Source organism: Lytechinus pictus, chromosome 1 (assembly GCF_037042905.1).
Source record: "Lytechinus pictus isolate F3 Inbred chromosome 1, Lp3.0, whole genome shotgun sequence".
NCBI classification, from domain to species: Eukaryota; Metazoa; Echinodermata; class Echinoidea; order Temnopleuroida; family Toxopneustidae; genus Lytechinus; species Lytechinus pictus.
The window spans coordinates 14626734-14689473 of NC_087245.1; the positions used below are offsets into that span (position 1 = coordinate 14626734).

Consider the following 62740-nt stretch of genomic DNA (forward strand, 5'->3'; position numbering starts at 1 on the left):
CAGATATGAATAATATAAGAGAGATATAGACCTTTGATGCTTGCCTTGCGTTCTTTTGATGTACCGACAGACATTCTTAATGGAGACTTGATAATTTAATATTGGCTTATTTCGTGTTATTTATGGTAATAAAAGTTGTAAGTGAAAATTTCCGATTGTCCAAATAGGGTTTTTAGGAGTTAATCAGTATATTTGGAGTCATTAGTAATTATAAAGGGTTGGATTTTGAATTGTGACTGAATGCTGATGGATCCATAGGGAGCTTAAATCTCGTTTATTCACATCTTATTTCTTATTAAAAGGCCTTCATGAAATAGTCTAAGTACATTTTATTTTCTAAATGTATAAGCTGAGACATTTAATTGAATATTCCCATTTTGTCAGTGTAGGGTCATTGGCCCATAGTTGTAAAACCAACCTGTTAAATTACAGGTCGGTTGCACTGGTCTGCTTGTAAGCAAACAAACTATTGAGGACACATTTTCTGGCGTCTTTCTAGCTTACGTTCATATAATATGTAATATGTTCGTCATGCTGGATAAGTTTAAAATGTAGTCAACACTGGGAAAATATTAATTGTGAAATGATAAACTTTATTATCATTCATGGAGTTTGTCGGTTCTTGGTGCACTATTCAAAGGTTCATTTTTGCTCGTATTTACACAATAACGTTGGTACATATATATATGTATAATATGGGGATATACAACTAAAGTCTTTTACGGGTTACTCATTTATTTCAATCAAGTATAGTTTAATTACTTTCTTGTAATCCCATAGTAAATTAATTAGATTTATTTCCCCCTGAATGTATCTTTTATCTTGTCAACATTCAGCCTATATTCACTACGTTGTGTACCTTCAGCATTCCACAGTCTGCACTTAAGTGAAATTTCTGCAAACACCAATTAAGAGTTTGCAGAAAGGTAATTACCACAATATATACGTTTACAAAGAAAAATTAATTCACATACAAAATTAGAATATAGGGGTTTTAAAGTAACTTATGAAAAATTATCCACTGTTGGTTAGGTTAATTCTACGTACCCACTTGGCCACTTCTGTATTTTTGTTGCAGATGTTTATAACACGCGTCACTCTTTTGCCATACCTCTATCTACCTTGCAGCTTTCCTCGAAGTAGATTATTGCCGTTACGCATAATTACACTTTGGTTTTATTGTGATGTTTTATTGGATCGATGAAGTCCTTTGTATTAAATTGTAAGATGTGACAAACACCAGTCATTATTGTTTAAATCCCTTCATGTAAGTACAGTCTGGAGGAATCTTAAGGCCTCACATATAGTCGGTCACTATTATATAACACGTGTATCACCCCATGTAGGCCATTACATGAATGTTACGTATATTACGCTTACAAACGAAACCAGCTTCACGCACCATGTAGGTAAGTAGAGATAACATTATTGTTTTGTTTTGTTTCGTGATACCCCTTGTTTCTTTTATTCATTTAACTGACATGAATAAACTCTCACGGCCCATGCCAAGTTACAGGTTACAATATCCAACATAATAGACCTACATATTTGTTTTTATATTGGGGCAAATTCATGAGAAGTTTTATTTCCATGATAAGATTAACAAGTATAACGGAAGTAAAGTAACGCGAGTATGGCATAATAATTGACATTCCTCACGGTCAAAGTAGGCCTACGATTGTTTAATCTGGCGCGTTAATGAGTAAATTTCCCGCGCTTTGCGCTATTGAAAAATGGTATGAGCTAAATTTTTAGGCATGAATTGTTAGCCACAGAAAAAAATGTTAGGAAATAGTCCTCGATATATATTTTGTTATGCTTCTCGATTTGTCCGTGGCAGAGCATTAGAAACAACATTTTTGTCACAAAATCAAACATTGAAGGGAGAGGACAAACACGCCTTCACATTTACGATATTATTTATCCACTCGCTTTATTAATTTTACTTTACTTTTATTTAAGTTTTACCAGAATTGTGATCTCTACAGTTGACCGTCTTCGTCACCCTACTTCGTCACCACGTCTTCAATACCATCCTGCTCACACTTGTTACAATTATAAGACTTATACCTACAATGGATATTGCTAAAAATGTATAATTTGGACATATTCTGTCAATGAGGCGCGAAATCTGAGATTCGAAGGAAATTCAGTATTGTTGAGATGACACGCTTTAAATCATGGAATCATCTTAGCTTAATCATGTCATAAAAGGTAATTGTTACTCAAAATCTGACAACGTGACTTCAAAAAAAGGTGTTACAAAAACACAAGACAGTACGACCGGGGCTGTATAATTATCTTTGTTATCAGCGCTGTCCCTCTTATCTGCCTCCGCAAATGAATCTGTACGGTTTTTTTTTTTCATTATGAAACTTCCTTCTAAACTTGTTTCCGAATAGGAAAAAAAGGGATCATAATATTTCAAGGAGCTCTAAAAACAGGCTATTGTCACTGGAAATATGACTCTGATATTGACATTATGCACTTCCCGCCATGCATTCTAACAAGACATCATGGATTTCAACCCACTGTTTTCATGAGAATGTGACAACTTGGCACACTAAGTTGTTGTTAGTACAAACATATCCCAGGTCGTATTTAATTAAGCATACTCGTTCAGAACTTGAACTTTTAAAAAGTAGAAAACTTTAATAACTCCTTTGTTGCAGACGTGCAAAATTTCTTGAGAGAAATTCTTAGGGACGTTCACTTCAGCGTTGTTATACCTGATGCATAAATAAATATGTGTATGGAATTTATCACGATAATAAATTGGATTTTCACTGTGATATTCAGTGATATTTAATATTACAAAGGTCAATAATGACTAAGCATTCATTGCCCAATCATTTTGATAAGGAAGCATTGAAGTCAATGTCAAGTATAAGCAAACTGACATGGCCATATTGGACTCCCTTCGTCAGCAGCAATATTTTTGTTGCTATATTGTGGTACAGGGGTCGATTTGGTCGTGAGAAACAAGCGTCTTAATATCTTTGTCAGCCCATTGAGTTAAGCTTTTAATTCTAATAATATTTATGGAAATATTACTCTACAGAGTAGGATAGAAAATAATCTAAACTCATTTTCCTTTAAAAATATTCTGAAAATTAATCCACCAATGAGTTTTTGATCAGGGAACAAACTGCCTATTACATGGTCTTACTTAATTCATAAAGAAAAACAATATCAAACGATTGTAACAGTATAGAATGATAAAAAAAAGTATTAGACTTTAGGCAGATAGGCCTGTAATTCTTGGCGAAGGTCAATTTTTCCATGTACAGAACTAGAAAAGGGTCTATGTATGTTACTTAGGTCAGCACTCGTTGTTTTCTTCTCGACTCCTAAGAAGACTTGTCCATGAAATAAAATTTTCCCGTCCACCAAACCTTCAAAATTTTCTTTCAATATTTTCTCACCGGGAGTTCGATGACTTCCCATTGGTGAGATTGATTTTAACGCCTGACTATCCTACCATGAAAAATATCGTTAACTTTTGCAAACATAATCAGCCTATACATCGTTCTGCGGATATAAGGTTTGCTCACCCATGATGTGGCATAATAGCTTCAAACATGTGGAAATAAGGCAAGAAAAGTCGACGGTAAAGTTGTTGGAAAAATAAAGGTTTTATTGACAGATATCTTTAATTTTCAGTATAAAAGTACAAAGGTTTAATCCCTGAGTAGAGTTAAAGTCATGCTCGTCGTTATTCATGATGTTTATTTGATTATTGATTGGATGATCACCTCTGTGTATAATACAAATGTTGTGCAAACTTGTTTCACTTCATATAGTTATTCACTCTCCCTCTGAATCTCTCTATAAAAATGAAAATCTGTTCATCTCCCCATATCTCTCCCCACTCCTTTCTGTCTTTCCATATTTCTCCCGCTTCCGCTAGTCTCTCACCCACCTCTCTCAATCTCGTTCCACATCTTTCTTTCTCTATCTATCTCTCTTTATCAACTAAACAATCACATTACCTTGTTATACTTCTCTTATTTAGCAATATGACAACCATAGATTATATAGTTACATTATCATTTTGCCTGAATAGGCCTACTCTACGCAGTGGGCAGCAGCCCGACGGGATTCTATTCATAAAAAATCCTCGAAATCCACAATTATTTAGGGATTAGTTTTATTCTATTGGGTCTCCAAAATAATGAATCTTGATAATATGAAGAAAAAAAAACTCTAGGGAAACATTCCTTAGAACTAGTTGATCAGTTACATGTCTTCAACATAGCGACAAAAAAGAGAATATTAATGGCTTATCTCTTTGAATTGTCCAAGATGGCGTGAGGTTTTGATCGGGTCTTCTAAATCATCGATCTGTTCCTTGTGCCAGCAATGATTCTACCCCTCGGGTAAAATACGACACTTAAATATACCGATTTGGTGTTGTATGTCCTTATTAAGCACTCGGAGCAAACCAGACGGGTTGACTTCATGCATTTCCACATGTAGTTCAAGTTTACCCGTAATCCCAAGAGCCAGGTATTTTGTTGATTTTTTGCAACATGACTCGGCGACGGTATTTCTTTGAAATAACCCGACATATTTGTCACTTTCCCAATTTAGCCAGCGGCTCTCACGTGTGTGCTTGCTCCCCTCTGGCTCGCTATCTCTCCTTTTGCATAAACAAATCCCCACGCACCACCAATCCCACCCACACAAACTCCCGCCACATCGTACATTCAATCCATGGAACGTGTTTTACATTGATTTTTGTCAAATTCTTTACTTGGGTATTGTGTGGCAAAATGAATACTTTCGTAAGATTCAACTCGTATTAATATGTTCATATCAGTCGAAGATATTAATTTGATGTTTTCGTTTGGTGATTATACCCTGCTTAAAAGTAGAGAGCCATAAGGCTACCAAGATTCTGAATGGGTTAAGCATGTGAGCCTATGGACTTATTTGTGTCAGGATTGGGATCAAGGATTAATGTTGATTAATCCGCGTAGACCGCTTTCCTTTTAAACTCCGAATCATCGTCATCACGAAACGCATCTTGGATGCATTTGAAGATGCCTCAGCCCCCCTTGGAATATAATCTCATGTTGACTTTCATGTAATCCATTCCTAACATTCGATTAAGCTATAGACCTGTGCCGTCGGACCCACTCAGACAGTGACATCTGGTTCCCTGGGGGGTTGTCTATTTGCTCAACCTAGATCCTTGACTTGGGTATTTTGTAGATGAATTAATGTGCAGTGACAAAGATGTTACCACTCTCACAGATTGGTACATGCATGTAGGTGGCCATGAAGTTGAGAAATTGAAAAACATTTACAACCGATTTTTCAAGGAACATTCTTTAGAGGGCTTTCCGTTTCCTGTATCTGCTTTCGTCATCAGGTGCAAGCTTACTGATCTTGACTTCGTAGTCTTGTTTATACTTGCTAATTTGGCCCGATTGAAAAGGAATTATATGTATTTCAGTCAGTCAATCTCACCACTCATCTACCACTTAACTCTTGCAACCCTTACAAAAATATCCACACCACATCGCATACCACCGTCATCCCCTCTCAACGCGCTCACCACTTTATTTCACTATTTATGTTTGACTTGCTTACTCTCCACACTTCAATGTGCCTTTCTGGCTTAATAGCATCAATTTGCCATTACCAAGATAGGTTAAACAGACATCATTGTAGATTTTCCCGTGATATTTCAAAGCTTCATCTATTTATAATGTAGCAATATTTCGTCTATAGCATTCAGCATGTATGTCACAACTCCGGTAATCATTGGTAATGATAACCGACATGTCCTTCTCTGCCCCGTCTGTCACCCCTTCGTTACAGCACAAACACGTTCTTAGTTACCGTGGAGACGTATCACTTCTATTACCATCATTTATTGATTGAATCTCAACCTGATAGTGTATGCATTTGTGAAAAATGGGATGATGATTATTCCTCACAGTTCATTCTCCTTTTATGAAATTAAAATGAAAATATGAAAATGGAAATGAAACTCGAAATTCAATTCGATGGTGGTTGGCGCCGTTGGTACATGTATGTTCCGAGTTAATATGTTATAACCCATATTTCATCTTACTAGTTTCCACGGTAAACGTAACACTATTGCCTCTTGAAACCTGTATTTTGATGTTCGAAGTGTGTACATTCAAATCAGCTTGTGTTACCTTTTGTAAAAAGTATAAATCAGACAATAATTAAGTAGTAGTGAATATCTCCTTCTGACTAAAGACTTCTCGAACTCAATCTTATATTCAGTTGCGAATTTCGACAAAATCAAGTATATCCATATCATATTTTACACGCAAATATAATTTATATCACATGCGGAAAACTGTATTCTTTGCACATTTAGTATATGGCGTTGGATACCCTGGAATTTCGTTATCGCAGTTGTGGCTGGTCTGATGTTGAATCGGCTACTGTCTTGATTATACTGTCCTTTCATTAGGTTAGAAACGTTTGTTGACTTTTTACTTGTAATTACTTTTCAAGAAGGGGAGGATCCTTTTGTATATGATGTTTACTGATTCCATTGTAAATACGGACGTAGGCCTATGTGTTTACTGCTTGGGAGATTTATGGTACATTCAATGATAGAGTGACACATTTTTGTTCTTTTTACGTTTTATTTTGACAGATTGCAACAAGTTCGTCGCAGGTGTTGGGTCACATTCACAAAACTGAAAAGAACGGAAATGTTTGAGACTCGTTGAGACAGAATGAAAATTTCTAGGTGAGAATAATAAAATAATATTTTCTTAATACTACGACTAATCATTGGGGGTTTCTTTGTTTTCAAATGGTTGATGGGTACATGTCCTTCATGAAGAAATAGGACATTGTTGAATTTCCATAGTTGATTCTCATTTGATCAATCCCAAAACTTTATAAATCGGGCCCAGACTTATCATATTGGCTCTTAGAACATGTAGATTAGTCCTCCACTCCTACTTGCGATTCATCTCTATCACCACCTGCGTTATTCTGTAACTGTTATAGGCCTTCCAATTTTCTTCACTGCATACCTCCATAATTGAGGCAAATGTGGCAATTTTCTTGATCGGAATGAATTTCTAAAGATTTATTCATACCCTACACTTTCGTGATTGCAAATGCCTATAGAATGCTACTTTTGAGATGGTACCATTATCTGATAATCCTATAATTTTCTCATTTTATCAACCCATGTCCCTTCATGTTGTTGATTGCTGCAATCGTATTGGTAATCCCTAACGCCTTTTCGAATGACGTCATAATAAAGATATAACACACTCTGCTCTCTTAAATTTAGGCAATCCAATATTTTCACTTAGGTTTTTACATTTTTTTAAATTTACAACCATGGGGATTTTTTAGGTTTTTTTTTTTTTTAGGGGGGGGGGGGTAAGTGTTGGATATAGATTACCACCCCTAACACCTTGACTTGGCGCTTACATAAAGCTGATTTATACTGACTTTAGTAGGGAATCCATTGCTTTTAGCTCTATAAATCGAGTACCTAACCTTCTCTTGTCATGTCTGTGAATTCAAGTGTCAGAAATGCTAATTATTAAAAGAATTCCAACATAGATGTAAACCATTACGGGTTTAAAATGCCGATCTTCATGGCATACTTATGACGACGACGGAAATAATGACGAAGCACGAGTGAAATCCATTCGTTTGATCTCGTGATTCGTCACCACCAGTGACCGAAGACGAGAGAGTAATTGGGAGTGATCATGTTATAAACGCTTTCATAAAATGCACTTTTACAACTATTCAGTTTGTATAATTAACTGATATATTTGTGTTCAGGGGCGGATCCAGGATTTTTCGAAAGGGCCTCATTTTCCCGAGGAAAATTTGACAAGCAAAAAAAAAAAGGTTTTTAACCAAAAATTAAGGGGATTTCGGCAAGCAAAAAAAAAAGGTCTTCTTTTTCGAAGGGGGGAGGGGGGCACACTTCTGTTTTAACGGTATTTTTACATTACAAATTTAATTGTGCCTTTCAGGGGGACGGGCCGGCTGTGTTCCCCCCCCCCCCCTTGATCCGCCAGTGTTTTTGTTGAATTTACTTTCAATTTTCACCTACTTCCCATCTTGGTTTTTCTTTTCTTTCGCCGTTTTTCCTTGCCTTCTTTATATTTGCTCTTGCTTGAGTTTTATCAGTCTTCTGTTTCTTCTTCATCTACCGTCTGTGTGATTTTAACCCCCCCCCCTAAAAAACGAGGAAAATGATGGTTATGAGTTTATTTTTTTTCACTTGCTCATTCGCATCATTATTACAGAAAATATTTGAACAAAGTTGAAATACGACTAGCGACATATTTGCTCATTGTTGATTACTGTTTTGCGGGCTGTTTTGTCGAAGAAATTTGCGGATTTTACCACTCGACATGCTCGATAACCAAATTAACGTCGTGGAATGACTCCAGGCTCATTTTCTTATTCAATTTATTACTGATTTTTCGTTTTTTCTCAACCTAGCCTACATATGTTAAAAAACTACAGAAATAAATCAGAACAGTATGAAACCAACCGTTGAACTGGTCATGAACCGTTAATTCATTTTGCAGTTGACGACAATTTAGATTTTCACCGGGGTCTCGATACACCGTTCTACCGTAATTACAATATCATCCAATTCTTTAGTGTCATGTCCAGGCCATCGGGTGCTAATTGAAACGAATTCTGAATGTCAACTGCAGTTTGTAAATGAGTACTCTAGCCCTATTTGGAAATCAAACATAATTAGTGTGCTGTATTCGTTGCTGTGTTTCGAATTAGTTGATGGGGGTGATATATATCTCGTGGGCAGAACTGTGATGATGATGATGATGATGATGACGATGATGACGATGATTACGATGATGATGATGATGATGATGATAATAGATAGATAGATAGAAGGAATAGAAGAAAAGATAATTAAATAATTATTGTTGATGGGAATGGTGGCTTAGGATGGATGACGGGATAGAGACAATGGTGTTGCTGACGTATACAGATTGGTTCTAAAAAAATCATATACATGTATCTCTGATCGTTTTGCTAAAGTATTGAAGATATAAGTCTACCTGCATAGACCTAAGTATAACTCAACGATTTTCTAGTTGAAAACATTCTTCTTCCTCATCGTAACCATCATTAATGAGATCTAAAGATGGTCAACTCACCATTACATCAACAAAATCAACAACAACAATTCGATTCTATGCACTGGTATGTGTCAATCATCATTGTACATACCATCACAGCTACAGTGATATGATATGAAAGTACATTTAACCAGTGGTGTTTCACAGATGTCATCTGAGGTGAAGGAGTGGACACCTGCTTTTGACATAATGTATATAGTTCAAGGTCCTATTGCTACCAAGAAGGGATGTCTCATTGGGTCCTTTATTACCTTTTCATGTAGTTACCATCCCTCCCTTTGGTTTTATGTCAATTTTCATATTTCCGCCCCGGCCCTTCTTCAAGTTTGGGGTCGCCATACGACTATGCGAGGTATCTGCACGTAGCATTCATTTAGTGCAAGCAACAGGACATACATTGTGTCACTGGTTGGATTCTCCTAAAACCACATTCATTCATAGTGGCCGGATAGGATATACGCTTACTTGGTTTGATACGATCTCTATTCAATACAATTCATGATACATAATATATATTTTTTTAATCACTGCACCATTTAAAATATGTACATGTATTCTATTCGTTTCAATATGGCGAGTTTGTTTGTACTAACTAGGGTACACAAAGAAGGACCAGGTATTTCATTAGACCCTCTGATTAATGGAATTCTTGAAAATATAGAAGTGATACCCCACGCCACCCCCCCCCCCTCCCCCCCCAAAAAAAAAAAAAAAAAAAAAAAAAAAAAACAGCAATGGATTATATTAACATTTAAGTCAGAAATTACTTGGTACTTAAATTGTAAAAAAAATGTCAATTGTCAAAATTGGATCTGTAGCAATCACGTTTCCTAAGTGCTGTATTATTTCGGATTTAACCTTGGAGCTTATCTTGAATATTTTAAAAGTTGTAGGATTACCTTTTTTTGTCGAAGTTAACACTATATATATATTTTTTACTTTAGAGATACCTTTTTTTTAGACAAGTCCACACATTTTTTTTAGACAAGTCCACACATAATGTATATAGCATTTTTATTTATTTGATATACGATAAAACATCAGTGTGGATAAAATATCTTGCTCAATGGCATAAGTGCCGTGCCGGGAATCGAACCCCCGATCCTCAGATCTCCAATCAAGCGCATTAGACCACTCGACCACGGCACCTCTATGACGTATATAATGATGCAGGGCGCCACCACCTATAGTTTCGTTATGGTGCTGACCGTGCGCAGATAATGTCACCCTATATTATTTTCCTTAATTGAGAATCCGTTTAGTTACATTTCGTAGACTTAGAATGAGGCCAAAAATACATTTGGAGCATATCTTAGGAGCATTTTGTATTGTCTTCTTTTTTTATGACGATTTGATAGGTTTTGATACTGACTTCGTCGTGACAAACATTTTATACAAAATATTCGTGTTAAAAAAAAATCCAAGATATTTGTCAGTTGACATCGTTGCCTATTAACCGGACATAAACCATTTAGCACCCACGCTCAGTATGCGCTCTAGTGAAGACATGGGAAAATTATGAAATTATCGAATTTATTGTAAAATGTTTTGAATAGCCATACTAATAGCAATTACGGTCTAAAACATTTACAAAGACTCGATTTCGAAGACCACAAATACGAAAGTTCAAAGGGGTCACGTAATGAGTTGGATGAGAGATTTTAAATGCGAAGTATTGCACGCTCTTTAGGTTTATTGTTATTTTGTTTATCCTTAAAAGAATGCAAAACTTCAGGTGAAAAAAGTAGTGTGCCTTGTACCTCTGCAAAATTGCAAAATTTGTTTACAGTTATCATGGTTATGTTGTATGGAAAAAAAAACGATTTGTAAAAGGGCAACTCCCTATAAACTCTTGCACTTGTATTTGAAACAAGAATCCACCTGTTGCATTGTTTTCACCAATATAACCCGTCCTCCTTGTAGTAGACTCAGGGATCATAATTGAACTATAATAATCATGAATGGATTATACCATTGTTTGTAATAAGATATTGGGTTATTTCTGCATTCTTGTAAGAGATTTTGTGATTTGTTGAATACTTCTGTCCAGCTTGTTATTAGAGGTCTGTACTGCATTGGATGTATATTTGGACACTGAAATTAAAACGTTTGAACACTGAAATTAAACCACATTAATCATAATTCAGTGACCACATTCCCTCTTAATATGAAAGATAAATCGCGAAAATTCTGTCAAAAAAGAATAACAGATTTTTCATTTTTTGTGACGTCACATGCAAACAGCTCTCCATGTAAACAACTCTCTTTGAGATGTATACTGAATATAAATATCTGTCCTATAATGAGCGTTCATGAAATTGATTATAAGTGATTATGTTGATTATAATTATGCAAGGGTAAAATAATTTTCCGGGAAAATGAAATTTATGAAATGGATGGTCGCGTTGAAGTAAAACAGTATAAATATCCATAACTATATTATTACGTGATGGATTTTCGTCTAAGTTTCTCCATTGACTAATTATTTATCTATTTTTTTTAAATAAAAAGACTTTCGTTAAGACCAACTGGTGGACTTCCCCTTTAAGATATTTAACAGGTACGTCGTCAACTGGATGGATGTACGCAGTTCCGACCCTCTTTCATCACCTCACATGATTTCGGAAAGGATCCAAATTAGACGATTGCCAGAGAGGTAGCATGGTGTATAGGCGAGCACTTATGCGACTTGCATCTCGCGGGGAGCAACCTATACCGTCCGAAAACCGTCTTCATAAACTATTTTAGTCTTTAACCCCACGGTCACACTGGCGAAAGAACTCCAGGGACCCGTCTTACAAAGACATGCGATTGATCCGATCAATCGCACTTATGGAAAGCCAGCAACGTCAACATCTAAGATACATGTTTGTTCAAAATATTTTCCAGAAATGAGGTTTATTCATACATTCATTGTTTTCTTGACAATTCGGTATGCTTCTTTTTGTTTCCTGTAGAAAAAAATATGACGCTGATGGATTTCCATAGAGTTACGATTGATTGGATCAATCGTAATTCTTTGTAAGACGGGGCCCTGATCGAGAAGATCTTTTATGTTATGACCAATGACAGACAGCTATCGGCTTGGTTTAGTTGGTGTGACTGTGCATAAAGAACAACCATCGACCGATCAAAAATATTAAAGCTACACTGTAAAAAATATTGGGTAACATTTTTAACCACCACGAGGGTAATTATGTGTCCAACCAATATTGGGCAGTATTTTACCCAATGCGGGAAGCATAAGCAGCAATTACTTTAGAAAGGGCAAATTTTCATCACACTGGATAAATAAAAATGCCCAAAAGAAATAACCAATGTTGGTTGGACACGTCATTATTACTCTCATGGAGCACTTTTACCCAATATTTTTTAGAGTGTACTTCGGATAGCATCCCATCGTCCGGTTTGGAGCCGGTTTCGTTGACTGCGATATTTGTACCGGTCTTAATTGCACACTCTAAAAAAGATTGAGTAAAATTGACCACATATTGTGTAAAAAGGGAACATGCATGTTTGTTGAGTAAGATTTTGCCCCATATTATGCAAAATGCATGTTTAATGGGTAAATTTCAACGAAACATTGGGTAAATTTTATACAATATTTAGTTTCATTTTGCCCAACAATCATACATGTTCCTTGTTTACCCAATATTAGGTAATAATAATAATAATAATAATACAGGTATATTTACCCAGGGAAGCCGCTTCGGTTCCAGAAACTGTTCTCCCAGCGGGCCCTGCTATTATTATTACCCCGGCTTTAGCTGGGCTGCCTAGGCGCTCAAAGCATTCAAGGAATTTCTTCCTACCGGGTACCCATTCATCTCACCTGGGTTGAGTGCAGCACAGTGTGGATAAATTTCTTGCTGAAGGTAAACTGTTTTTAGAGTGAATGTCCTTGCCTTGATGCTCGATATGTTACTTTGCATTCACAAAACTGCAACGTTCTCTTTTAGTAAGATATAGCAGGTTTATGACAAATATTCCGCTTGACATTATAAGCATGATAAAAATCATCTACCAAATGAAGCAATTATTGTATTCGGAGTTAAACATCTTGAAGGGGTAATACAGTACATTGAAAACTGTAAGACTAAGTAGAAATAGAAAAATTATGAAAGTTCATAATATTTTTGATGCAATAACCAGAACTAGAGTAAAATATTCGACATATTACGTCATGAGAAGACATAAGATAATTTTGATTTATGATGTTTGGCCACTATATTATGATTACTGTGTATAACCTGGCGCGCGTTTTTGTTTTACATAACTTTGATAATACTATACACTCTTAAAAATGTTGGGCAACATACGGTCCACACAACAATTGGTTAAAACTTTATCCAATTCTGGGTAGTTTTACACCAATAATGTGTGCTTTGGGTGAAAACTACACAGTATTGGTTGAAAACTACCCAGAATTGGATAAAGTTTTAACCGATTGTTGTGTGGACCGTATGTTGCCCAACATTTTTAAGAGTGTAGCCAACTCCCCCACATTGAAACAACAGTCCAAACATGACAAATGTTCGGTCGTATTCTAATTCATTTAAATGCCATTCATTACTTGGCCTTCGTGTTATCTATGACGTTACGAAGGCAATAAATCGATGAATATATTGTTACTAAAATATAATTTATTACAACCCCATTCAGTGATTAATATCATTTAAGCTTGAAAGAGGTTGTCTTAACAACCCTATACTAAGATCATCTTTCAAATCCAGATTAAAAAGTTTTCTTTATTTTTCGTTATTTTGTCATAAAAGCTCGTTTATTAAAAATGTCACGTACCCGGCACAAAACGTCCCGGGATGGTGATTGATGTTGATGGTGATTCTTAACATACCCCACCTGAAGGCCGAAACCAGTTGAGAATGTTCTTAAGATTAAAGCATTAAAAAATGATTTAGAATTTAGAAGCTTATTTTATAAGCTGCAGGGTGAAAATATGATCTTGTCTTCATTGTAGAATGAATGATTTGAAATGATTTGTATGGAAGGAGAAATTAAGTAGGGTTCGAGTCCCTCCACGAAACTAGGATATTGTTGCAAGACGATACCTAAGCCGCTCTCCGTCAATGTTTTTTAAAACAGGTAAGAAGACGTGGTTTGGTCAACGTTGTGAGCGCCGTGACATCGACATGAGTAGAAAAATGTGCATTCCTTGCAAATAGGGAAGCCTAAATCCGATGGCAGGAGTGATTACAGATCTGGCGAACCTTTGTTTTAATGTTTTCGATGTTTTTACATGTTTTATCTTTTTTTAAGAAAGTGTACGAGCTGCGTTAACTAAAATGTGCAGGTTCCGTAATATTTGCAAATAGGTGTCACTTACAATCAAACGCACAGTACAGGCAGCTGTCATTTTTATGATATTACAGTGAAAAAAAATGTTTTAGACATGACTCATTCATCCTGGTCATTGCCAATCACATGATGAATGATGGGTAGAATATGACCCTCACGTGACCTTCATATCACATGACATCGTCTTCCAATCCCTGTGCGTTCTATAGAGTATAAATTCAAGTCCTTTGACAATCTGTAGTGTTCTGGTGGTGAGAAATATTTAAAAAGTCGTCACTTCACAATTTTTTTATTGATTAATACAGTAATTGTTGAACATGCAGAACATTACATGTGTACATTTTTTATTGGTTATCGATTTACTTTGCATTTGAATATTGAGATCACTAATGCCATGTAGATCCTCCTATTGGCAATGCGACCAAGATCTGTGATGTCACACACGTACAACTCCCTTACTACTTTAGTACTTATTTCACTTATGTTCTCACTTTTATAGAGTCTATCACAAGGTGAGGTGTTCTCTTTATGAGAGGACAAGTACAGAGGTTTCAAAACATTATATCATTGATAAATCGTTTGTCATATGATTAGAATGAGCAAAAAGAGATGTTTTGGGGTATATTTTCAGTGCCCAAAAGGGGAGAGTTGTTCATCTGTGACACCATAGATCTTGGTCGCATTGCCAATTGGAGGATCTCCATAGCATTAGTGATCTGGACATTCAAATGCTCATAACTCTTGTATTGCTAGTCCTATTTTACTCAAACTTTTGTTGATCTTATTCTTTTATTTTTCTGCTTTCACAAAAGCTAACTTGCTCCAAGAGTTTCATTCTCCTTTAACTACGTGATTCGTTATTTGTGTATATTCATCAAACACGTTCCTGTAAGGTTTGGAAACTTTGGACGATCAAACATCCCGTAATGTTTGCAAGAATCAAACATTTTCCTGTAATATATTTGCACTCTCAAACATTTACCTATTGCTGCGTAGACTATATGTATCTCATGTTTAGGGACATAATAATTATCTAATTTTGCAAAGTCTACATATTATATTTGTAATTCAGTTGAAGATGTGAACAGCGACAGATCCAGGATTTCATGAACGAGAGTGGGGGAGGGGGGCTTCGAGGAGACGTAACAAAACTTAATCGGTATATAGATTGATTATTAAAGTTTGTGTTTATCCATCCAGTTAACCTGGATACCTCCAATAATACTTACCAAGAAAACAAAGTTTAGAACTATGGGTCTAAACGCCACCCATCCCCATCGATACCCACACCCCCCCCCCCTTGACTGGGAGCTCTGCTCTAATCCTCGACGTCTCGCCCAATCGCAGTAATGAAATATTCGATTTCGACGTTGATGAGAAGAAAAGCTTTCGTTTTAAAATGCCGTGGCAGCCAATTTACCCTGTCAATATGCTTTTACATCGAAATGGCGCGAAAGGTTGACGGTTGAATTGCTTGAACAGACAATCGGCTGCTTGTTATAACGTTATAATTGAAAGTTTCCAGTGACATGTCACGTAGCAATTGGTAAAAAATTCAACAAGTTGGATAGGGTTAATTTGCAACAAACTTCGAAGACATAGCCTGCGCTATTGCTCAATACTTAAATTAAAGGAACATCTCCTTATTTTTTAGTCATAAAATTGCCATTGAGATTTGGTACTAAAATGGCGATTCTCAGCTGGAAATTAAGATGTCGATAGATAATTCCTCATTGTGATATTCTTCTTACCCTTCTTTTCTTTTCTCAGTGCGGGGGATGGAAAATATGAGAATAAAATAACAAGAGTCCATTTCCCAACGATATGGGGTAGAATCGTTAACAATATTATTTCTTCTCTTCAAGTGTTTTCTTCGATTAAATTGCTAGGGGTAGACCGGCATCTCTGCGGGATTCGGGTTTGAAAGGGTGACTCTCAACATAAGATGTCTCCAAAACACTTCTCATTGCAATACATTTCCAATCTTCCTCCTTTTAAAAAGTAAGGTTAGGAAAAAGATGATGATAAATTGGACAATGATATTGGTTTGAAAGAATGTAGCTCTACTCTGACACATGTGAATAAAGGAAATGTTTGTGCCAAACCCAACTATTCTTGATGAAGTGTTTGGAATGTTTCTTTATGTGAATCTTACGTTAGACCCAATGGAACAGTCAACATTGTCGAGTGTCTCACGTTCTCGTCATGTTTAGGCAACGGTTTAAATTGTTGCTTTAGCGAGTCTTTAATCCATGTAAGAGTGGGTAATCCTGTAGATTCATGTAAAGAAAGGATTGGGGCAGGTTTTTCATATGTTTACATAATAAACATGGACCGAATTATGGTTCCCGTCGAAAGTTTACTTTCTGTTACTTTTCTAAATTTTAATCAGACCTGTATGTTGATTCTTTTCGACGTTTCCAGTTCTAATGTAAAAGAGTAATTTCCATCACCAGAACAATGACCTCCTTAAACACCGTTTGTAGCCCCCAAATTATTGAGTTCTGTTTAAAAAGATTGGCATTCATGTATACATTGGAGGAAGACAAATAATATATATTTAAGAGCTCTCCGAGTGTAAGAATGCAATCAAAACACATTTTATGACACTTGTTATTTTGATCTCATTTCAGATATGGTGTTCTCAAGGGTGTTGTCGATGACCACTTTTAGAAGAGACTGATCTATTTTTGAAGGCATGCTTGTTACCCTTCTTCGAGCTCAGGAACACACTACAAATAGTGGTTGAAATTAATGAAATGAATGAAATTAATTTCTATCGGAATGCTGATAACATCCGGAGCTGCATCTCGACGTCACGCAATTCAGAGACCCTGAACAACTTGGAAGGTCTCACTGCAAATACGCGGAAATCTATCTAGCCTCGCTGCGGACTTTACACGGATCATTCGTTCATGGTTAGCATACATAGTGGTAGCATGCCTTCGATTGTTCCTGATGATCATTAATCAAACCGATTCACCTGAGATCAACAACAACTATAACATTGGAATCTCTCCAAGTGTCTAGCAGATAGTTGCGAGGATGCGGTATAAGGAGATAGGACGACTTAACATGACGAGTTCATCTGAGCCTCCTAATAAGTGCAGCGACTGTAGTGAGGTGTGATTATCTTGTAGGGATTTCCAGAAAAATTTGTCGCCGACTGCCTTCTGGGGAATTACATATTTGTAAGGATTATGTTATTTGGTCTTAATACCTGTATTAACAGGAGCTCTGAGTCATTGAAAATTATGTTTTTACATCGAAACAACCGAAGTGTGACAAGCTGCGTTTGGGACACACATCTGCAAGGAACCAATACAATTTGGATGTCATAAATTTTTCAATTAACTCAGCATTTCTATCACCTCAAGAGTGGTACTTAGGTAATCATAAACTGGAACCTTCTTCTCGTTAACCTTTTGTTGGAACCTTAAAAAGAAATACGGATCCCAACTATGCCGACTGTCACTTTCATGTAAGGTGCCGAAAACAGCGAATAGCACAACTACAGCCTTCTTATTTTTCGAAATACAAAGTAATTTGGCCATCGTCTTGAAGGCGCTCTGCGACTTCATTCTACCCTTTGGATTTATAAGTGGTATCCCATCAAACCTTACTGATGATTGTGAAACAGAACGCACAAGATCGTTATTCTTGACTTGAAATCGTCTTCCATTCGGGCCAGCAAATTTTCCACCATGAGTGCTCCACAGATCCTAATCAACGGGTCCCTAGCCCAGCCCGAGACCATGCACCCGAAACTCTTAATAACCCGGGACCTCGGCACGATCGAAGAGGACGAGGAGGTCGCTGGCCTGAGCGAACTCAAGAAGATGACGACGCGATTACGTCTGTCGACCAGGAGACCGTCGATTATGCAATGGAGGGAGAATCTATCGAACTTTCAACAGAACATGGCCTTGGTTAGGCACTCTGGACTTGATAGCGATGAAAGCGATGAGGGATGCGACGACGACGTCGATGGGAAATCGGACGACAGTGAGATTCTGACAGACGATCAGGAGAGGAGAAAAAAGGTCGATGATGCCATTGCCTGGATAAGGCAGGAATTGGTGAGTATATTTTCTGACCATGCTGTTGTCACAGTCACACAAACGAAATCGCCACCAATCCGACCGATGTCATGTCAGTGAAAATAACGTAATAGTTTTGATCGATCTGGAGTCGGTTTCGTTGATGTGACGGCGACATGATGGTGGTGGAAGTAGGATGACGTTATATTGCCTAAATACGAACAACATATTCAGTACTGTTAAAATTTAGAGATTGAGAAGTGGAATATGCAAGTATTCGAAGCTAAGTACAATATTAAAGGTTTTAAAGGTTCCAAAATCTCAATGAAAATCGCATTCTTCTACAAAGTTTTTTCCCGTCATCTTAGACTTTTGAATGGTTGAATTTTCGGATGGTCCGATGGGGAGGTAAAACCATCGGGTAGACAATCTTGCATTAAGACGTTCAGAGTATCTCTCTATCAATAAAGGTATATGTACAACTTTTTTTTCGATGACTATTGGTTAATGAAATGACTCGTAGTTTAGTGTGTTAGTCTGTGAAATATTTAGAAAAATAATGATAGAAATCACTGATGGCATTTAGATTTGTCACAACTCACAAGGTATATCTTTACCACCCAACGTAATATTAATAAATGCACGGAACAAGGAATCTTGTATGATTGTTGCTTCCTTATCTTCGTTTCTTAATCTAATTCTCTAAACATTCTCTAAAACTACAACAAATATTGTCGTCTTTCCTCTCTGAGGAGTAAAAGAAATGCATTTCTACATTCAGATGTTTGATTGATTTCCGTCTTGATGACCAAAAAAAAAACCACCGAAGCTTAAAAATGGCTATTAATACCGCACCATACCTTTACTGCAACTCACTCTCACTCTCGCAATCCTCGGAGCAGATTTCACGACACGACTCCTAAATAATAAAAAGTCATCAGTGCGATGCCGAGATATTTCGAGCTGATGAGCAAAATTGAGAAAACACCCGCCTCATTTTCTCTTCAAAGACACCATACATCATCACGGTGTCTGCATCATTATGTTGACACGTTACGGCTAATTGATTCCTGGCGAAATAAAAATCACTCACCGGTCGTCTGTCTTCCTCGTGCATGGTCGTTTAATGTCAGGAGGAAAATGGAAGATGAGCCGGAAGATAGGGAATTGGAAGGAGTCTGTGTACATGCTGTAGGCATGGTAGGGGAGGGTGTCTTCGAATATTATTTTCCCTTTTTAACGATATATCTTTGTAAATTCGTAGAAAAATCAATTCACTTTAATCGATTCATGATTAATCAATCAATTTCAGTTTCTCGATCTAGTGTTTAATCACATGGGATGTTTGTTTTGCTCGCATAATGAATCACATAATTATACATTTAAATAATCATAAATAGGCTATAAAAGCGCATTTTTGAGAAAACTATATGATTAAACATGAAAAAATACACTTTATTATAGCCGCATGACTATATTGCTAATATCCTCTTTTACATCACAATGCATCGAATTTGATGTAACTCACCCTTCCCTGGCTGAGCGGGCTGGTTGAACGCCCTGCTCTTTTCTACTTTGTATTAATCTACTTATATATATACACAATTTCTGCTAAGTGTAGCCTTTATGCGTATAGCTCTTTTACTCCATTTAAATAAAAAGAAACTATCATGACCATGCAAGTTATCATTCATTCTTCATTGCATATGGCATCGGAGTCTTTTTGAACTTGTAAACCACCTTAAGGAATTTTAAGGGAACGACTGACAGGCAGGGCACGAGATGTTTGTTACCATGGCAACCACTAAGAGGAGGGTATCCCGTCACTTACATGAGCTCTAGCCTGAGGAGCTATACGGGAGAGGAACGGGGAGGCTTCTGATGGGTATACCAACTAACGGGGAGAGATTAGAAGAATCATTCTTAGATCATTTGAATTATGTTTTTAAATTTGATTAAACTCATTCTTATACTTAAATTGTAAATGATATAAACATGACAAATTATAATTCAAAATCTGGAAGCCACATATCCATGGGATGTGCTGTTGATTAGACAAACTCTTAAGCTGCAAAAGAAGTCATTGTATAATTAACTTTCATTTTTATATCCATGGCAACGGCCGTTTTAATTTTCTCGACAGAATGAAAACGATAGCAATTCGATTTTATTTCTGAAAAAGTAGTGTTAACATAATAACCTATAAGTATAGTTTTAAAAGACCAACTTCAGCAGCTGAATTTGTGAAATATCCATTCGAAGTATAGTTTTAATTAATGAATCTGTATACGATGATTGATTACAATTTTTGTTAAAATTTGTTAAAAGGTATAGGCCTCGTGGACAAGAAGATTTGGTAAATTTCCGGGATGGGCAAGGGCCTCCTCCCCTCCCTACCTATACCGTATACGGCCATGGGGAGGGGGTAGGCATCTGGCGCTAAGTTAAATCTGAACATGTTTATGGAAGCATACTGGCATTTTCAGGTAGCCACGCTTGAACATGATTTATAGTCGGTGATGTATGGCAAGATAGCTGGGATGAATTCTTAATAGCAAATGAATGCCATGAAGAGATCTTTGTTCATTATCATAATTCACTGAAATCATCTGACTTGCTCCATGTGTTTAACCTTTCCCTCTTGACATTTTTTTATGAGTTGGTTGAACAAGATAGGTGAGTGAATAGAAGATAACTAGATTTGTGCATTTCTACTTATAAAAAGATAAAGATTTTTTTTCATATTTTGGTCATACTAACAAGAGTTTAAAATCCAGACTGTGCAAAGATAAGCTTATCCTTATACAGCCATTTTAAACTTCTTTTACTATCTGAACCACTGTTTTTATCCATTTTATGACCTACGCCAACATCGCTTACATGTCACAATGTTTTTGATGATGTGCTTATAGTTTAGGCCGAAAATGCACTTTTGGTGCATCAAGCCAGCGTAATTATATATTACCGTGATGTGCGTATTGTATTTGAATAATTTCGAATAACATTATGTAGTATTTGAATTATAATAATGTATATATCAATAATATGCCCCCACCACTACACACACACACACACACACACCCTCTCACACACACTTGTTTTAGGGACCCCCCCCCCCTTCTCCCTTCAGCTTCCGGTGCCTATTCTTGAACCTGTAACCTTCGAAGGTTATGCAAAGAAGAAGATATTCATTTAGTTCTCCTTCATGGTCATTCAGATCCCGAATCCTTACTAAAATTATTCCTCAACATTTCTCCCAGCCAAACCCGAGGATATAAGTACGACCACCCACTCCTAAAACGAACTTGAACATCATCATGTGGAGAGTCAGTCAGTCACGTCTTCGTCGCTTCATTACTCTTCTCATGCTCTCAGTGTTCTTAACGTGGACCCATGCATGAAAGTGATTGCAAAAACAAAATCATTCTCCATCGCTTTCTGCTCGTTTTCACTCGATGATTAATATCGATCGAGCGATGAGGAATATCGATCAAGCGATGATATCCGAGCGTGGAAGAAAATTTGAAGATTCGAGACATGATAATTAAAATGGGATGTAAAATCTTGATACTGTCTGAGCCTGTGAATCGTAGAGCAGTTTTTGTTCAGTCATTCTTGGAATATGAAACTGAAAAAAAAATATCCGTAATTGGGAAAATTGATAATGATTGTATGATCAATACTAGAGCCGCATACATGTGGAGCGCTATAAAGGGGGCAGTGGGCACCCAGCCCCTATAATTTCAAGTATATATAATGGAGGAAATAGGCAAAGACATTAGGGGAAGGAGTGGAAATACAAAAAATGAGCATGAAAAATGAATAATTGAGATAAAAATGTTACATGGACGGGTCGACTCAAAATAATATTCGAGACAAGATTCAACTTGTACCAGATTTGAATAGAGATTTATTTATTTATTTATTATTTCAATATATCTAATCAGGGTAGCCCACTCAGCAATAAACTGGTCTCCCATTGGGCCCTGGAATACATGATAAAAAGTCTAAAAACATTTAGATACATATGAAATATATAAAGAAATAGTCTAAATAAATTAACTCATATTATAACAGAAAACAGAGTAGCAAGCATACGGCATCGTTAAAAACATGATTACACATAAAGCACTACATATAAATAAAATAAAGTAGATAGACATAAAAAAGTTTATTTCAATTTAAAAGGCAATAATAAAACTTAAAATTTAAAAAGATGCACTTTCAGTTTCTGTTTAAAAATTGATAGAGATTTTGACTGGAGATCTGGAATATCATGATCGAGTCATCATAACGACATTACCTTATTATTCAGGTGAAATTGAAAAAAAACGACATCACATTTAGACCGTCTTGTATGTAGTTTTCAAATACCCCGGCGCCGTCCTCGATCGAATATAAATTCAAGAGTAGTTTCTAGCACTATTGTAATTAATGCAAAACTGTTATATTCATAGATTGAATATTCTGAAAGTAAACGACATTATGTTAACATCAGAAATGATTATTGAACTATAGAAGTTTGACTTCTTTCAATACTTAGAAATTAGAGATAGTATTGTTCCTCAATAAGTGCAGTTATGTGAATATACATGTATTCAGATTCACAAAATAATTTTAAAGACTGTCCAGTGCACATTTGGTGGTTGACGGGTCTATGTCATATACTGTATAGTGCTGTCAACCATATCTTAATATCACAGAAGACTCTTCCCCTTTCCCCACCCACTAAATTGGTAAATATCGTTCCTTCCAAGGTGGCTCACTTGTAACGCTCTGACAACGCATTACATTAATAACTTAAGTCATGCCTTTGGAAGCATTCACATGAAAAAAATTATGTCAAATATCATGCTCTGTTTCTGCTAGGCCTAATCGCCCATTGTTCCTGACCTATTATGTGGATCACAATCGTAATAATTAGATGATAATAAAGGATTGGAATAGTGCTTAGTTCGTTTATATTTATTTCGATTTTGTTTCTAACATGCAGTATTATGAATGCCTCCTCATCCTCCTCCTCGTCCTTCTTTTTCTTCTTCTTCCCCTTCCCCTTCTTCTTCTTCTTCCCCTTCTCCTTCTTTTTCTTCTTCTTCTTCATCTTCTTCTTCTTAATTCTTCTTAATTCCTCTTCTTAATTCTTCTTCTTCCTCTAAGTATTAGTTATAGCGCTTTGTAATGAATCAATATTTTTTATTGATAAAGTTAAAAGCTCAAATGTGCACTGTTAAATTTCCTTCCCATAATAGTTGAAGACATTTGTCCCGAATTATGTTTCACAAAGCCCATGCATACATAATGTTTCTTTATTTATTCTATACTATAAACTGAATTCGAAAGTCCCATGCACGCGAGTTATACGCGTTGATCTCAACGAAAAGTGAAAGAGGAGCTAAGATTCTATACTACGCTAAACAATCCAATGTGCGTTCTACCCACTGGGAAACGGAATATGAACCCCCCGTGTAGGGGGGCAAGGCAGGTCAAATGGGAGGGGTCCCGGGGGTCAAATACATTTTGGGTGCATTTTCACTATCTACCGTTGGGCTGTTGTTTTTTAGCATGAATGTGAGACGTGTTGAATGACACGTATTGCGGAACTTATTGTACAGTTTTAAAGGGCTCCTACCAGAATCTGAGGCAGTTTTGTTTTCTAGTTGTACAGAGCTGTGTGTAATTGGTGATTTATTACTTAACATTGGGGTTCCTATGGAGTTGGGGAATGGCGACCCCTTAAAAATTTATCTTTTAGATAAGTGATTAGGCCTATATCTTATTTTCTAACACCATAACTGCCATGGGAATTCTGGTCAATTTGACTGATTTGGGCCTGCATGCAGAGGACACAGTATTCATAATTATATTTTTTCTCTCTTGCTCTGCTCGCTCACAAATTATCAGAAATACTGTCCTAACTCCATCCCGATCTTCAGAAACTTTGCTTCATCACATCAATCATCTGCATATGTTATACTTTTTAAGATTTTATTTGGTATTTTTTTTTTTTTTTTTGCTGTTATATTTTGTTATTTGCATACATCTTTTTTACCTGAACGCAAGCTCTTTGAATTCAACGCAAGATTTTTGTGCACAAATGCCATTAAAAGCGAATCAATGTTTGTGGTCTTTATACTGCAGGTGCATCATTGAAGCAAAATAGAATAATCCTTCTGAATATTTTGATTAGGTCTGCAAGCTCACACACCCACATCTATGCTTGTATGATCATTATTTCGCTTTGATCAAGAATATTGCCATTTTATTCTTTGTCACTCCGATTGTGAATGCTATGCAGTTTTGACGTCTTCTTTCTTCTTTGATATATTAATTTGTGAACAATATTTTCTGCAGTTTTGGGTGACGATGGTTCTACTTCATTTAATTGTTAAAATGGGGCTGTCAACCAATGAAAGTGGTGTCCTGCTATGCATGCGCTTGTTTTATAGTTTTGATATATACACACACCCTCTCAAATATGATAACCAATCAATCGTGATTATTTTTTGGTTTAAACAAAAAATATGTTTATTTAATCTTTATCGAAAACGATGAATTATTAGTTATGAAGCAAATTATTTCGTTTCTTAAAGAATGGTGGGAAGAAAATCCTTTGTTATCATTATCGTAGAACTAGATGGTAAAGATATTGCATTGTATATATATTATTAACCCGAGTTATAGGTTTTTAGCTGATTATTCGGTACCTTGACTGTATAGTCCTTTATTTACTGTGATTTGCATTTTCAACTAGTATTCTTTTCACAAACCCTAACCCCAAAAATCATGCCAGTATACGTCTACATGATTTCAAATATTGATTAGGATGTGTTAAAATGGACTATTCAAATACATATCACAGTGTATAGAACTAAAATTGACGCTTACGCTTTTGTCTTTTAGTTCATCTGGTACTCACGTCATAACGAATTACGTATGTGCAACCTACATTATTTACAAGAGATACACCCGTCCTCGCACGATGCTAAGAAATCCAGGTTTTACAACAAAATAAACAATATCTGACAAGCTTGATCTGAAAAATAATCTTCTATCAGTCACGGATTATTATTCTCATTTCTTTGCCAAACAAACACAGTTCATAGGGTTAAACCGCTTAGGGGCTAAGACTAACAATGCTCAAAATACATTCATCATTTTGGTATCGTTAAGTCAACATACATACCAGACTTCTAGGGATTGCCAACATTTATGTTTTGTAAGAAATCATGATTACTATGAATGCCTAAAGAATGTTTAAGAATTTTTTCTAAAAGTAGGCCGGATAAAATGGGTGAACTGTATAGTGATGTTGATACCCCCCCCCCCCCCCCATAAGAAGAAGACGGGGCCATACCGAAGCGAGGATTTTTCCGGGGATTTCAACAGTTTGAAAAAAAGTTGACCTTGTCCTTCTTTGAGAGAGCGAAGCGCCTAACTAGTCTCTCTCTAAAAAAAAAATCGAATGAATAATTCACTCATCGGAGAAATGAATGGAATCCACTCGATTGATAAGAGTGACTTTCACTTGTTGCCAAAATGAGAGTTGTGTGAACTGAGAAATGTTCGTTGTTGTAATTATGTTCACTCTAAATTTACTCAAATTTTAGTGATAATTGATGTCACTACCCTCGGTATAGCCTAAAGCTGCGCGCAAAAATTATCAATATATCGTTTAATTACTGTTGTCAATGTTGTTTCTTTTTTTTTCTTCAAATCTCAGATGGCAATGAAGTCCCAAGATCACCAACTCGCCATGCAACTCATGAAGCTCCGCGGAGAGATCCAGGCGCTCAAACTCGAGAAAACCAATGACGAGCACCGAGAATTAATAGAGGGCGCCCGCTACAGCATAGTGGAGGAGAGTGCCGAGCTAAAGAGTGCGCTATTTGATTTGCCAATGAACAATAACTTCTATCCAATCGCGGCTGGGGAGGATCCATTGAAAGGCATGGGGGTGACGAGGATGAATTTGAACAGTCGGAGATTCTCGTTACGATAGCCGAGTTTGTGATTGGCTAATCCGGAGGTGTGCTTGGTCATATGACTTTAAGTAATTGCAATAATATTGACCAAGCTGCACCGACTGCTTGCCTGCCGTGAATGATATTCAGATATCAGAACCTTGTGAAAATGAAACAATGACGAAACATGATGGTTGAATAAAGTCTTCTCAATGCGATTGATTGTGAAATAGGCCTACTTGCTTTCCATTGAATTGGATATTTTCAAATAAAAAAGAAGGAACGAGGAAATGATCATTATGTCATGTATGTGAACTTTTTTTCAAGATCAATGTTTTACCAACGGAAGTGATTTTTTCTAAAGATATTAACGGTAAAAAGAACGGTAATTAATATTCATCTATGGGGCAAATTCCATTTGTATAATTTTGCTTCTCGAAGGCTACTTTCCCAGCCTGTCCTTCATAATAAATATTTTGTTATAGTGAACCATATTTCATCTTTCTTTTAGTTTTTAGATAAAGTAAGCAGTCCTGAAAGTAAGAATACAATAACGAGGCTCTACTTGCTACTACTATCCACTAACAGGGAGTAAATTCATTATTTTTGGAATGATAGACTTAGTGCATGACCAAAAACACATTGAAACGAGAAAGCGAAGTGATCGAGATGTTTTCATTTTTTATGTATTTGAAATCGAAATGAAATGATCTGGTATATACATTTACGTCAACATTTACGAAGAAAATGAGGGGTGGAAATAATTATTGATTGTGTAGGGGAAATTACCACCAACACTCCCTCTCTCCCCCTCCCCCCCCCCCTGCGTAGGGTCATGACTTGTTTATTATTAGATGAACCTGATTCAATCGAGCATAATATGAATGTAATTGCGAATACAAGATGATCTTTAATATCAGTTACATAAAATGTTGAATTAGCATCTGTGTAAGATTTCATGTTTTAAAGTTACGATTGGGCTTCCGAATACAATGGACAAAGTTGAATTCAGTTTTTGTTTATCAAAAAAAATCATGAAAGTTTAAATTGGGTTATCGCATATTAATTAACGTAGTTTACAAATTGATAAAACCGATATTGTTGTATGATTGCAATAGGCAAACATTTTTATTATTTGGGATCTACCTCTTTGTAATATTTTATCGTCTGTAGGGGGTTTTCCCCAGATAATTATGTGTATGGAGTGGTGTAGAACCAATACGGTTTTAAAGTATTTATCACTGTCTTTGTGGACATAAAATTTATAGACCTAAGTCCATTTATATCAAAGTGGATTACTGAATTTAACTCACAAGACATTACGATTGATATTTTCTTTGTATGTAAATAAAAATAACAAGAAGATTTCGTTTTTATGTCTGGTACATGAATTAAGTTATTTTTGTATTTTATTATACTAATAGGTCTCAGAGTGTTTCACGGTAACTTTCAATTTCACTTCTTCAAAACTATGAAAAGTGACGTATAAATTGTATATCAATTTAATCAACTCTGCCAATGGTGCATCTCTTTCTCAAACATTTTTGTTTTACTATATGTACGTTCCTAATATTGCATTTACATGTCCCAAACTGTAATAACGTCACAACTTTAATTGGCAGTTTTGGATATGTTTGTTTGCAATCCCTTTTCTAACCCGGTAAACGTACCAACAAGTAAGACATCGACATGATAGATTATGACTTACAAGCATGATTTTATTTTATTATTTTTTTTTTTTTGGTCTGGGGAAAATGATATTGACAACACAATGAAGAAAAAATACCTTAATAACATATTTCTATTCTTACAAAAAGTATATATTTGTATTGAATATGATTTCTTTTTCATTATTTCTTATTTGTCTTGATGAGGATTATGACATTTTATGGTTTACAAGCTTGATTCTCTATATGAAATAAAACATGCCATTACAAAGGTGATATGAATCTTGTCTGTTCGTTATTATTTTTGTAATGAACAGAAGAAATGAACATTATTTTATCATTGCATCTCATACTTGTAGATTAGTTCCTCTTCTGTTTATTTCACATCATGTTTTGTTGTTTGTTGACGTTGTTGCTAAGAGAACCAACGATAATATAAGCCAATCAGAATAATTAATCTATTTGTGGATCAATTATTTTCCTCACTTAATCACATTTCAGGGTTTTAAAGAAATCAACAGTAAGTTGTTGATTACCGATCTCTAGATCAACGTGTAAAGAGTAGTACACCATTTCTGCATTTGATAATTAGTATGATTAGAGATTTATGATTAATGACAAACCCTTTTAATTTCTCCACGTCAAAAGAGCAGGCATTCTTTTGTATGTGCCAAATTATCGAGCTGAAGTCATTTCAGTACGCTTGAATTGGTGAGGGAAATGAAAGCCCATAGGATGAAAGTATTTATTCCATTGCGTTTCAAGGGATCCATTGAAACTGCACATTGCTAATCAAGTTTTTAATTCATTTGTGGCTCATTCAGTATGTTATGTTAGTTATTCATTTTACTTTAGGCAACATCGAGAGTTGACGCTTTGGCCCCTCATAGGAGGTCCATATAAGTTCATTTGCTCGATACAATGTCATCTACACTTTTCATACTAAAGGGCCTACATGTTGCAGAAATTGAATGAATAATGTAGTATTATCGCGACAAAATACCTTTTTCTATCGGAAATCAAAATTATTTCGCAGCGTATTATACTCTCACCCATAGCTCTTTCCATTTCATTCATTGACAACATATCTATGACTATGACTTTGATTCTGTGAAGAATACTATAGTAAAGTTGTTACAGATCTAGTATAGGATTACACTTTACCACTACACGGTCAAAATGATGCACTGTTAGTCAGGAATCGAAGAGAATTTAAGCAGTTCAGGACCGAAGCTGACGTTCTTTGGGACATATTGCCTTTAAAGTGTGTCCTTCATTGTCTCTTGCTGCATGGATCCTAAATGATGACTCCATGATGACTCTGAATGTAAGTATTATATTTCCAATTCCACATGCTTTCTGTTGAATACTACAATTTATTTTCTTATTTTGTATCATTCCTTAAAAATATCGTAATTGAACTTTTTATTAATAAAAATTCCTCAGTATCTATATAATTCAAAGCTGAAAAAGAAATCGAGAATACCAGATTGAAATAAAGATTTATGAATACGTTTTTCCGAGCGTGGAAAGAAGAAATTTGATATCATTTCGGTTCATGATTTTCCCCTTTACAAAGACCACATTGAAAATAGCAAGTCCCTATTTATCTGAATAGAGTAAGATTTAAGTGAGCAAATCGATAAACATTTCCTCAAAATCTGATAAAGTAACGAAATTGTTGAATTTGTAAGAAATTTTATAGCAAAACTTTTTGAAAACAGTTACACACTGTCACGAACATGCAATACGTTTGGCTGATTGTTATTATGATGGAATGCTCAAATTTTCCCTTAATATCTTATTAATACATTAAATCGTCAATATTTCTTTTTTTATAAACATATTTTCTCTTTTGTATAAAAAACAAGTTACCACAATGATTATCAAACACATTAAATCAGCAGTGAAACATATCTTCATATTCTTGTAGAACGACATCTTAATAAAATGTCATTAATAATATAATAACATTAAAAGAAAACGAATGAGATGGGATACGACACCATCATCTTACTGATAATCATTGTGTATTCATGAAGATATGCTTCGAATTCGTTCACCGAAATAACAAAATAAAAAAACCTTTAAACATCATAAGTCTGTTTTTTTCTTATCCGATTTTAATGAATCTTCCAGTGTTTTGTTTGTCTGATTTCATTTGATCTATTCAAATCATTCATTAGGCTGAAGTACCACTTTCATCTGAAGGATATATCTCAAAGTTCAATTTTTTGCTTGTTCTCTGTTTATCCAGATGTGGTATTTAGTAATCATCTTTATAGTCTTACAGCAAGTGAATGTTAGCGTCCAAAAATGTCAAAGTAAGTTACAATAGAAATAGTCTGCTTCGCCATATACATGTAATATGTGTAAAGAATAGATGAATCAAAATTGGTAGTAAACTGCCGTAGAAACAAAATAAAAGATTTTAGAAGCGCATTTCTCAAAAATTAAAGGTAAGTCACGCTCTTCGTCGTCAGTGGCGGATCCAGGGGGGGGGGCACAGGGGGCACGTGCGCCCCCCTCCCTAATATTTGAAATAAAATAAGTAAAAGAAAGAAAAGGCGCTGCTTGAAAAAATAAAAAAATAAAGGAAAGAAAAGAAAAGGCGACGCTTAAAAAAAGTAAACAGTGATATAATATTAGCAACATGAAGACTATCCCCCAGCAAAGCACAATCATATCATCTTCCTTATCTTTTCTTTTGACTACCCTTTTCCCAACAACTTCGCCGGTTAAAAATAATCAGCAGCGCGCTGCCTGCATATAACTGGCGCCAATCAAGAATAATCAGCACCACCTAAATCTAAATCGGCGCCGGACAAGAATAATCAGCGCCATCTGGTTATAAATTGGCGCCGGTAAAAAAAATCGGCGCTGCCTGAGTTCTTAACCAGCGCCGATCAAGGATAATCAGCGCCACCTATATCTAAATCGGGGCTGGTCAAGAATAATCAGCGCCATCTGGTTATAAATCGGCGCTGCCTGAGTCTTAACCGGCGCCGATCAAGAATAATCAGCTCCACCTAAATCTAAATCGGCGCCGGACAAGAATAATCAGCGCCACCTATATCTAAATCGGGGCTGGTCAAGAATAATCAGCGCCATCTGGTTATAATCGGCGCTGCCAGGGTCTTAACCGGCGCCGATCAAGAATAATCAGCTCCACCTAAATCTAAATCGGCGCCGGGCAAGAATAATTGGCGCCATCTGGTTATAAATCGGCGCCGGTAAAGAAAAAGCGGCGCTGCCTGAGTTCTTAACCGGCGCCGATCAAGGATAATCAGCGCCACCTATATCTAAATCGGGGCTGGTCAAGAATAATCAGCACCACCTGGTTAAAAATCGGCGCCAGTCAAGAATAATCGGCGCCTCCTGGTTCTAAATCGGCGGCAGTCGATTATAAATTACCGCTGCCGGAATCTTACGTGACGTCGGTAAAAAGTAATCAGCACTATTTGTTCTAAATCGGCGCCGGTCAAGACAAATCGGTGCTGCCTTTGTCTTAACCGGCGCCACCTAAATTCAAATCGGCGCCGGTCAAGAATAATCAGCGTCCCCTGGTTCCAATAAATAGGCGCCGGTAGAATAATGAAGAAGGACCTATTGCCAAGCAAATCTAGATCGGCGCCGGTCAAGAATGATCAGCGGCACCTGGTTATACATTTTATTGTTGAATGGTCATAACAAAGCTTATCGCATGCCCTAACAGAGTGGACTGGGGCGGGGCAGTTGCCCGCAGATGTCATGAAATCTTTAATTTGTTATTAAAAAAATCCGAGAATCATACAAAAGCGTAGAGCAAATTCTTTAATTTTGATCTTATTTTCCAATGCTTTAATAAAAAAAAGGTCAGTCACTTTTCTTCTTTACACATTCCACATTGTGCCACCTCTATGGCCTTTAGTGTAAGACAGCTACTATAGTGTTTTATGAAGATGATTCGATATTTTAGTCCAAAAATTTGCTAAAACCCGTTGCTAATACCGGGAGTGTATAATTACGCAACCAGAGTCGTATATTCGTAGACCTTAAACCACTAAATATCATTTTCAATGTATAAATACACTTTGTCAATACCTTTGTTTTAACGTTTATATGTTTACGCAACAAAATTTGATTTATTTTCATCTTCCATGGAGTTAAATATTATTCATCTGATCACTCAGGAAGAAGTTAAAAACAAAGATAACGATACCTGTAAAACTGGAGAACTATTTCCAAAGCTCTGTCTTGAAGGATCTCTTTCTGAATTCAGGTCATAAGCATCATATCCAGTTTCATCAAAGTAATTAGATAAAAATTTCTTATTACAAATTGCATTAGATTTAGTGAAAAGCATTACGATATATACCAAATTCTGCATATAGGCCTATACATCATGTACATGAAAATTGAATGATAATATATAAACCTGGATTGGTGATGTATTCCGAATGATTCATGATGTAGTATCATTGTATAAACAATGGCGTCGATCCTGGGGGGGGCAGGGGGGTTGCAATCGCCCCACCAATGAAAATATTGGGGGGCAAACATTTTTTTTTTGCCCCCCCCCCCAATAATTCCGCATGTGCAAAAATAAAATAAGATGGTAATGTTACAGAGAAATCAGCAAGCGAGATTGAGCTACACAACTCGTTCTTTATTTAAAATCGTGCTCAAATTGTCCGCTTTTCAGATTGGAATATAAAAATTTTCAGCTCGCGCTTCGCGCTCGCATCATTTCTGTAGCAAAACCCCATACTTTTCATTATTAAATAGGTGAATAGAATGTTCCGTTTTCAGTTCTAAACCTCAAAAGAACTCCCGCTTCGATTTGCAATAATCTTTTGTTGGATATAATCTTGTTCTTTATTAAAAACGTCCATTAAACTCTCATTTTTTCAGATCGAAATATCAAAATTTTAAGCTCGCGCTTCGCGCTCGCATCTATTGTTTTTTTAGATACCCATCTTAATCATTGGTACCAAAAATGCTTAGAATATCAAGCATTTTGGTCAGAATATAAAGAAATTTCAGCTCGCCCTCGGCACTCGCATTATCTGTGTAGGGAGATATGTATCCTCCTCATGAGTTACTACAAACAGTCCTAAACAGGCACCTTTTTCCTGTTTTCAGGTCAGTATAATACTAAAAAATTTCAACTCGCGCTTCGCGCTCGCATTAATTTGTTGGTGAGATATGTGTCTCTATCTCATGAGTCATATAAATGAACATATATATATATATATATATATATATATATGTTCATATAAATGAACATATATATATATATATATATATATATATATATGCATATGTTTGTGTGTGTGAGTTTGTTTGTTTTGTGTGATCGAGCGCCTTTGGAAAGTTGATTCATGATTTCCCCCCCCCCCCCATCTTAAAAAAGGATCGACGCCCCTGTGTATATATATATATATATTAAAAGAAAAACTTGTATCTCAATTAATATACAAAAGTATTGGCCTCATCGCAATAAAAGGGTTAGTACACGAGATTTTGAAATCGCACATAACATGCATAATTTGTGTTACTTTTTGCTTGTTTCTTTCTTTAATAAGTTTTTCAATCTCTCTCTATATATGTTTTAGAAAGATTATAATTATGTTTAAATTGATGTATATTTTCTGTCATAATGAGATATGTTTGAGTGGACTTCAGGGAATGGTCGTACGCAGCAAGGGGGAAGGGGGGGGGGGGGGCAAATTCCCGATCAGCTGTTGTTAAAACACATTTGTTTCCTTAACATTTCATGAAAACTATGAAAAATGTGCAAATGTGACATGTGCACCAAATACTTTTATTACACTTGTAAAAAAAAAAAATCGCCCCATTGAGCAGCTCGGTCCGTTTACTCTATCGTTTTTATTTTTTTTTTCAAAAGTATGTTCGAGTCTTGCCCCCCCCCCCCCCCGGAAATATTATCTGCGTGTGGTCATGCAAAATGGCATGACTGGAAATCCTACATTTTGAAAAGAGCATTTGACAGGGTCAGACTTTACCCCTTTTTCAACATTTTCTTTTATGGCGCCGGTGAAGTGCAAAAATATGTGCGCCGCTCGGCAGTGCGCCCCCCCCCCCCCTTTCGCCAAAAGCTGGATCCGCCTATGGTCGTTGCCCATGATGTGACAGAAAAGAATTCGACATCCGTTTCTAAAACGGATTGTGAAACTCACCTTTGAAAGAAATCAATGCGCTATGATAGCGCGAAAAAGCATCGCGCCATCTCCATCTTCAACACATTGATATATTTTTTTAAAAGGTGAGTTTTACCATTCGTCTTTTAGCGCTTGTGTACAGATTGAGAGCTAGGGAGAGTAATAAAACAAGGGGAATATGAGGGAAAGTGACAAGAAAAAGAGTGAAATATGATATTATAAATTGAATACTACGTCAAACCTAGAACAAAATTAGATTTTCATTTCATAAACATGATAAATATGAGGCGCCGAATGTACCAATATTATATAGAACAATTATTTGTTATATAATCATTATTTATTAAATAATAACTATTATTTATATATAATTTACATTTTATTTGTAAATAACTACTATTATATAAAATATCATTTCTAATTATTTATATATAATTCCAAGTAATACTTCATTATTTGTAAATAATAATAGTTCGACATTCCATTATTTATAAATAATGATTATTTGTTTTTCATTATTTATAAATAATGATTATTTGTTTTTCATTATTTATAAATAATGATTATTTGTTTTTCATTATTTACAAATAATGATTATTTGTTTTTCATTATTTACAAATAATGATTATTTGTTTTTCATTATTTATAAATAATGATTATTTGTTTTTCATTATTTATAAATAATGATTATTTGTTTTTCATTATTTATAAATAATGACACTACATACTTCATTATTTATATATAATGATTATTTGTTTTTCATTATTTATAAATAATGATTATTTGTTTTTCATTATTTATAAATAATGATTATTTGTTTTTCATTATTTATAAATAATGATTATTTGTTAAATAATGAAAACGTCTACTTCATTATTTATAAATAATTTTTTCGAGTGCACCATTATTCTCATTATTTATAAATAATCATTATTTAATGTTCGAGTTTTCCATTATTTATAAATAAAGATTATTTGTTAAATAATGAAATATCTACTTCATTATTTATAAATAATAATTTAGTTTCAATATCCCATTATTTATAAATAATCATTATTTATAAACAATTTTTACAGTTTGCCATTATATACAAATAATCATTATTTATATACAAATAACCATTATTTATTAAATAATGCCATTATTTATTAAATAATGCCATTATTTATTAAATAATGGAAAACTCGCTATAACATGCAAATGTGGGACCGCCCATGTTATGAATATTCATGATGCGATTTCCTTTTTCGTGATTTTTCTTCACAAATTTTTGTCCATTTCCTCTTCATAATGACATTTCTTGAAGCAATTTTCTAGGGATATGGTCTGATTGTCATATTCTTCATTTTCTATATAACTTCGTCTTCGTAGAAATATCAAAAAGTGTAATTTTATACGATTTTTCCTACAGTTCACAATCCCCATAGGCGCGCGTGTATCGTAGGGACAATCGGTGAATCGACGGAGTGCTCTTCATCGAAATACTACGTTGGTTGGTCCCCGGAAGTGGCGGGCGGAATTTAGCCCGAATCCTCGATGGAAGTAGATCAAGTGCATATGAGCTGAGAGAGTGAAATATCAGTGCACAGGCCCTTCTACTTTTTATAAATATTTCTTGTTGCTTTTTTTGTTAAGTTAATTTTTCCTGGTGTAGAGATAAGTTTCAGTTCTAATAATGCACTTCAAATACATTTTGGAGTGTCTGTTTGAGGCGTTTGGGGCGATTTCACCCTGGCCCCAAAATGCTCGCAACGACAATACGGGGGCATGATGACCCCTAAATTTTAAAAAACTTATTTTTCTATTGAAAATTATCACAAAATTCACCAAAAGTGTGCACGAAAGCCTTCGTATTTCACTTTTAAAACTCCAAAAAGTGCCCAAATGACAAGCTTGGTCGCTTCGCTGTGTCGCTTTCAACTTGAGAAAGTTTACGCGTCTGCTTCCCCCCCCCCCCCCCTCCTCCGAAAGAAATTCTGTATACGGCCATGCTCTAAAGAGCCTGGCACATTGATTTATGTATACTTTCATTTTCATTATTTTTATCTCATTATCATCATGGCCTTACGCAGAATTTTTTCCAGGGGGGCCGGGGCCGGAGCATGACGCGCGTAAACTTTCTCAAAAAAATCTTGAAAGCGAGACAGCCACGGGACCAAGCCCAAATGACAAGCTTCGTCGCTTCGCTGTCTCGCTTTCAACTTGAGAACGTTTACACGCGTCTGCCCCCACCCCCCGAAAGAAATTCTGTGAACGGCCATGCTCAAAAGAGCATATGGCACATTGATTTATATGTACTTTTCATTTTCATAATTTTTATCACATTATCATCATGGCCTTACACAGAATTTTTACCGGGGGGGGGGGGAGCAGCTAGGACGCGCGTAAAGTTTCTCCAAAAAATCTTGAAAGCGAGACAGCGACGCGACCAAGCTCAAATGACAAGCTTGGTCGCTTCGCTTTTTCAAGATTTTTATGAGAAAGTTTATGCGCGTCCTGCTACCCCCCGGAAAAAATTATGCGTAAGGCCATGATAATGAGATAAAAATAATGAAAATGAAGTACACATAAATCAATGTGCCAGGCTCTTTAGAGCATGGCCGTATACAGAATTTCTTTCGGAGGAGGGGGGGGGGGGGGGAAGCAGACGCGTAAACTTTCTCAAGTTGAAAGCGACACAGCGAAGCGACCAAGCCCCCCAAGCTTGTCATTTGGGCACTTTTTGGAGTTTTAAAAGTGAAATACGAAGGCTTTCGTGCACACTTTTGGTGAATTTTGTGATAATTTTCAATAGAAAAATAGGTTTTTAAAAATTTAGGGGTCATCATGCCCCCGTATTGTCGTTGCGAGCATTTTGGGGCCAGCTAGGTGAAATCGCCCCAAACGCCTCAAACAGACACTCCAAAATGTATTTGAAGTGCATTATTAGAACTGAAACTTATCTCTACACCAGGAAAAATTAACTTAACAAAAAAAGCAACAAGAAATATTTATAAAAAGTAGAAGGGCCTGTACACTGATATTTCACTCTCTCAGCTCATATGCACTTGATCTACTTCCATCGAGGATTCGGGCTAAATTCCGCCCGCCACTTCCGGGGACCAACCAACGTAGTATTTCGATGAAGAGCACTCCGTCGATTCACCGGTTGTCCCTACGATACACGCGCGCCTATGGGGATTGTGAACTGTAGGAAAAATCGTATAAAATTACACGTTTTGATATTTCTACGAAGACGGAGTTATATAGAAAATGAAGAATATTACAATCAGACCATATCCCTAGAAAATTGCTTCAAGAAATGTCATTATGAAGAGGAAATGGACAGAAATTTGTGAAGAAAAATCACGAAAAAGGAAATCGCATCATGAATATTCATATCATGGGCGGTCCCACATTTGCATGTTATAGCGAGTTTTCCATTATTTAATAAATAATGGTTATTTGTATATAAATAATAATTATTTGTATATAATGGCAAACTGTAAAAATTGTTTATAAATAATGATTATTTATAAATAATGGGATATTGAAACTAAATTATTATTTATAAATAATGAAGTAGATATTTCATTATTTAACAAATAATCTTTATTTATAAATAATGGAAAACTCGAACATTAAATAATGATTATTTATAAATAATGAGAATAATGGTGCACTCGAAAAAATTATTTATAAATAATGAAGTAGACGTTTTCATTATTTAACAAATAATCATTATTTATAAATAATGAAAAACAAATAATCATTATTTATAAATAATGAAAAACAAATAATCATTATTTATAAATAATGAAAAACAAATAATCATTATATATAAATAATGAAGTATGTAGTGTCATTATTTATAAATAATGAAAAACAAATAATCATTATTTATAAATAATGAAAAACAAATAATCATTATTTATAAATAATGAAAAACAAATAATCATTATTTATAAATAATGAAAAACAAATAATCATTATTTATAAATAATGAAAAACAAATAATCATTATTTGTAAATAATGAAAAACAAATAATCATTATTTATAAATAATGAAAAACAAATAATCATTATTTGTAAATAATGAAAAACAAATAATCATTATTTATAAATAATGAAAAACAAATAATCATTATTTATAAATAATGAAAAACAAATAATCATTATTTATAAATAATGGAATGTCGAACTATTATTATTTACAAATAATGAAGTATTACTTGGAATTATATATAAATAATTAGAAATGATATTTTATATAATAGTAGTTATTTACAAATAAAATGTAAATTATATATAAATAATAGTTATTATTTAATAAATAATGATTATATAACAAATAATTGTTCTATATAATATTGGTACATTCGGCGCCTCATAGATAAAGGCCAAAAAAAAAGAAATATTCCGACTAACGCCATGTTTGCCCCCCAAAAATTGCTCATTAGGGCAGTAACTCATAAGCCCCCTTACAAAAATGTCCTGTGGTAATACCATATAATTACCATAGGACTGTACCACACGATTACCACATATATTGTTGTGTGGTAATGCTATGTCTTTATGTCCTGTGGTATTGTGTGGTAATGTGTGGTAATGTCGTGTGGTATTGTCCTGTGGTAAATTGGAACATTTACCACACAACATTACCACAGGAATACCACATGAATGGATTAATATATGGTAACATTTACCACACAAGGGATTAATTTATGGTAACAATTTTTACCACATACCATTTACCACACGACATTTACCACACCATTTACCACACACCAGTTACGACATGCATTACCACACACCATTTACCACACAAATTACCTCACATTTTACCACACACCAGTTACCACACGCGTTACCACACATCATTTACCACACGAATTACCTCATATTTTACCACACGCCTTACCACACAAATTACCTCACATTTTACCACACACCGGTTACCACACGCGTTACCACACATAATTTACCACACAAATTACCTCATATTTTACCACATGCCTTACCACACAAATTACGTCACATTTTACCACACACCGGTTACCACATGCATTACTACACACGATTTACCACACACGTTACCACATACACTACCACACACCAGTTACGTAACTGGTGTGTGGTAATGCATGTGGTAACTGGTGTGTGGTAAAATATGAGGTAATTCGTGTGGTAAATGGTGTGTGGTAAACACTAACCAGTTACCACACATATTGTACATAATACACATAATACCATGCATCAGAGTCATTACCCAAAATGTGTGTGGTAACTAGATGTGTGATAACTGATGCATGATAATGTATGTTGCAACTGGTGTGTTGCAATGTGTGTGGTAACTGGTTAGATACATCACAGATCATGGGTATGATTTTGGTAGCAGTAGAATGTGTTCATGACCCTATGTACTTTTATAAGATTAAGAAAATACAACACCTTCAATGAACAGACAACAAATGATTTTACAAGTGATATAGAAAGTACTGGTATTTAGCTCATAGAGTCATCAATTTACAATACTGGTTTAGATTTGCTATTGACAAAAATTGTGTAACAGCTGCTTTACTGTACAAACAGTGTAACATAATAGTAACTATCAAAGAAATTAGTTACAGTGCATATAAATACTTTTAAAAAAGATACATTTCTTCTAAATACTTTAAAAAGTTACCTCAAAGGTTATCTGGCTTTTCAGCAAACCAAATTAACGACCATTGTAGTTTTTTTGCAGGTCACACATACAGAATGGACTGATTTACTCTTTGTTTTATGCTTAAAGACAAAAATGATTAAACTCTTAATCGTTTTTAAGAAAATGAACAAAACATAAGGATGTGTCTACAATAGGTAATATATAAGTAGCTGCGGCAAAGTGCACTGTACTCAAAATTGCGTATAACAAAATGCATAATTATCCCAAGTTTACTTCAAGGCTGAAGGGCAAGTAGAAATAGACGAGAGATGATAATATGTATTTGGAGAAAATGAAAACTAGGACAATACCCTGGCATGTAATATCTGAATTAAAGGAAAATAACACCCAAAACATAATACCACATGATATTATTGATAAATACAGGACAATCAACATGAATCCACTCATACCCTAATCCAATTACGGAGTACCACCTTTTCAAAGTTGGCCTCTTACAGTATGGTTCGAAGTTTCTGGATGGAGGTCGCCATTTTCGCGGGGTTAGTTAGGAAATTATTACATCAGCGACGAACTACATCTCTAAACGTTCAGGCATTATATATTCTATTTTATTAATAACAAATCAAATGTACAGATAAAACTCATAAAAATATTAGTTAAAATTTGTTTAATATATGGTAGGTTCAAAATACAATTTGATGAGTTTTAATGATAAGATTTACACCCCAATTTCCGCTGCCAATTTGTAAATCGTAGATTAGGGTGTAATTTTTATCATTAAAACTCATCAAGTCGTAATTTGAACCTATCATATAATATTAAACAAATTTTAATTAATATTTTATGAGTTTTATCTGTACATTTGATTTATTATCGATGAAATAGAATATATAATGCCCAAACGTTTAGAGATGTAGTTCATCGCTGACGGAATAATCCCCATCCATAGACTTTGTACCAGAAGATGCCAACTTTGAAAAGGTGGTACTCCATACTGGGACATCGGATTGGGGGTATATGAGTGGATTCGTTTTCATTGTCCTGTATTTATCAATGGTATCATGTGGTATTATATTTTGGGTTTTATTTTCCTTTAAGATATTGTACTGGTTTATATCATGGCATTACAAAGTTCATCTGTAGTGCACACTGTGTCAAGTGCACAAACCTATTCATGGTTCCCACAGAAATTTGAAAACAGAATTCCATGACCTCTCCATGACTAAATTGCTGCTTTCCATGACTTAATTCCTTTCTGGCACAGTTTACAAAATCAGACATGTTATGATCATGAACACCAATTATAATAGTAGAGTACAATCACAGAGTATGAGAGTTGTGAGACATAAAAAACTAGAAAGCTGTCATAGCCAAGAGGTAAATGCAATTCCATGACTTTTCACATATCCCTGACTTTCCATGACCAATTTTTTTCCAGGATTTTCCATGACTGTGGGAACCCTGTAATAATACTGCATTGACAGAGCTCTATCATTTTAAAAGTTAATTTCAATTTCCTTCAAACATTTTATTCATCTCTTTTTGGTTGGACCTTGAATATAATACAATACAATGTTTTGGCAGGTCGTCTATAAAAGCATGTACATCGTTAAAAAAGGCTTTTGGCAGGAACTTTTGGCAAGTAGTCAACAGTATCAATGCATGTAAATTTGGGTGAAAGAATCATACATGTACATTAATTCTTAAGAAAAGTTTGTGGTTGTATTACACTATCACTTAAACGTATTAAAAAGACAGCAGTTGCAGCAAACAATTATTTCATGAGAAATTGTCAAAATATTGTACATAATCTCTAGATCTGGTACATTAATGTAAGCTTGTATTTTTGTAAAATCACTAATTTTGAACTTAAAATTAATTATTTTGATGATCACTAACACAGAAAAGAACATGTGGGACAGGACAGTGTATTATGATTGATTTGAAAAATACCTGACATTGGATAGAATTACATGCTTATTTTGCTCATTTCTCAGCAATTACACATTTTCTTCCCGAGCTATAATTAATTATGGCACATGTCTTTTATACTTTGCTGGTAATTCTATTGGATTCTGTTCGAACTCATTTTAAGATTGTTACTACAACTGGTAATTTATCTTTAAAGTTGTACTTGTATATGATACGGGCTCAACATAATCTAAAATAAAGTAATTTTTACCATGCAAAATAGTGAAAATTTTATCAAAATCAGATAAAATTAAAAAAAAAATAATTACAAAAATATTGGTCATCAACACATGCAAGTAGATACATGTAAGTTTATGATATCATGCCCACATTTTTATTGTTCTCATGTTACCAGATAAAATAATAATTTACTTCATGTGTGTAATAAGTATGTCTTCCAATCCCATGTAGCGAAAGAACTTCCAGCAATAATCAATACAGGTAAGTCACATCAATACAGTTTACAATCCGATTTGTTTCATTCTTGGTAAACAAAATTAAATGCACAATTTTATATACAAAATAATAAGTTGGGGATACGTGTACATGTACAATGTACGTCAGTATGACATCATCAGCTTGCTACTTGCATATATGCTTAGAGCTCTTTCACCAAAATAATGCAGAGGTTAGAATGTCATACATTACTTTATCATCCCTTGTCTAATTTGGATGAATTGAGACGCCATCCTACTGTAGTCAGCACATGAGATTTTAAAAAATTCAAATTACCAGGCAGTGACAGTATTGTTGTAGGTACAGAGCAAAGATCAGGAATATAGTAGGTCTTCTCAAATTGTATTTGGATTGATCCAAGGTTGTTGACAACTGGAGGAGAGGAAGGAGCTAATTCCATGGCCTTGGAGCAGTAGTGGAGAAAGTTGCATCACCAGTAGCTAATTTGTAGGTGCGTAATGATCACAAAAATAAAAAGGCAAGTGCGCCTAGAATAAAAATGACGCACAAGGGATTCCTTATAATACATGTAATCTGGATCTCTGTCATTGACTTTGAAAATCAGGAGACGGACACTGATGTTCATGTATATCCTTTCCTTGACTTGCAGCCAGCGAAGTTGGCGTATGGCAAATGGCACAATAGATGCAGCATTCTGTACTATCTGCAGTCAGTCCAGATCGCCCTAATTCAAGCACGAAGAGCATTACAATAGTCCAGTTTAGATTGCGCTAAACCATGGACTGCTTTGTGGCAAGTAGAAATATAAAAGGCACTTCCCATTGGCCTTTATTCTTCCAATCTGTTTGATGTTATACTGGTAGGGAGCAGGTTCCAATAGCACTATGAAAGGAGTTACGAAACCAGATAAAAGGGTGCAGATTCAGGACACCTTCCATTTCAACTTAAGGCATCTGCAATAAATAACAGAAGAAGATAAACATAAAAGCCTTTCCTGCATTAACTATTTAATATTCATTAAAAACTACATGGTTTCAATATCAATTTCCAAACTTTTTAAAAAATGATTAAAAAACAATGTGGGGTTTGTTCCATATTTATACTTCAAATATTAACATGTAAAGTCAGGTCGGGGGAGGGGGGCTTGATGCCCTCAAGATCTGCTGCACCTCCAAACCATCTCTGTATAGGGAAGGACATTTTAAAGTTTAAAAAAAAAATATTTATTTTAATTAAACATGATTTTAATTCATGCTTTTTTTAAATGTGTTTTAAATGGTTATGGGATAATTCCATCAGTTTGAATAAGAAATTACAAGTTGCCAATTTCACATAACGAAGATCAATTCTGATGTGATAATAAATGCATGTCAGATGTTGATGTTTCACTTATGCCTATCTAATACGTTTGAATTGACAACAGCATGAACCTTGTAAGGGCATTAATTATTAGACAAGCTTTGTATCAGAGTGGTTACAAAATCAAAATTATTTAACTGCATCTCATGTTCATGCACATGTAAATAATCAAAATAACACAATAATTATAAAAAATACCTTCCACAAAGGATAAATTTGTACACACCATTATATCTGCATGAATATTGTTCTTTTAGTCCACCTATAATGATACAGCTGATGAGAGTTTGAATGATGGTATCAAGATGGTGCTTCTACCAGGGCTGCAAAAGAGAGAAAAAAAAAAAATGTTAACCTCAATCATGCCAAGAAATCATGCCAACCGTTGTGAAACTCTATTAGCGCCAAATTACACTCTAAACTTGTCATTAGAACGTCCAAACCGATACACGTCAGCCAGGAATCTAGTACTAGCACAATCAGCTATGCATTTGCACCAATTCCCTCTGTATTTTCTTGCATATGGACGTCTCTCGACTTAAAGGTCATGTCATTGTGTTATATAGCTTGGGAATTGCAAGCAAGTGATCCTTCGAAATGTTTACCTGCTTAAAAGTAACATTTCTTAAGCCTTAATTTTGTATATTTAGATAACAAAAGGCTTACAAATTGGAAAAATCAAATGTTTGCCCAAAATTATTGTGGGAAAGGTGGATTTTTTAAGGGAAATCCATCTTTGTGTACCAAGTTCTACAGGCAACAGAGACTTGTCTAGCTCCGTGAATGAAAATACCCCTTGTACAATGTAAAAATGATAAAAATATCATCACAGAGTCCTCTAAGTACAGTTAGGACCATTGACAGATAAGGTGCCCTAAGATTGCGCACATCCGAATCTGCGCGATTCTGATAATGGAAGATACGCAACGACTCCAAACAAAAAATAAACTTTACACCTGAAAGAGCCTACTGTACTTAGTCTTACCTACTGCCCGATGCCTCCTGACATGTAGAGCAACAACAAAGGACCTCCACTCCTGGCGGCCAGTGGTTCTGGGCCGTCTTCTGGAAACTCCCCCGGGCTAGGTCATATTCACCGACTCCATCTCCTCCTCAAATGTGATGCCAGGACAAGTAGTTTTGGGTCTCCCTCTCTTTCTCCTGGAATGTCATAAACAGATCTATTCATAAAAAATCTGACTTAAAATGGTTGGAAAATAATGAATTTAGGGCATTGGCAAGAGTTCCATATGCAACCCCACTAAAATTGAAAATAAAAACATGAAGAAGGTTCAGAATAATATATCTAGCACAATATAGAACATATATGATGGGGTAGTGGATAGTACTAGGAGTGGAAATACATACTAAAATATGGCTTTATTCAGTCAAATTTCGAGCATGTATGGATGTATCTAGTGTGTGTAATTGTCCATAGACATTGGTTTATTTACTCAAGGGTCTGTGAGTCAAGTCTAGGCGAACTATTGGCTGATAATCGTTAAAATACCCCTTCCGGCATCAGCACTTCTTGCTAGCATAGCAGGAACAGGTCTTGACTGCAAATAAAACGAGGTGATCTCAAGTCCCAACTAAGGTGCCAAAACAAGGGTAAAAAAATTATAGAAAAATCTGAAGTGAACGAACTGGAATGGAATTAAGTCTCAACAATCTTATTTTTTATCATGTTGGTGGGGGGTACATTGGAATTGCATATGGAATTCTTTCCATGTGACGTCCTCAAAATGCAGCCTCTGTGACTGTGCTTTCTTATCGAAATCTTCGCATCATGTGAATAAGTGCGCAGACATCGGCCACTATTAGTATTACCCAGTTGTTGTGTGTCCAGACAGGTTGTGTGTCTGGACGATCAATTTTAGAAAGTCTATATGCGTCACGGGCAAAAAAAAATCATAAAAAGTGGGGAAAAGTCATCGGAAATAATTGTTGCATCATTCATCATCAATCCTCAAAAGTAAAGGATGTTTCAGAATCATTTCGGCAACAAACAAACTACGATCTTCTTATTGATGACCGGAAAAATATCCATGCATAGAAACTGGCGCATTTCCACTTCCAGCCGGCTAGCCAGCCAGCCAAGCCTGAGCTGAGCAGCCACACTAGCCCGCGTTGCCAGCGCGCCTAGCTGAGCTGGACATGCATGCTATACGCTACAATGCATGTTAAACTGAATTGTCCGCGGTGCGACCCGGGTCCGACGTAGCCTTTCATTTTTACATGATACCGTTTCCCGATAGTTATCAAGAAATTTTTATCATAAAATGAATTGTTCCACATAATTGTCCCGCTAATTTCTAAGTAATATTCTTAACGTTCATTCTCAATTTCTCATGTCATTCTGATCTGCTGTCGGGCTACCGTACCAGTACCACTAACTTAATAATTTTGTTCAATCAAAATGCAAGTAAATGACCATGACTGGCCGAGATATTTTCCCAAGAAAATCAATTATTTCTCTTAATTTTTAATGAGACTTTTTGCACACTTACTCATAAGAATACAAGGAACATCATCAATTGAAAGATTTTGTAAAATAACAGGAAATTCACGTTAAATCTAAACTCAAATCGTTTAGGTGTGCTGTGACTGTGTGCAGACTTGAGACCACCAGCCAGTGGTCCACATCACAGCAGCGAGCAGGCGCTCGGGGCCGGGCGAGCGCCCGGTTAGACAGGATGGGATTGCCAGTGTCATGTCATTTTCATTGACGAAATCTTTAGCTAGTTGCAAGCCGGGGCATTCAACAAACTACGAAAAGAAAATCATAGAAAATGGTTATCTAACTTACTGTTTAGCCTACTGCAAATGTCTTCGAAGTCGTCCACATCTAACCCGCATTCTTTAAGTAGTTGAATTATTAACGGCCTTCTTCGTCCCAGGCCCACTTCTCGATCGAGCTCAATAAACTGCAACGCAACGGTTGCGGCATCGCAAACGGTATTCTTTTCAAATGTTGGCGGTAAGTGCGCATGCGCAAGCCTGTCGCCGCCCCCCCCCCCCCCCCAGGGTGACCAGATTTCACAAAATGAAATAAGGGACAATCAAAAAAAGATCAACAAAGAAGGCTACACCGTGTTACACCTGTAAAAAACTTTAAAAAATTGGAAGGGAGGGTGAACGAAAGAATGAAGGAAAGAAAGAAAAGGCGAAAGAAAAGAGATGAAAATTAAGAGAAGAAAAAAAATTAAGGGGAAAATGAAGGAAAAAATAAAAAAAGAATAAAAGAAAGTTAGAATAAAAAAGAGAAAAAAAGTTTCCGCCATTCTTTGAATTGAATACAGAAAGAGAGAAAAAGAAAGAAATGGAAGAAGAATACATGTGTGAAAGACAAAATAAAGGAGAGAAAGAAAAAAAGTAAGAAAAAGGAGGAGGAAAGAAAGAATGAAGGAAAGAAAAATGTTTTCTTCATTCTTTGAAAGAAAGAAACAAAGAAAGAAGGAAACAGTAAGGGAGGAGGGAAGGAAGGAATTAAGGGAGGGAGAGAAATAATAAGGGAAAGAATTATAAGGAAAAATAAAATAAAGAATGAAAGAAAGAGAGGGAGGAAGAATGAAGTGAGGAAGGAGTGAAAACATAATGGAAGAAGAGAAAGAATTAAAATAAAAAGGAGAGGAAGGGAGGGGAAGAAAAAAGTTGAAAGAAAGAATGGAGGAAATAAAATAAAAAGGAGAGGAAGGGAGGGGAAGAAAAAAGTTGAAAGAAAGAATGGAGGAAATAAAATAAAAAGGAGAGGAAGGGAGGGGAAGAAAAAAGTTGAAAGAAAGAATGGAGGAAATAAAAAAAGGAAATTTGATAAAGAAGACGGGTAAGAAAAAGGAAGGGAAAAAAATGAACACAGAGAGAGAGAAAGGATCAGGAAAGGCAAATAGGAAATAGAGATAGATGGAACAAAAACGGGCAAGCAGGAAGGATAGAAGGATGAAGAAAGAAGGATAGAAAAGTTCAAACTTCAAGCAAAAAATTCCAATCATCTAACAAAAATCATAATGATATTTGGTGTTTTTAAAATATATTTTAAAAAAATGTTTTAGAAATAAATAAAATTTCAAAGTGATTCTTTTTTTACTTAAAAATTAGATGAAACATCGCGGCATTATATAGAACAAGACTCAAAACGAAAGTTGAAACAACTAGATCTAGTTATGAAAACTCAATAACTTGTTCCTCCGATTACATCCCAAAATCAGTAATCTGAGAACCCATAATATAATTATACAAATTTCCCGCCGATTTTGTGATTATTTTGGCATGTTTCATTGTGTTTGGTGTAGAGAATCTGCTCCGATCCTACATGCCTTGCTAGTACTAGCCTGTCACACAAAGGCAGGAGGCCAGTTCGATTGGGTTAGCAAGAAAATCACCTTGCAAAAGTTTATTTATCGATTTTATTGTTGTCTCTGCTTCGTCATCTGTTGGTTATTTTAATGAAAATTCGTCACTTTTAAATATATTTTGTTCAATATTCTGAAATACGGGACAAATAGGCGTCCCGGGAAGGGTTTGCCGGGACAAAGAAGCAAAATACGGGACAATCCCGGGAAATACGGGACGTCTGGTCACCCTGCCCCCCCCCCTCCGGCGAATCAATTTTTAATTTTGATAGGGGGTGAGCTGAGGGGGGTCTAAGTTATGGGTGTGAAAACTTTTTTTGTGTGGTATTTCTGATTTTCAACAGAAGGGCAATAACACACAAATACCACATATTTGAATTGACAGTACTACACAATGGGCTATGACGTAACATGCTTTCATGTGGTAATTTTGATTTACCACAGCAGTATAATTCCACACAAATACCACATATTTGAATTGACACACAATGGCATCATGTGGTATTGCATTCATGCGGTAAGTTTGATTTACCGCAGAGCATAACACCACAAAAATACCACATATTTGAATTTACATTACCACACAATGGGCTAATGTGGAAACATGCTTTCATATGTGGTAATTTTGATTTACCACAGCAGTATAAAAATACCACACAAATACCACACGTTACCACACAATGGCATCATGAGGTAAAGCATTCATGTGGTAATTTTGTTTTACCACAGAAGTATACAATACACAAATACCACATATTTGAATTTACATTACCACACAATGGCATCATGAGGTAACATGCATTCCTGTGGTAATTTTGATTTACCACAGAAATATAACAATACCACACATACCACATATTTGAATTTACATTACCACACAATGGCATCATGAGGTAACATGCATTCATGTGGTAATTTTGATTTACCACAGAAATATAACAATACCACACAAATACCACATATTTGAATTTACATTACCACACAATGGCATCATGAGGTAACATGCATTCATGTGGTAATTTTGATTTACCACAGAAATATAACAATACCACACAAATACCACATATTTGAATTTACATTACCACACAATGGCATATGAGGTAACATGCATTCATGTGGTAATTTTGATTTACCACAGAAGTACCACATAGACAACAAATTACCACAGCCACCAGCTGACGTTACCACACAAGGATATGGAAAATTACCACAGATGTTCATGTGGTAACCTACATTCATGTGGTAATTCGTGTGGTAAAGCCGGGTACCACACAGATATACCACACGACATTTTCGTAAGGGCCACTTCGAATATGTAAAAAATATGTAATAAGTCAAACATTATGGACGACACGTAACTATAATGAAAACGCGGCTTCGGTGTACCACAGGGGAGCGTTTCATCAACATTTTTGTCTGACAAGTTGTCAGATCGGACAACTTTCCTTGGTTCTGATTGGCTGAGAGGTACTGTTACCCTGGTAATTGTCAGATAAAACAGGACTTGTCGGATAAAATCCTTTCATGAAATGCTCCCCTGGAGTGTATACTCGGTTCCCTTTTAATTGTTCTTTCTAATTGATTGATTAATTTTAGTATGTGGAAACAAATATTATTACTCGGAATATGCTGTATATTTCAATTCAAATACTGAATTAATTTTTACATTTTCAGCAAGTGAATATGAGTCAGAGCAACATGGGGATTCGTGCTATTTCTTTAGGTCACTTGAAAGGTCCTTTCATGATGCGGAAACAGAATGTTCCAACTATGACTTTCATCTGGTCTACATACAGAGTGAGGACGAACAGAATTACATTGAGCGCCTAATGAATGACCACGATGCCCTGTACTGCTGGATCGGGCTAACCCTCGACGATAATGGAACAGCGGTTTGGATGGATGGGTCCAGTCTCACCTACCAAAACACAGATCACAACAGCCACGATCAAGGACTGGAATGTCTCCGCATAAGCAAATATGAAGAGTATACATGGCAGGACACTGATTGTTCTATAAGATATCAATATACTTGCGAAAAAGAAATTGGTAATTTTCTTTCAGTAGCTCATAATACATTAATTTTTATGAATAATTTTGTTTTTCAAAAATATTTATGCGGGTAGATGTTCCATGTATTAGTTTGGAAAAATCATTTGGTGATGTTAGTGGCCCGGTTAGTGCATGATAACCAATACTGTTATGCCTCACGGCCAAAACCAGCAACCTACAATAGGCTCAATGGTCATTTTCGGTGTCAAAGCATTCAATGCCATATGACAGAAGATTAGGAACCGATTTTCAGATTTGGTCATTCTAGCGGATTGTTAGATTCAGTAATGTCTGTCAACCAATCATGTCATTTCGGATTTATGAAAATGCCGACAAATTATACTTTGAAAAGTGCAATTAAGAAAGCTTTTATGTTAATGATTATGCATTCACAAGTCACGTAAATCACTTTGTTTAAATACGGATATAAGACCCCTGTTACACATACGTTTGCAAGTGGACTGAGGCCGGCCCCGGAGGCGGCTCGACGTATGTGTAACATCAACTTTTTTTGAAAAGCCGGACTGAGGCCAGGTGGACTCAGTCCACCTCTGGATGTGGTTTGAGGCCGGCCCGAGTCCGGACTCAGTCCCGCAATCGGTAGGTGTAACACCAAAGTGGACTCGGCGCCGGCTTATAAGCGGAAGTGACGCGACCTGTCATCATCAACAATGCATCGGCCGGGCGCGCTTTTGCCATTTGGACCAGGCATGCAGTATATATTATAGGTAAGCCTCGCCCCGAGCTTCAAACTCCCGGAATCGCCTTTTTTGAGCACGTCGAAATTCCCTCCTTCGATCAGAAATAATAGTTACGATATTCTTAACCTTCATAATGCAATTATATAAACAAAATATGGAGGTAAGATATGTGTACGGATCGGTCGCGATGTCGATGAGATCCAATGCAATTAAAAAGACCTGCAAACCGCGCGAAAATATTAAGCGTTTGTTTACATGAAGTGCGCCCCAACGTCAGCTCGTGAAAAGGCGACGTGAGGCCGGCCTATGTGTAGACGCAAAATTGCGGGCCCGAGACTATGTGTAACAGGGGTTTGATGATTTTGAGGCGGCTTCAAATTGCAGGCGTGAGGCCGCCTCCGGGGCCGGCTTTGAAAGCCGACGCATGTGTAACAGGGGTCTTAGGCTTTGCATGGTGTCAAGTTGGTACGAAAAAAAATGAATCAAGTTTTAACGAAAATCCATCACAAACAGAGTCCCCCTTTTTTTAATGTAGAGTTATGACGACGTAAAATGAATAACTGACCATGTAATTATCGGGATCATTATGTAATGTAGTAAATAAATTCAAAGAATGTCAGTTCGTTATTTTTCATGATCATTGAAATTATTTTCCTCATATCATCTGTGAAAAATATCATTAGATTAAAGGAATATAAATTTCCGAGATAATCTTTTAATGGAATTTTTATCGAAAGACATAATATGCGGCTGATCGCATGTGACGTAACAAAATTAATTTCTAGTATTTAAAATGTCATAAGTCTTATTGTTTGTTGGATTTTCATGAAACCTTGTTGTGTTTTGTTTTGGTTCTTTTTATACATTTTTTAATGTTTATTGAGACTAACTTTTTGGTGTCATGGTTAATTGCCCTTTGTGTCCACTTTGGATGTTATATGAATAACAGAATGCTCAACAACAGCCGGATCAACTGAGCCAGTGACGACAGCATCTACAACTCAGCTACCTAATACACAGACTTCAATCAGGCCGTCGACAACTACACTGGCAGCAACAATCACCGCAGCTACCACGTCGGCAACACGTAGAGGTAATAGCGATTTGCTCCGGGGGTTGTCCTTATTTATATTCTTCCAAGATCTCATACATTACTTATAAGTTGATATATTTGGACAAAAATGCCCTTATTGATTGGTAATCTACACGATGCGGCATCCAGATTTCTCTTCACAAGAACAAGGCAACGAGTACACTTTATTTTTTTTTAATTTAAGCACGTTGTTTAAGCCCGTCACTCTAACAACCATACTGGTTAAACTTTTGAACAACTGTTTAAAACTTTTTAAACAAGTTGTTTAAAAAGTTTAAACAGGTTGTTTAAAAAGTTAAAACAATTACAATAAAGTTTAAACAATTTTTTTAGAGTGACAGGCTTAAACAACTTGCTATTCCTTTAACAGTGTAATAATCCTGCACGCTGAACCAAATAGAACTAGTAGTAGTAGTAGTAGTAGTATAGTAGTAGTAGTAGTTGTAAATGTACTATATTCAACATAACGACTAATTTCAAACGCTGCGTATACCCCGGCTTTAGCACGGCTAACCTTATCCATGTTATCGTGTGCTCGAGCATTCAAGAAATAATTCTTAGATTGAGTAATTCAATTTCCGAGAATTTTTTTTTCATGGAATTTCTATTGCCCTTTGTGTCTACTTTGGATTTTATTTCAAACAGAGAGTTCAACAGCAACTGGATCAACTGAGCCGGTGACGGCAGCATCTACAAGTCAGCCACTTGATACACAGACTTCATTAAGGCCGACGACGACAACACTGGCAGCAACAATCACTGCAACTACCACGTCGGTAACACGTAGAGGTAATGGCGATTTGCTCCGGGGTTTGTTCTTATATTCTTCCTGCTATACAAGAGCATATACATGAAGTATAAATTATGATATTTGGATAAAAATTGCCTTTATTGAGTAGTAGCCTACACGATGTGGCATTTAGATTTCCCTTGCACAAGAACAAGTTACTACCTTCTCGCGAAACTAAATAGAATTAGTAATAGTACATGTAGTAGTAGTAGTAGTAGTCATGGTAGTAGTAGTAGTAGAAGTAGTAGTAGTAGTAGTAGTAGTAGTAGTAGTAGTAGTAGTAGTAGTAGTAGAAGTAGTAATAGTAGTAGTAGTAGTAGTAGTCGTTGTAGTATGTAGTAGTTGTTATATATCACTTTATTTGCAAATCTGCACATTAAAGGAATACAATATACGCCCAGGACATTTCTCTATAATGAGAAAATGCAGGGCAATAAAATTCACTATACAGAAAAAAAAACTTAGAATATAATACAACAATCAATATGGAGAAAAATACTGGGAAGTGCAACGAGGTTAGCATTTCTCTATAATGAGAAAATGCAGGGTAATAAAATTCAATATACAGAAAAAAAACTTAGAATATAATACAACAATCGATATGGAGAAAAGTACTGGGAAGTGCAACGAGGTTAGCCAAGGGAAGGAAAATGGAGTCCGTCTATGTACTTGAAACACGGAGAGGGAGTTTGTTTTCCCACATATTCAGTTTTTTTGAGTAATAAATGACAAAAGATGACACGATGGCCAATTTTGATATATTCTTTCGGAATTGTTTGAGATGGACGGGACTCCCAGTTTCCTTCAGCAGCCGCTTTAGCCTCGTTGCATTGTCCGGTGAGATGTGGCCTCGAGAGCCGATTTCCAAAGGAAGGAATAACACTGAATATCGATTGTTTTCTATATCTGTGACTAGGGGGGCGTACTTGTTTGATTTGAACTCATGTGCATTGGATATATTCATTTCAAAAGGGACTGATAATTCGAGTATGAGAAGTTTCTTTGTGTTCCTCCAAAAAATGCAGATATCTGGTATGAGATTTGTTTGAGTGCATTCTAGTGGTATGGTATATATTCCTTCCTTTGTCCATCGCCCTTCCTTAAGATCTGTGTACATAATAATTTCCACGAATGACTTTATGCCTTCTTGAATAGATTCGGCCAAATACAATAAGATGTTGTCATGACGCCAAGTGTAGCGCCCTTCGTCAAGTAATATAGGGCATGCATTTAGCACATGATGTACTGTTTCTCTATTTTGACATCTATTATAATTTGCTGAAGACATTTCCCCCCAGCGAGATAGATTTGCATTTGTATTGAGTGTATCCGAAAGGGAATTCATGAGAAACTTAGCAACTTAATTGGTAGATTATAAATCAAACTTTTCCAATCCGCAGATTTTGATTCCATGCTTGCCAATTCAAAAAACTTGCCTTGTACTGAAAGTGATTGGACATGAAGAAGCCAATCTTGTGATCTTTTTTTGTAGTTGAGAATCTTTAACCTGCTTTTTCAATTTTGGGAGTGTGACATTCGTATCTGGAAGCGATTTAAAGACATTATTACTGTTCACAACTGTTGACTTTTTTCTTGTCCACTGAGATTCTCTTTCAAGGGCAACATCTAAGCAATGGTTAACTTTAGCATCCCACGTTGCTCTTATTCTAGTATAATTCTGAGTTTGAGCTTCGTAATAGAGATCTGAAATGTTGGGTATATTTAGACATTCTGACATATGAAGGAAAGCCAAAGTGGCTGGTCTCGCAAGGCCAGACCACTTTTTTAGATATCGATTACACAATGCATCTAGTGACTTTAAGTGGGTTTCGGTAAGTTCATTGACTGTAAGGTGGAATCTCAGTGATGGCAGAAAATAGTCAGCAAATACCTTCAGCTTGTATTCATCACGAATTAAAGCCTTTTCAATGTTTTGGATACCTCTTTCAATAATTGATTTTACATATTGAAATATATCATCTGATGAGTTGTCATATGTCACAAACGAGCCTAGGAATTTAAACTCTTCCGTTTTCAGGGTTTCGAGCTCAATATTATCCAATTGAAATTTCAAATCAGTTGGGGAACCTCCTGATATTGAAAGGGTTCTACATTTTTTCTGTTTTAATTTCAACCCGAGTGACAAAATACGAGAAGAGATTGTAATCATGAGCCGTTGATGGGTTTTTTTATTTCCTGTTATTAAACAAAAGTCATCTGCAAATGGTGCAGTGATGAACTTTTGACCATCTACTCATATCCGAATCGGCTATTCTCTGAGAGAGTTTCAATTAATGGATTAAAACAAAGGAGAAAATTATTGGTGATAAAGGATCTCCCTGAAATATACCATTTCTAAAATGAAACTGCTGGGAATTCCAATCCTTGGTTGAAACAAAGCCGTCAAGGGAAGAGTACAGATTCGTGACATAGTCAGTGATAGGTTTAGGAATCTTATTACGATCAAGACTAAATTTGATAAGGTCATGTGGTACTGAACCAAAAGCATCTTCCAGATCAAACCAAGTGAAATGTGCAGTTTTACGGGATTTTTTTGTATGTTTGATAATTTCATGTACCACTGTATTGTGATCAAGACAGCCAGATATACCATGCAAAAATCCCTTCTGAATAGTACGGTCTATATATTCATTCTCTGTTACAAAACATTCAATTCTATAGCAAGTATTTGATGAAATATTTTGCCAGTCGTGTTTGATAGTGCTATCATTCTAAAATTCTCTGGGAGATTTGTATCGCCCCTCTTATGTATCAATGATACTCTACTACGAGACCAAGATTGTGGGGGGACTGGGTTTCTTAGTATTTTACTATAGAGGGTAGTAGTAGTAGTAGTAGTAGTAGTAATAGTAATAGTAAAAGTAGTAGAAGAAGTAGTAGTAGTAGTAGTAGTAGAAGTAGTAGTAGTAGTAGTAGTAGTAGTAGTAGTAGTAGTAGTAGTAGTAGTAGTAGTAGTAGTAGTAATAGTAGTAGTAGTAGTAGTAGTAGAGTGGGTTAATTCTGGGACAGGTGCAACTGCCCCACGGAAATAAAAGGACGGGTATAAGCCTTCCCCTTTCTTTTATTTCCGTGGACCGCCCGGGCGCGCCCCTGTGAATTTTCAAAACATTACATCCAATTATCCTCTCGCCAACCTATGTATTAGTTTATGACTATAAATTACTTTAAATTCTGGAACTTAGCATAGGTCCTATAGTTTGAAAATATGTTGGTGATAATGACAAAAAGGGGGATGATATCGACGATGGTAAAACTTATGATACCTAACTTATGTCAGAATAATACGAGATGACCCATGAATCGAATTGTTTTAGTTATCACAATGTCGTTTTCAGGTGATCTGACGTCGTCTTGGTATGAACTCATCGCTCAGAACGAAAGAATCAAAGAATGGAACATCATCGAGCGACACACGGCGTCGACGGTGATACGGTGTGCGGACCTGTGTTCGACCACGGAGTCGTGCTCGTGCTTTACATTCATCGCCGACGATGTTGATTGTCTCCTTGGGGAATATGATCCCAGAGACGGCTATATGAACAATCATCCTGGAGCCACCACATTTGTGACAATTTAGGATATTGAAGGTTCATCCATGGAGCTATTAAACACAGTAATAGCTCTATGGTTCACCTATATTGTAGTATACACCATACCAGGATCCACATGCCCCTCCTATCTATGCCCCAGTTGGATAATGTTATTTATCCCGCCCCCTTCTTAAACAGATTTGCTGCCCCCTATTTGATTTATTCTTTTTTTGCGCCCAAATTCTAGAAAAAAAACAAATTCGGACCTTCCTCCTTCACTGTGAGATTCTGCATCTGTGACAAAACTTTTCATTTCATATATTTTCATATTTCTAGTTTGACATTCAGTGCTTCACATAATTATATAAATGAAATAAACAGCAACAATATTGCATGATATAAACTTACAGACAAATAAAAATTAGTAACACAATGATAATAACCATTAAATTTATGAAGCTAAAGTCAGAAAAATGTGATGGGACCTCCATGAAAGCAAGCTTGTAGAACTGTGGGCCCCGATGAAATAAGTTGTATAAAGTAATGACTGATAGAATACGGATACAAATTTATGAAGGTTTGAATTTCATTTAAATAGAGAAAATACCTCAAAATCATATCTATTATGTTGAAGGCTGTTTTAACATTAAAATTGTATCAAAACTTATCCTGAATAAGAATCATTACTTTCTCCAATTAGTTCGTTCATCTAGAAATGGTTGAACTAAGTATGGATCTAGGGCCTAGGGCCTCTTTTTTTTTTTAAATAAAAAATGCATTGTTGTCAAACCATGTTTTCCATCACAATGGAGGAGAAAAAATAAAATTATCATTATTATGAATTTTGATGAACAAAAATTATATATAAATAGTGATTGCAGATGTCATGAACTGTCTCATTAATTTGCGTATCACCCGTGTTTTGTACTTAAAATTTTCTTATTTTGCATCCGATTTTGATGAAATTTATTTTCAGTTTAATGCTTGTACAATTTTTCTCATGCTGTTAGAATTAAAATTATATAATCTTATTTGTATCATTTAGCCTAATTGAAATAGCAGTTGGTTTTCAACTGACTTCATAAGTTTGTTTATTCATTTTTAAATAAATGGCTGTACATTATATTTGTGTTCCTTGAGATCTATTATACATTATATCCATTTAGAGTGTCTGCTTACTGATTCATAATGTGCATAGTACGTGACTTTGTAATGTTTGTTTGTATTTTGTTGACGGAAAATAAATGAATAAATATCTGAAAATATCTAAATATCTTTTATGTGCATCGATGAGAATAATTTGTTGATATACTCATTTAAATTTCCATTTTCTTCATTGAAACTTTACACATTTTTTTTTTATTAAAAACTTGAAATCGTTTATACCAGTGGCGTAATTCCGGTTCGAGCAGCGAGGGGGTGGGGGGGGTGTTGAAAGAAATATATTGAGCTGAGATCTGTGACTCTCCGTGCTGTCTGCTTTCATGTTCTGCAGAGGCTGTATAAAATTTAGATGTCTATGAGAGTGGGTGTGTGTGAGGGTGTGTTGACGTGAGGAGGTGTGTGTGTGGGTATGTTCGTAGGTGGTGTGAGCATATGTCTGTGTTTGGGTGTGTGTATGAGGGTAATAATAATAATAGAGGTATATTTGCCCAGGGTAGCCACTTCAGTTCCGAAAACTGTTCTCCCAGCGGGCCCTGCTATTATTACCCGCGGCTAAGCTAGGCTACCTATTCGGTGCACACAGCTTTTTTGAGGAATTACTTCCTGCCGGTACCCATTTACCTCACCTGGGTCGAGTTCAGCACACTGTGGATGAATTCCTTGCTGAAGGAAATTACGCCATGGCTGGGATTTGAACCCACGATCCTCTGTTTCAAAGACCGGAGACTAATCCACTGGGCCACGACGCTCCAGCATGGGTATGGGTGAGCGTGGCTGTGTGTGTGTGATGCGTAGGTAATTGCCACCAACCGCGGACGTACATTCTGACAGAACACAATCAAATTGGGCATAGTTGGTAAAAATCGGACTGCCCTCGTTTTTAGGGGGAAGTTCACGCAGACGAAAAAAAAATTGTTGTAAAATAATAATAAACAATATTGAGGAAATTTTGAGGGAAGTCCATCAAAGATTAAGAAAGTTATTACTGAGAATTTTAATATTTTTGTGACGTCATATAATAAAATGCGTTAATTTCATTTTAACGCCTCATGATGACTATTTGTTTTCTTCAGGAGCAGATGTTGATATACTGCAGGTACAATAAAAATCACTTTCAATTTTTAAAATGTCAATGATTTTTTTACTTCACGACACATGGGAAATACTCGCTTGTGACGTCACAAATAAACAAATAGATTTATACTTTTAATCGATGATGATTTTCCTCAAACATTCACCAATATTTTTAAATCATTTTTCTGCTATTTTTACAATAAAGTTTATGTTGGGTGAACTTTCCCTTTTAGTCTTAACTGGCAGCAAATGATCCACAAGTTTTTAAAGTTTCATACCTTTGTTTCATAAACACGACTGATCGCCATAAATAATATTCCCCCAAAACCATCGAAATCAACTACATTACTGGTAAACTTTCATTAGCACATCCAATAAACGTCATCAGATGCATCAAGCGGTACGCATGAGTGTGTTTCCGTCACTTTCATGTGTTTGTACCGTCCTCGTTTGACATCATTAATTTACATATATTGTATGTTTCGACTATGCACACGATACTACTATTTTTACTTGTGGTAAATCCTTACAAGAGCTGAGGTATCGAGCCAGGTCAAAACGAAGACTCTTACTGGATTCTTGACGATAAATCAATAAAATCAACTCTCACAGGACGAAAACGGTACTACTTGGATTAAAGCAAAAGTACGGAGCATTTAAAGTGCCATCGACTTGACGACTTTGCGAGATACTCTATCTTGCCATGTCGACAATAACTATATTATGTCGACATGGCGAGATACGTTATCTCGCCAAGTCGACTTATGAAAAGTTATATGTCAACTTGGCGAGATATTTGGACTCTCGCTGGGCCTTGGACACTTCTTGCCATGTCGACATATAATGTTTTATAAATCGACTTGGCAAGATAAAATATCTCGCTATGTTGACATATAACGTTTTATAAGTCAACTTGGTAGTGACCGTATCCGCCATGTTGACATATAACTTTTTATAAGTCGAATTGGCGAGATAACGTATCTCGCCATGTCGACATAATAAGGTTATTATGTCGACATGGCAAGATAAAGTATCTCGCCAAGTCGTCAAGACAGGTAGATGGCCTTCAAAGGCTCCGTACAAAAGCGTTAGATCATAGACCACAATAAATTGATTAGAAGTTTGGGATTATGATTCGCCGTTGTAAACAATATTTTGATAAAATACCATAAGTGACTAAGCTGGAAATTTGGAATAAACTAAACCAAACTAAACTAATTAGCTTAGAAAGGATGGGACTTGGTGCGACGTGGGGCAGCTTATAGATAGATTATTACATTTGGGGTGGTCCTCAGCTCCACCTCTACATGGGTGGCCAGCAACCTAATACATGTATAAAATGCTTCTGAGCGTACTTCCAGGTACCTAATGAAATTTGAACTAATTTCATGCATATACTATAGCCTACTAACAATGCATGATTTATTTATTTTTATTTATTCATTCATTTATTTGTTTGTTTATTTATTTCTTTTAATTTTACCATTTATTATTTAGTTATTCATTTGTTATAATTTCAATATCAATTATGATTTTTTTTTTGCACCTTTCACTCTTTTGACTTAGGCCCCAAATCCAGTTAAATATTCTTTCTTGTAGCCAAAAGAAAATTACAGAAAATATTTTTAAAGGAAAAAAAAAGGCAAAATAAGAGGACGAAAAAAGAAAGGAGGAGAGAGAGAGAGAGGAAAAAGAATAGAGACAAGAAAAGAAGAAAAGAATAGAAAAGGATGTCAAAGAAAAGAAACTGTAAATGAGAAAACAAATGGGGAGCAAAGAAAAGAAAAAAAAGAAGAAAATAAAATAAAATAAGAAACCTAAAAGGAAAACAGAATAAAAAGAATGAAAAGAAAAATGTAGGAGAAAGAAAGAATACAAATATCATAGCTATTAATTCTTTCAGAAAATAAAGCTCCAAAGAGCAAAAAAAGTGGCAAAATAATAATTTCTGACTTGTTGTCAGCCAAACCAAACAAAGAAGAAGAATTAAAGTTGTCAGAAGTACCCAGTTTGCTGACTCCCGTAAAGCCACTAATGATTTTTGTTTTGACGATTAACGAAAACACAAGTCTCAAAAGTATAGAATGTTTTAGAGAATGTTTAGCACAAGCCGACTGGTCCCAGGTGTACATAAATTTCGACCCTAATGAGGCATATAATATTTTTGTTAACAGGTTTCTAATTTGTATAATGCCAATATTCCATTAAAGTCTTCATCCCGGAACTACAAAAAAAACTCCGAGATCTCACTGGATCAATGTCTCTTCTTCGTTGTATTAATCGGAAAAATCGTCTCTTTTATAAGCACAAAAAATTAAATCAGATCAAAGTAAACGTCGATACTCTTTATATCGTAATACCCTTACTACTTTACTTCGGACCGCTAAAAAGAATTATTTATCTAGACAATTTGAAGAAAACAAATATGATGTCTCAAGTACGTGGATGATGATAAACAATGTTCTAAATAAAAAAACAAAATCACCATCTATTTCTACAATTATGATAAACAGCTCCGAAAAAAGAAATCCAATGTTGATTGCTGAAACATTTAATGATTATTTCATAAATATTGGCCCAAATCTTGCCCGCGACATTCCATATTCTGATGTTGATTTTTTTTTTACTCCCATTACTTCTCGTGAAATTATGATCATTGTTAAAGATTTGAAAACTAAAAAAAGCTCTGGCTATTATAATATTACGAATTTTCTTTTGAAGAAGACTGTAAATGAAATAGTACAACCGCTAACTTATTTATTCAACTTATCTTGAACAACTGGGGTAGTACCAGAAAAATGAAAATATCAAGGTCATACCGATACATAGAAAAAGGAAATAAACATGATATTGGAAATTATCGTCCCATTTCGCTCTTAAGCTCTTTTTCCAAAATTCTTGAAAAACTAATATACTCCCGCACTGTTAATTTTCTAAATAAATATAATATTTTATCGAAGGTTCAATTTGGTTTTATAAAGAAACATTCAACTACCCATGCATTACTAATGTTTATAGATAAAAAAGCTACATCAATAGACGCTTTTTCTCATACTGTTGGTTTATTTCTGGACTTCTCCAAGGCCTTCGATATACAATTAATCATAACATTCTTATTTTCAAATTATCACATTATGGAATACGTGGAAAGGCCTTGGAGTGGTTCAGAAGTTATCTATCTAACCGTCAGCAGTTTGTATGTATTAACAATCAAGAATATCATAAAAAAAAATTATTACATGCGGAGTGCCCCATGGGTCTTTATTAGGCCCTTTATCATTTCTCATTTACATTAATGACTTTCAAAATTGTTCTAATATTCTTTCATTCCTTCTGTTTGAAGATGACTCTAATATATTTATCTCTCACAAATATCCCCAAACTCTCTTACATACACTAAATCATGAACTGATTTTTGTTCTTAATTGGATACATTCCAATAAATTGTCTCTTAATATCAATAAATCAAATTATATCTTATTCAGTAATAAGATCGCTAATTTACCCGGACCTGTATTTTTAAACAACACACCTCTTGTAAAGGTTGACACGACAAAATTTCTTGGAGTATATATCGACAGTAAATCAACTTGGAAAGCCCACATTAATCACATTAGTAAAATCATATCCAGAAATACTGGTCTCATCTGCAAACTTAAGTCATCTTTTCCCACCCGTGTCTTGTTATGTTTATACTCCACTCTAATGCCGTATTTAAATTACGATATCCTTTCTTGGGGGAACAGTTCAAAACTTCATATCAATAAAATTTTACTTATCCACAAAAGACTAATAAGAATTATTAATAATACAAGTTACCGGGCTCATTCTATGCCACTCTTTTATTCATGTAATGTTCTACAAATCCATGATCTTTATGCATTTATTTAACCTTGGAATATTTATGTTTCAACTCTCAAGAAAAGAATTACCCACTACCGTATCTTCTCTATTTAGAAGGAATGACGAGATTCACAGCTATCCTACTCTTCCACGTATACTCGTACAGCTTTTTCACATAAAACAATTATTGTCACAGGTCCATTATTTTGGAATGATCTACTAACCTACTTTAAAGATTGCGATTTTATATATACTTTTAAACGTCAATTGAAAACTGACATTTTAAACAAATATCTGAATGACAATTCATCGGCTCCCTGGTGTTCCTCTTAACTATTGTCAGTCCACCTCCCATTGTTTTTGGTTTTTTCCTTCTTTCTCTCGTTTTTTTAAGGAAATATTTTTTTCTCTTTCTCTTTCTTTTC

The 62740-nt window shown here is 35.5% G+C and overlaps 2 protein-coding genes and 1 long non-coding RNA gene across 3 annotated transcripts; 2 read left to right on the forward strand and 1 right to left on the reverse strand.

The window, feature by feature from the left end:
- Nucleotides 1-17042: 17042 nt before the first annotated feature.
- LOC129257921 (protein FAM167A-like) lies at nt 17043-28409 on the forward strand. The gene is made up of 2 exons (XM_054896361.2): nt 17043-18544; nt 26226-28409. The coding sequence occupies exons 1-2, from the start codon at nt 18170-18172 to the stop codon at nt 26502-26504; spliced, it is 654 nt and encodes a 217-aa protein (XP_054752336.1). The 5' UTR covers nt 17043-18169; the 3' UTR covers nt 26505-28409.
- A 572-nt stretch (nt 28410-28981) lies between these two features.
- On the forward strand, nt 28982-57502 carry LOC135153564 (uncharacterized). Its single transcript, XM_064096764.1, has 5 exons — nt 28982-29460; nt 49722-50096; nt 51750-51893; nt 52539-52682; nt 56040-57502. Exons 2-5 carry the CDS (start codon nt 49877-49879, stop codon nt 56279-56281), a joined length of 750 nt encoding a protein of 249 aa, XP_063952834.1. The 5' UTR covers nt 28982-29460; nt 49722-49876; the 3' UTR covers nt 56282-57502.
- Nucleotides 39762-46631, reverse strand: LOC129263034 (uncharacterized). Its single transcript, XR_010293019.1, has 4 exons — nt 46505-46631; nt 44681-44856; nt 43922-44018; nt 39762-43289 (listed from the first exon to the last, which is right to left on the reverse strand). It is a non-coding gene; the product is annotated as an uncharacterized LOC129263034 (long non-coding RNA).
- Nucleotides 57503-62740: the final 5238 nt, after the last annotated feature.

What these genes read in the sequence shown, in the direction of transcription:
- LOC135153564 (XM_064096764.1), top strand. Translation starts at nt 49,877, where the DNA reads ATGAATGACCACGATGCCCTGTACTGCTGGATCGGGCTAACCCTCGAC. An exon ending in TACTTGCGAAAAAGAAATTG is followed by an intron (nt 50,097 to 51,749) that starts GTAATTTTCTTT and finishes TATGAATAACAG; the next exon opens with AATGCTCAACAACAGCCGGA. An exon ending in CACGTCGGCAACACGTAGAG is followed by an intron (nt 51,894 to 52,538) that starts GTAATAGCGATT and finishes TATTTCAAACAG; the next exon opens with AGAGTTCAACAGCAACTGGA.
- LOC129257921 (XM_054896361.2), top strand. Translation starts at nt 18,170, where the DNA reads ATGAGTGCTCCACAGATCCTAATCAACGGGTCCCTAGCCCAGCCCGAG. An exon ending in CCTGGATAAGGCAGGAATTG is followed by an intron (nt 18,545 to 26,225) that starts GTGAGTATATTT and finishes TTCAAATCTCAG; the next exon opens with ATGGCAATGAAGTCCCAAGA.